Source organism: Tenrec ecaudatus, chromosome 15, assembly GCF_050624435.1.
Source record: "Tenrec ecaudatus isolate mTenEca1 chromosome 15, mTenEca1.hap1, whole genome shotgun sequence".
In the NCBI taxonomy this organism is placed as follows: Eukaryota; Metazoa; Chordata; class Mammalia; order Afrosoricida; family Tenrecidae; genus Tenrec; species Tenrec ecaudatus.
In genome coordinates this window covers 103,688,890-103,760,978 of record NC_134544.1, presented here as the reverse complement: position 1 = coordinate 103,760,978, position 72,089 = coordinate 103,688,890, and the positions used below count along the sequence as shown (strand labels likewise).

The 72,089-nt window shown below is 42.4% G+C and overlaps 1 protein-coding gene across 1 annotated transcript; it reads left to right on the top strand.

Moving 5' to 3' along the window:
* Nucleotides 1-23,647: 23,647 nt before the first annotated feature.
* On the top strand, nt 23,648-25,419 carry LOC142427658 (lysine-specific demethylase 4D-like). Its single transcript, XM_075532826.1, is given in 2 exon segments — nt 23,648-23,837; nt 23,840-25,419. Coding segments are annotated over 2 exon segments (1,770 nt in total).
* Nucleotides 25,420-72,089: the final 46,670 nt, after the last annotated feature.

The following is a 72,089-nucleotide window of genomic DNA, read 5'->3' as shown; positions in this document are numbered from 1 at the left end:
AATTGCGGCATAGTCACCCTCGCCTATCAACATGTCAAGATCCCAATCCTTTCCCACTTGAGCGTTCCTTTTTGCCGTTTCTCGGCAGGATTCATAAAACACAGATTTCCAGAGCAAATGGTCTCCTCCAGCGAGAACAGCCCTTGCCAGCACATTCCAATCTCCCGGGGTGAGCCATTGTTCAGCCAAGGAATCCAAAAGGGCTATGCTATATGGGGAAGTGGCCCCATATTGAGAAACAGCCTTCTTTAATTCCTTGATAAGGGTAAAAGTGAGACCAGTATACCTTCTGATAGGTTCCCCCTGCTCATCTGTGCTTTCAGTGACTGGGAAAGCATGCAGAGGGGAGAGACCCTCTCCCCCTCCTTCCGCATACCTCTCCTCTTTAAAGGAGTGCTGCCTGTGCTGCTGGGGTGGGCGGACAAATTTCCCTTGCCTGTCTGGGTCCGATGTGCCTGTATTCCCTGTTCTCAACGTTTTCAGTCTGTTAATCAAGGACTGATACAGCTCTTCTAGTCTTATCTGTTCCTTGAGCTGACTGATTTTTTCTTTGAGTTCCTCGTTTGGGTCCACTACTGCCATCACTGTAGGTGCTGAGGGCAAATTACAAGGAGGAGGGTGCCAGTCAGGATTATGATACTTAGCTGCCTCCTCTTCAAAATCATCCCAATCTTTCTCTAAAGGGTCAGGATTGTACTCATCCTGATTATCTTGGAATTCTTTTAAGATTGGATATATTTTCGGCCTATTGTGTCCTTCTTGGTCTTTAATTTTAATAGAAGAGTTTTTTGTCCCTTCTTTATCGTTTTCATCTGTTATTATAGGAGGGTCCTTGGCCTCCTCTTCATCTCTATCTAGGGGAGTAAGGTCAATCTTCTTCCCTGGTTGAGACTCTCTAAGATCTGTTTTAGAACTGATTTTTAATATTGTTTCTGTCTGGGCAATGGCCGGTGTTATTTGCGGACATTTTTCCTTCTTATCTATTAAATCTTTAATTAAAGCCCAATAAGAAAAGGCTGTGACAGGAATTTTTTCCGGTCCAAAGACCTCATAATAATCCTCTAAAGCATTACCAACTCTTTTCCATCTTTTTATATCAATTGTCCCTTGCTGTGGAAACCAAGGACAAGTATCTTTTATAAAGTCAAAAAACCTAAATAAATCGCAACTCCTGACCTTTACTCCCCGTGCCTTTAAAGCCTCTTTCAATTGTTTCACATAAATCTGATGGCTGCTCAATTCTTGACCCATCTTTAGGCGCTCTTACCTTCAGTCACACCGCAGCAGGTTCCCGTGGCGGCCGAAGGAATTTTCTTCCACTTTAACTCGCCGGCTTATTCCTGCGCCTTCATCCCTCACTTTATCCCTCGTACCCAGTTCACACGATGGGTGCCAGTATGTCCCGGCCAGCGGGACGTTCACCGTAGGTCCTGGGGGAGAGAGTGGGAATTGGGGGGTACAAGAGGCACGGAGAATGAGGACAAGACAATATCCTGATCAAGTCCTGTTTTAATGAACAAAGAGTCACAGCTTATAAGGGCCAGCCAAGGGGGCAGCCTCAGCCGCACATGCAGATTAGGCTACCTTGGCAACAGGCCAATCAGGGAGTTCAGGGGAGCGCGCCCTGCCCATGAGTCAGTAAGGGCTTACAGTCTTCAATTAGGTACGCAGAGGAGTGGCATGTACATGCAAATCAAGCATAGGGGAAGCCGATCTTTTGCCCAAACAAAGGGATGCAGGAAATGGGTGCTTATCTAAAGAGCATTAACCCTTGTTTGCTCAAGATCTACAGCTGCAGTTCTCTGTCACAAAGGCTGGGGTAGAAGAATGCCCAGAGCTCAGGCTAGTAAATTCCAAGCAAATGGCCGGGCCTCATGGCTCCGGACATCTTCTGACTGGAAATTTTTGTCCATGGCATCAAAAACGTTTCATTTTAAGCCAACAGAGGTTTTAGACCAGAGAAATAACAGCAACAGTGACTCAGCATTATGCACAGAATAGCGCGACAGTGGTTCCTCAGGAAATTCATAAGCCAACAATGCCAGTCCTCAGAGAAAGGATGACAGTGAGGCGGATTCTACACCTGAGCTCTGTGATGGGCAGACGTGGTGCTCTATTGTCTTCAGGTATGGAAGAGCCAGCTCCACCAAGATTCCCATTTACTGGAGCACCAGGTATGCAAGTAGAGGATGACCACTACAACCCTTTGGCGTAACAATTATTTTGATTGATGAGGTCATTGAAAAAATTATTATGGAGACAAACCGGTTGAAGAGCAACAATCCGCTACTATGCTTCACAAGTTTACTAGAAGCAGAAAGAACTATCCTGTGAACAAATACATCATTTGAAAATTTCTGGGCCTGATCCAACTCCAGGGACTGGTGGCGCAACGCATGCAGAAATGTTATTGGACCACGAATAAATTACTTTCAACTCCATTTTTGGCAACCTTCATGTTAGAATACTGATATTCATTGATTATGAAATGTTTTCACTTCAAAAATAAAGAAAAATTTGGTTACAAAATTATGGACATAATTAGACAGCCAGGGAGGTTAACTGCTCCCCTTTCCACTGTTGTTCTCTCAGTGGAGCATAGCCACAGGGAGGCAGAAATGGGAAAGAAATTGAAAAGGGAAAATTTTAAAGAAATACACACACACATAGAGTGGTAGTGTGTAACCCTTGATGATCACGTTGTATCCAAGCAAACACCTCAGATTTGTCCCTACAGCAGTCTCCAGTGCCTGCCTGACAAGGTAATGTCATTGGGAAAATTTTCTCACTTACCAAATGGTGTTTTACACCGGGGAAATAACAGCGAGACTGACTCAGCATTATGCACAGAATTGAGCCTTATTGCTTCCTCAGGAAATTCATAATCCAACACTGACACTGCTCAGATAAAGGATAACAGTGAGGAAGTTTCTAAACCTGAGCTCTGATGGGCAAACGTGGTGGTCTAATATCTTCGGGTATGGATGAGCCAGCATGTTTAGGGAACCTGTATTCTAGCTTACACCACTTCTCCCTCAGTGTTGTCCTGCGGTGGCTTGCATGTTACTGTGATGCCATAAGCAGTGCCACCCAGTATTTCAAATAGAAGCAGGATCACCCATGGTAGAGAGGTCTTAGTGGAATCTCCAGAAATAAGGGTGGGGAGGAAGACCTGGTGATCTACTTCTGGAACATGAACCCTTTAGGTTTAATGACAAGGAAATAATAATGACGAAGTACTAAATCCTCAAAGTAAAGTCAACATTAATGACGTGGATGGAGGAAAACACTGAAAATGAGAAAAAAAATAGCTGCACACATATTATCAAAATGTGAAGATGGTATATATGAAGTGCTATCAAGAAAAATCTGCAAGTTGTCAAAATAAAATGGAATGTTTAAAAATCAATTGTTTATGAATTATTAAACTTAGTGTGGTATTGTCTATTTATACTTAGATAATCAAGTAGTTTATAAGGCTGAGATTGACAAATGAAAGGAGCTTGGCATCGTATTCATCATCACACAGTACATGGCAAGATCTTCCCTGAAGAATAATTCTGTCAGTGGAAGGTTAATATGCATATGCCTGTAAGTAAGACCACTTACAAGTGATATTTAGATTTGTACACCAACTGTTTAAGCAAACGTAAACCATGGGATCCAGCCCCACCATCAATTGGGCCCTTAGGAATAGTGGGTATAATTAAGGAAGATAAAGCAGACAGCAAAACCGAGTAGAGTGGCCTCATCTCCAATACCGGAATAAGATAGCAAGGTTATTTAACAGTGAATTTATATAGAAGCGAGTCATGCAAGACTCCAGAAGGCACAAACACAAAGAGAATGGACAAATGTGAATGTTGAAATATCCTGAATTCTTTTTAAACACTCCATGATAAGTTTTAGGCTGTGGGAAAATGAGGACCATGAAGAGAGGATACAGACTAATTATTTTTTCTCAAAATTAAAGAAGATTGCAAGGCCAAGTATTTGGATGGAGAGAGGAATTCACATTTTTAAGTTGAAGAAGAGTCCCAGTCACATTCCCCTAATTAAAAATTATCCTCATGATATCCTCTCATTATAGTGTTACCTTAATGATACCTCATACAAGCACATGGCTTATTCCTATCTGCAAGCAGTTTTAACTACAAGAGCAGACATGTCATTGTTCTCTCCACTCAGGAGACAGTTACTCCAATTCACCTGCCCTCGGCACTAGTCTTAAGTTGCTCACCCAATTATTTCAAGAACCCCCAGGGTAAAAGTTGTGCCTACGTTGTTAGCTTGGTAGGTGTGTGTGTGTGTGTGTGTGTGTGTGTGTGTGTGTGTGTGTGTTGGGGGTGGGGGTTATTGCTATCCATAAATAGGTGAAAGAATATAACGCCTTTTTTATTTCTGCCCTTCAATTATACAACCATCCCATAGGACTGATCCAGAGGGCATTTGGGAGAAGAAGTGATAAAGGGAAGCTGATTGCTTTTAAAGCTAGGCATCTCTTAGCTGAGTAGCAAGAAGTCAGGCGCCTGTAGGAGCTGTATACTAACATCTTAGTATAGGGTAGCTGTGGAGAAAACTCCATCTGGAGATTGTGCATTTCGGCTCTAGCTTTATCCTTGGAGCTTGAGGAGGTTTTCTTCTAACACTAGTACTGTCTTCCAAGCCCTGAGATCAGGAGCATAGAGATAAGGCTGCTTTCATCCAGGTTCTGTTTTCCAAAATAAAGAAATTGAGGACGGGGAAGGGAGGGGAAAAAGGGGAGCTTATATCAAGGAAGTCAAGAAGAAAATGTTTTGAAACTGTGGTAGCAATTGTACAGTACTGCTCCATGTGACTGAATTATGAAATGTTATGATATTTGTAAGAGCTCAAAAAAATGATTAAACAGGAATAAAAAAGATGGCCGACCGGAGCATCCACATATTCCGAGAGCTCCTCCGAGTTTGGTATCCAGGTAGCTTAATGGTAGGAATCTGGTGAGTGAAATATCCCCCCAGGGACAGCACCCCAGCCCCACCCCATGCATTTCTCCGAAGCAGGGGTCTCGGTGAAACAGGACTCTTGGGACATCTCCGGTCACTAGGCTGCCGCCATCACACTGGCCACTAGCCTAAGCTCCATCCCCAGACCGGACCCCAGCCCAGAGTCACTTGCCTGCCCTGCCTGGACAAGCGCAGCAGGTCGCGTGATCCCCTACACCAGCTGCCCACTCGCAGGACCCCACTAGGAGAGAAGCTTTCCTCTCCTTCATGGCAGCCATCTTCCTTCGGGCCCGCGTCCCTCCCTCCATTCAACCAAGCTCCGTGTAACAAACCTGCGGGTTGTCTGGCGACCCCCACGGGGGATCATCCACCCACACTGCTGCCGCGGACCTCTCCACTGACCCTCCGTGTGCCCGGCCTCCCACCCCCGGGAGCCTAGCCCCCGCTACACTCCCAGCCGGGATCCTGCGCTGAGCACTTCCCGCTGGCACGAGCCATAGCCCAACCCACACCTACCCACGACCCTGCATTTCCACAGAGTACCGCGGCCCGGGCCACTGAGTCTGCCCGCCGAGGGCCCCTCCCAGTGCCTGGTGCTGGAGTGGGTGCCACTGCCGAGAGAGCATGAGTGACAGAGCTCTGCACTCCAGTGGACTGGCATAGCACACACTCTCACCCCCTCCCCCTGTGAGCTGCAGGGATCCCAGCGGCCACGGCTCTGAGCTCTGAGCCTGGGCGGAGGAAGGGCGCCATTTCTCTCTGCAGTTTCGAGCCAAGCCGCCGCTGTCCATGTGGCTCAGCTGAGAAGTTGGCCCACACAGCTCACAGCCCGGGCAGATTAAACAATAAACATTCTGCCTGCTGGGGAACCTGGGGCTCGGCTTTGCATTAACTGCAGAGCTGTCTGTGTGCTCCAGCTGGCTCACACCACATAGGGGCCCAGTGGGGTCCCCAGTGCCAGCTTCTAAGCCTGCTGGAGCCCTCCCCAGCCACCACAGGAGGCAAACACTGTGCCCTGTGCCTCCTCTCAGTACCCTTAGCTGCCCAAGCACTTTCCAGCTAGTGCAGGACCGCCAGTGGGGAGCGGTTCCCACCTGTGTAGCCTCTGACCACAGGCTCAACTCTATAGGCCTGCAGGGACCTGGGAGGGCTTGCTGAGCTGACGAGCACTCCCACCACCTCCCCACCACCACCACATAGCCCTGCTCCGCAGCCCAGATCAGCACCACGTCTTGGGACAATGCAAACTCAAGCACCTGCACATTCTATTAGGCATCACCAGCGCTTAGAGGGAAAAAGAGGAAATTTTTACATATACACATCTACATATCTTCCATCTAGCATTGTTTTTTATCTTTCCTTTCTTTTACTTTCTGTGCTGTATTCTCTCTCTCCTTCCTTCCTACTTTTTTCATTATTGCTAGTACTTCTCTTCTGTCCCTTTTCTATAGATTCTCCTTTTCTCTCTTTTTCCTTCTCCTTTCACCTCTATTATTATCAGAGCTTGTCCCTCCTCTTTCATAGATTATTCTTCTTCCTCTCACTCCAATTTTTTCTTCCTCTGCCCAATATTTTGTTAAAAACTATTTTTAAATCGTTAACCTTTTAAATCCTTTTTTATTACTATCCCCCCTCCCCCAAAAAAGAGGGAGCTGCTAAGGGTACCCTGTCAAACGAGGTCAAAGCAGCGTGAGGGCACTCATTGAGATTCCAGACCCCACTCCAGCTGCTGAAACATCTCACTACTGCGGGTCACCAAGCCGTCGGAGAACTCGGCCTACACAACAGCCTGACCCACCCTTAGAGTAGGTCATAGGCAATTGCCTGAAAGAATCCTTAACAATAACATAGATAAGGTTACCCCGGTCTCCCAGAAGCATGGGGCCTATGAAAGGATCAAGGAAAAATCACAGACCACATCACTCCCAACAAAAAAACCAAAAAACAGAGAAACGAGAACAGTAACAGACCTAACATTGCTAATAGACGAAACAGATATAGATCAGCCACAAAAGGAAATCTTCAGAACTCTGCTTGCAGTAATAAAGGAGCTAAGAGAAGCTACCCAGAATAAGGATGCAATGATAGAGGGGGTGAAATGCACAATAGAGGGGATGAATTCTACCCATGAAAGGGAACTGCAGAAACTAACAGAGGAGGTATCAGAAGCCACACAAAAGGTCACAGAAGCTACGTTTAGGCTTGAGGAGGCAGAGGATCATATCAGTGAACTCGAGGACACTCAAACAGAATGAAGCAAGTGAGAAAAACAATCAGATAGGAAAATTAAAGAAACAGAAGACAGCCTGAGATCAATGACAGATGCTATGAAGAGGAATAATATTGGAATAATCAGTTTACTGGAACACAACACACAAGTCGACAGCCAAGATAGCAAAGGAATTTCTGGAAGAAAATTTTCCCAACCTAACAAGGGAGATACAGTCACTCATACAGGAAGCAGAAAGGACGCCGGCTAAGCTAAATCCCAAGAAGAACATGCCAAGACATATAATAGTAAAATATCCACCGTAGAGGAAAAAGAGAAAATTTTATGAGCAGCAAGAGAAAGGAAGACAGTCACGTACAAAGGAGAACAGATAAGAATATGCTCAGACTTATCAGCAGATACCATGAAGAGGAGGAGAGAATGGAGCAACAACTTCCAAAAGCTGAAAGATAAAAATGCCTCCCCCAGAATCCTGTACACTGCCAAGTTATCCATTAATTTAGAGGGTAAGATAAGGGTCTTCCAGGACAAGGAAGAACTCAAAATATATGCTGCAAGTCACCCGACCCTGCGGAACATACTGGTTGAAGCCCTATGGCCAGAGGATCAAGTTCCACCTAGAACAATCAGGAGACCACCATATAGCCCATCTCCATCTAGAAGCCAACAACATGCCAGCAACAAGTACCAGGACAACAGGGTCTCAGATGGAAAAGAGGACATGATAAAAACGCTCCACTCAAACACAGCACAATGATATGAAGGGAGATACGGTAAGACCCAAAACATAAAACAGAGTATGGCAACTATGAATCCAGAGATAGTAATAATTACTCTGAATACCAATGGACTCAATTCGTATATTAAAAGAAAGAGGCTGGAGGACTGGCTTAGAAAACATAACCCATCAATCTGCTGCCTGCAAGAGACACATCTTAAGCGAGCAGACAAGAATATGCTAAGAATAAAGGGCTGGCAGAAAGTTTACCAATCGAATGGTAACTCCAAGAAGGCAGGAGTGGCTATCTTAATCTCTGACAAAATGGACGTCAAGATCCAAACCATAAAAAAAGACAAAGAGGGACACTACATAATGCTCAAAGGCTCGGTAAACCAGGTAGCACGTTGCATATTGAATATTGACACACCTAATAATGGTGCGGCAAATTTCGTCAAACAATTAAAAAGATGACAGAAGAAATCACGGAATCAACAATAATAGTGGGGGACTTTAACACTCCACTAACACAGAAAGACAGGTCACTGGGAAAGAAGCTCAGCAAAGAGACCAGAGCGCTAAACAATGTACTTAGGCAACAGGGCCTGATAGACATCTATAGAGCTTTTCATCCAAAAGCAAAAGGTTTCACATTCTTCTCCAATCCACATGGATCTTTTTCAAGAATAGACCACATGCTGGGACACAAGTCCAGCCTGAGTAAATTCAAACACATAGATATTATCCAGACATCTTTCTCAGACCACCATGCCATAAAGCTGGTGATTAATAAGAGGGCATCCAGAAAAGCAAGGGCAACCAATTAGAGAATAAACAAGGATCTCCTGCGACATGAGTGGGTACAGGCCCAGATCAGAGAGGATATTAGGAAGTTTCTAGAAACTAACAAGAATGAGCATACAACGTATCAAAACTTATGGGACACTGCAAAGGCAGTTATTAGATGTAACTTGATATCATTAAATGCATATATGAAAAAAGAAGAAAGGCGTATGACAAATACATTAACACAAAACCTCCAACAACTAGAACAGAGTCAACAGAACAACCCCTCCAATAGCAAGAGAAAATAAATAATAAAAATCAGGGCGGAGTTAAACCAGTGGGAAGACAAAAGAACAATGCAAAAGATTAACGCAACTAGAAGACTGGTTCTATGAAAGAATCAACAAAATTGACAGCCCTCTGGCAAAGCTTACCAAGGATAGTAAGGAGCAAACATCAATAGGCAGGATGAGGGATGAAATGGGGGCAATAACAACAGACCCCAATGAGATAAAAAGTATAATCACAAAGTACTATGAAGGTTTGTATTCTAATGAATTCAGAAACCTGGAAGACATGGATAAATATTTAGAAAAAACCATCTCTCCCTTGATTATCTCAGACAGAGATCAAGAACCTCAACAAACTCATAGCGAAGGAAGAAATAGAGACGGTCATAAAAAACCTACCAAGGAAAACGGACCCAGGGTCAGATGGCTACACAGCAGAATTTTACCAAGCGTTCAGGGAAGAGCTCATACCGATCCTCCACAAAGTATTCCATAACATAGAAGAGAATGGCAAGCTCCCAAACTCATTTTATGAAGCCAGCATTACTTTGATACCCAAACAGGGCAAAGACCCCACAGGTATAGAGAATATAGACCAATATCTCTAATGAACATAGATGCAAAAATCCTTAACAAAATACTGGCCAATAGAATACAGCAGTAGGGATGCAGGGATGGTTTAACATCCGAAAATCCATCAATATCATACACCACATCAAGAAGAAAAAGGATAAAAACCATATGATAATATCCATAGATGCAGAAACGGCATTTGACAACATCCAACACCCATTCCTAATCAAGACACTCAGGAAGATAGGATTGGAAGGTAAGTTCCTCAAGCTCATACAAGCTATTTATGAAAGACCAACGGCCAAGATCATAGTCAATGGAGAAAAGACAAGAACATTCCCAATGAAAAAGGGTACAAGACAAGGATGCTCCTGTCCCCACTTCTATTCATTGTCATTTTGGAGGTTCTGGCTAACAACACAAGACAGCGGAAGGACATCAAAGGGATCCAATTGGGAGAGGAGGAGGTGAAACTATTGCTATGTGCAGAGGACATGATCCTATACATTGACGACCCCAAAAGATCCACAGCTGGAGTACTTACAGCGATAGAGGAATACGGAAGAATAGCAGGATACAAGATCAATAAACAGAAATCGGTAGGTTTTCTATACACATCGGACAGGGCCATGGAAGAGGCAATTAAGAGGGAAGTGCCCTTCACAGTAGCTAAGAACAAACTGAAATACCTAGGAATATATTTAACAAAAAACACTAAGGAACTATATAAGCATAATTATATAACCCTATTACAGGAAACCAAAAGCAACCTCCACAAATGGATGACCCTCCCCTGCTCATGGATAGGTAGGCTTAACATAATAAAGATGACAGTTCTTCCTAAAGCACTTTACAAGTTCAATGCTATACCAATTCAAATACCATCAACCTTCTTCAAAGAATCACAAAAACTGACCACCAACTTCATATGGAGAGGGAAGAAACCCAGAATTAGCAGAGAACTCCTCAAGAAGAAGGACACAATTGGAGGACTCACCCTACCTGATTTTAATGCCTATTACACAGCTACAGTGGTCAAAACAGCGTTGTACTGGCACAACGATAGACACTCAGACCAGTGGAAAAGAATAGAAAGCCCAGGAGTAAAATCAGCAGCATATAGACAACTGATCTTCGACAAGGGTCCCAAAAACATCAAGTGGGAAGCAGATACCCTCTTTAATAAGTGGTGTGGAAACAATGGATATCCACATGTAGAAAGATGAAACAAGATGTTTACCTCACCCCATGCACAAGAATACACTCAAGGTGGATCACAGACCTAGAAGTTAAATCCCAAACCATCAGGACCATTAAGGAGGGAATCAGGACTAATCTCAGAGAACTGGCCCAGGGAGCTCTTGGCTTACTGCAACAGGGAAGGGTACACACACAGGTGAACTGGAAATCGACAAATGGGATCTAATTCGAATAAAGCACCTGTGCACCTCAAAAGACTTCACCAAGAGGGTGACAAGACAACCCACAGACTGGGAGAAGATTTTTAGTAATGACACATCAGACAAAGGACTCATTACCAAAATCTACAACACCATCATGACCTGCAAAAAAGAGGAAAACAGTTAACCCTCTAAGGAAGTGGGCAAAAGAACTGAAAATAACTTTCACTAGAGGAGACTCATGTGGCCAATAAGCATATGAGAAAGTGCTCGAAGTTCCTAGCCATAAGAGAAATGCAAATCAAAACAACCGTGAGATACCACCTAACACCCCTGAGGCTAGTCCAGATCAGCAAATCAGAGAGCAACAACTGTTAGAGGGGCTGTGGTGAAATAGGAACCCTCCTCCACTGCTGGTGGTCGTGTAGATTTGTACAGCCACTGTGGAAAGCAATCTGGCAATACTTAAAGAAAATGGAAATTGATCTACCTTATGACCCAGCAATCCCTCTACTGGGCGTATACACGGTGGAAGCAGCAAATAAAATATGACCAGTCATATGCGCTGCAATGCTAATTGTGGCACAATTCACAATCGCAAAGACTTGGAAACAGCCTAAGTTTCCATCAATAGACAAGTGGATTAGTAAACTTTGGCACATACACACAATGGAGTACTATGCAGCACTGAAAAGCATGGATGAGCACATGAAACACGTTATTTCATGGGAAGAGCTGGAAGGAATTATGTTAAGCGAGGTAAGGCCAGACTCAAAGGAACAGGTACAACATGAGTCCCCTGAGGTAAGTGCAATCAGCATGACAGAAATAGAAGAATAAACATCCATCTCACAATAAATGGGGGGAAGCATAGATAGTTGGAGGGAGGGCAGGCCACACTTAGGGAGGTACATGAGAGTCTAGCATAAAGAAGGAAGAGTGGGGCAGGGGGAGGGAAAACCAGGATGGGGAGAATCTGAGTGGATGGTATGGGGAGGAACAGGGCACTAACCCACCCGGGGAGAGTATTGGTTGTGTCCCCACAGAACTGGAACATGCATGCGGACCCCACCATGACACACCAAACAAGGAGGGCAATGTAAAATATGGAGGACTACACAAAGAGGCTGGACCATACGCTGGCCCAATCCAGAATTGGCCCGACCCCCACATTCGAAGGGAGTACCACAGAAAATGAAAATAGATGATCTGGTGTGGGAAAGGAACTGACACACCACAACACATCCAGAATGAAGCTGAAACAAAGGAAGGAGAAAGGATATAGTGGAGTACACCTGGGCCCACCAAGCCCACAGATTGATAGCCCAGCTCGAAGGGCCCATCGTACAGAGAGGACCATAGAGCTGGCCACACTGCAAGATGCGAAATCCTGCACCAACACATGGCCCTACATGAGACAGCACTTGAGACACAGTGGGGGATGTGCGACTGAGCTGAACCCACCACACTGAGGAAAACACTGGGGGCGTGCAATGGAGCAGCGGGGGAAGCAGAACAAAGAGATCCCGAGGGTGTATAAAGGATGGACTTTGGGGCCAGAACGTGGCACCACACAAGTTTTATCTGGAAAACACTCCTAAAGGCCAACAAACAGACCTTGAACTACTAGCATTTTTTTTCTTTTTTCGCTATCTTTTTGTTTTGCCTTTTTTTTTACCTTGTAAATTTTGTATGTTAGTGGCTTTTCTGCTTATCAGCGTGTTGGTGTTGCTGCTGTTGAAGCCATGTTCATATGTGCAACTTGGGCGCTGTAAAAGTCATCTGCATTTGTATGCACATATTACTATATCAGCAGGTGCACCTAGAGAAGAAAGGCTGGACAAACAATGAGAGTAGAATATAACAGGACCAACGGTCCTGGAAGGACATGAGAGCGTGGGAGGTAGGGGAAGGGAGGAGGTGTTAGCCAACACAGGGACAAGGGAATGGTTCAAAACCAGAGGAGGGAGGGGATGGGAGGACTGGTAAGGAGTGACCAAGGGCAAGGTAACTGAGAGGAATTACTGAAACCAGAATGAAGGCTGAACATGGTAGTGGGACGGGCAGAAAGCTAAGGAAATAGAGGAAAGGAATAGGAGGCAAAGTGCATCCAGAGAAGCCTAAATACAGAAATGTACATATGTAAATATATTTATGATTACGGGGGAAATAGACATGTGCATATATTTATAGGTTCAGTAGTAGGGTAGCAGATGGACATTGGGTCTCCTCACGCACACTCCCTCAATACAATAGCACCTCGCCCAGCTAAATGGTCATTGCATGATACCCACCTTCCCGACATGATCACTGAAAACAGACGTGTGTGTTAGCAAACGTGGTGAAGAAAGCTGATGGTGCCCGGCTATCAAAAAGATATAGAGTCTGGGGGTTTAAAGGCTTGAAGGCAAACAAGCAGCCATCTAGCTCAGAAACAACAAAGCCCACAGAGAAAAAGCACATGGCCTAAGCGAATACAAGGTATTGATTGGACCAGGTAGCAGACACCAAGGAACAAAAACAATCATTGTGTGATCACCTTCCTCACATAAACACTGAATACGAAGATGTGCATAAGTAAGTGTGGTGAAGAAGGCTGATGGTGCCCGGCTACTGAGAGATATAGCGTCTGGGGACTTAAAGGCTTGAAAGCAAACAAGCGGCTATCTAGCCCAGAAGCAACAAAGCCCACATGGAAGCAGCACACTAACATGGGTGATCGTGAAGGGCAGAAGAGACCAGGTCTCAAACAACAAAGGCGGGGGATGGGGGGAATCACGTCACCGTGAATGAGGGGGAGTGCGTGATGGGGACCCAATGCCCATCTGTAGACAGCTGAACATCCCTTGCAGATGGGTAGTGGGGAGGAGATTAGTTACTCAGGGTTCAGTGTAGCAACAATGAAACTCAAAACCTTCCTCTAGTTCTTGAATGCTTCCTCCCCTCCCAATTACCATGACCCCAATTCTACCTTGCAGACCTAGTTATACCAGATGATGTACAGCGGTGCAGTAGAGATCTGGAAATAGAGGGAATCTAGGACGGATGAACCCCTCAACACCAGCGGTGGTAGTGGCAACACTGGGAGGGAAGCGGTTGTACAAAGGGAGAACCGATCTTGGAGATCTATGTGTAACTTCCCTCTCTGGGACATGGGCAATGGGAAGGTGGGTGAGGGGAGATGCCGGGCAGTGTAAGATAAGATAAAATAATTATTTATAAAATATAAAGGGAGCTGGGGGAAGGGGGGAGTGGGGAGGGAGAGGGAGAAGGAGAGAGAGGGGGAATAAAAGGAAACGGAGCTGATTCCAGGAACCCAAGTGGAAGGCGAATTTTGAGAATGACGAGGGCAATGAATGTATAAGGGTGCTTTGCTCAATTGATGTATGTATGGATTGTGATAAGAGTTATATGAGCCCCAATAAAAAGATTTATTAATTTTAAAAAATACTAAACTTGATTATAACATCCTAGTTACCATAATAAAACAAACTACACCATTCAGATTATAACATCCAAGGGAACAATATTGAATTAGAACTAAGGATATAATGAAGATTAATCAAAACTAATTGATTTGTCCAGAACCTGTGAACATGGGAGTGCATTCTAAAGTGAACCACCAGCAGACGCTTTCCCATAAAGAGAGGGAAAATGGGTGGGTCAACTCGGTCAATTTTCTGAGAAGGGAGGGAGGAACAGGCAAATTTCTTAGCAGCTTACAAAAATGGAGTTTCTTTTGCTAGTCTGCCTCACAAGCCTCAGCAGAAGGTAAATGTTTAGAAAATAATGGTGCAACATATGTACAAATATTCTTGCTAAAATTGATGTATGGATTGTTATAAGGACTGTAAGAGCCCCCAATAACATTTTTAATAAAAAAATATTGTTGAGGGCAAAAAACCCCATCTAGCTTCTCTGATTATTTTTTCAGAATATAGATAAATAACTATAGGGAGAGGTCACATAACATTCCTGATTTTAAAACATGCAGTATTCCCTTGTTCTGTTTCCAAAAGAGCTTCTTGATATATGTACAGGGTCTACAGAAGCACCATGAAGTGTTCTGGAATTCCCATTCTTCTCAAGGCTACCCAAAGTAAATTAAAATCAACACAGTCAAATGTCTTTACAGTCTGTGGTCCTCTGCTTTCAGCCAAGATCCATCTCACCTCAGTAGTGGTGAGCCCTTGTTCTACATCCTCTTCTAAATGCAGCATAAAGCTCCAGCAGCTCTCTGTCAATGTCCTGCTGCATTCATTGCATGATTTACAGCAAAATTTTACTTCAATGTGACATCAATGTTATCGTTTTACAAGGTGAGCATTCTGTCTGGCCACGTTTCTTTGGAGCGGGTACAAGAATGGATCTCTTCCAGTCAGTTGGCCAATGAACTGTCCTGCACATTTCCTGGCATAGACGAGTGAGTGTTCCATGTTGGAGCCACTGTGTCAATATCTCATGTCAAGGGCCTTGCTCTTTCCAGGGTCCTTCTCCAAGGACAGGTCTTTTCTTAAAATAGATTGAAAGTATGTAAGAGGAAGTGTCACCATCCACACCTTTAAGAAGAACGATGGTCACACTCCTTTCAAAACGGATATCTTTGTCCTTTTGGCACACTTTTCTTGATTTAAAACCATGCAATATTGAGTTGTTCTGTTCCCACATCTGCTTCTTAATCCATGTAAAGGTTGTAGATAAGCACAATGTAGTGTTCTGGAATGCCCATTCTTCTCAAGGATACCCACAGTTTGTAGTGATGCACACAATTGCTGCGTTGTAGGAAGCTGGAATTTATTGTGCTGTGACTTCCCATTGATGTGGATATCCTCAAAATGGTGCAGCCAGATTATATCCAAAAATAGGTGGTGGATTACAGCTGGAATCTCCTCAATCTGGACTGCTTTGCTCCCTATTTGGGTCAGATGGTTCATCTGAGAAGTCTCAGACTCTCTGCAAACACCCTGGACTTGACACATTCCTAGGGACCAGGAGGTGGAATGCCAGGACCCTAAATCTTAATAGAGACAAGGACCTTGCCTCAGGGTCAACTGTAGTTAAAGCCATCCCTTATAACCAGTCACCTACATTTATCTTTCTATCGACACAAACTGGGAGAGAATAAATTTCTGTTTGTGAAAGCCTTACATAAGTTGAATTACTTTCTTATGTAATGAGCTTATGTAACATATTCTGGTGTCTTTGGGGGGGGAGAATTGAGTGTATTCTATTGGATTCTGAAATATATGTGTTTACTTGCTCTACTTAGTATAAGCAGAGCAAACAGATTTGCGTGTACTCTTCACTATCTCTTTCACACCTCATTATCTGTTCAGGGCCTTCAGGACATGTCTTAATATTTTCGTTGTGTGCAGTGGTTCATTGCCTGTATTGACTTGACTTCTTGGGATCATAATTCTCAGTAGTGTGGCAGTTATTTAGTAGTGTCAGCTTTGGATCTCTGGTCAAGTAGTAGGCGGTCTTGGTCTATTAATCAAGAGTTGGAGGCTTCATATGCACCAGGTCTCCAATTGAGAAAGATGAGAATTCTGCTCCCATAAAGACTTTTTACAGTGTTTACCAAAGTACCTGATACTGCTCCTTGAGGGAAATGGAATGGTTCTGTGGTAGAAAGCAGATAACTGTACTTTATTCTATGGGAGAAAGATGTGGCTTTCTACTCCTATAGCTACAGTCTGAGAAACCACAGGGTAAATTCTGCCCTTTACTACATAGTCACTATTAATCTGCTCATACTCAATGGAAGTGAGAGTTATTTTCATTTTATTCTGAATTATGTGCTATAATACAAACGTTTTCAATTGGCAGCTAGGTGGTGGGTGATTTTCTTTTTTCCTGAGAAGAGGGTATGCAATTGGACCAATTATTTTGGGAGCCTGTGATTGGTAGCATTTGGAAACTAGGGAGCAGTTCTAATTTGTCCATAGGTCGGCTATGAGGGGCAATGGACACAATGGCACTGGATTTGGTTTATTTGGTTTTTATGATAAAATGTGGCACTGCAGAATGGATCAGGTATAATGGAATCATGTAAGAAAGCATTCCATGGTACAAGGATTCAGAGTGTGGCAGTAAATCCTTTATTTCTTCATAATCTTTCTGAGATAAAGAAAGGTAAGGGGATTTTCCTGAGGCGTGACTCCACAAACTTTCCTCTCTGAAAGCATTATAGAGAATTGAGAAGGCAGGACATGACTACAGCAAGAAAGGAGAGCTGTATCAGAGTTCTTCTGTGCACCAGAAGACCCTACCCAGTGAACCTCTTAAACCCAAAGTAACGCTGAAGCCAAAATACAGATTGCTGTCTAAGGCAGGTCAGGCCCACAGATGTTGTCAGCAGACAAGGACCTTGCCTCAGAGTTAACGGAGATGACGGCTTTATCCTATGGCTGATGCCCTTAATTTGAATTATATGCACCTAATCTGTAAAAAAATGAGTGTTGGATGGAAAAACCCACAATTAAGGATGCTTCCTTAAACACATTTAAGAATTACAAAAAGGTGCTGGACTTTTCTCTAGATGGCAATCCTCGAAACACATTCAGTGGGACGAATGACTGTTCCTGTACTGTAGAGAAATGAAGCTCTGGAAACATAGTTGATTAGGTCTTGACTACTAACCATAACATCAGTGGTTTGAATTTACCAACCCATCACTGGGGAGAGATACGAGGCCATCTATTCCTGAAATGAGTTACAGTATCATAAACCCAATGTTATCTCAGGTGGTGTAGTGGTTAAGAGTTGGCCTGTGATCCCCAAGGTCTGCACTTTCAAACAGCCAATTGTTCCGGGGGCAAAAGACAGGGCTTTCTACACTTGCAAAAATTACAGACTCAGAAATGGACAGGGCCGTTTTACTCTCTCCTGTAGGGCTGTTTTACTCTCTCCTGGGTGGCAGTGAGTCTCAGTGTTTGCGAAACCGAAAGGGGCTAGCTAAGAAGCAACAAAGCCCACATGGAAGAAGCATGCCAGCCTGTGCGATCATGAGGTGTCGAAGGGATCAGGTATATGGCATCAGAAGAAGAAAGAAAATCTTACCATTGTGAATGAAGGGGGAAGTACAGAGTAGAGACCCAAATCCCATTTGTCGGCCACTGGATATGCCCTTGCAGAGGGGTCTAGGGGAGGAGATGAGTCAGTCAGGGTGCCATGTAGCACTGATGAAGAATACAGCATTCCTCCAGTTCCTGAATGCTTCCTTCCCCCCTCAACTATCATGATCCGAACCCTGCCTTGCAAGACTGGATAGAGCAGAGGATGTACACAAGTGTAGATAGGACCTGGAGGCACAGGGAATGCAGGGAGGATGATCCCTTCAGGACCAGGGGTGTGAAGGGCAATACTGGGAGGGTAGAGGGTGAGTGGTTTGGAAAGAGGGAACTGATTACCAGGATCTACGTGTGGCCTCCTCCCTGGGGGACGGACAACAGAAAAGGGGGTGAAGGGAGATGCCGGACAGGGCAAGATATGACAAAATAATAATTTATAAATTATCCAGGGCTCATGAAGGAGGGAGGAGTGGGGAGGGAGGGGGAAAAAAGAAGATCTGATATAAAAAGGCTTAAGTGGAGAGCAGATGCTTTGAAGATGATGAGGGCAAAGAATGTGCAGATGCGCTTTGCACAATTGATGTATGTGTGGATTGTGATAAGTGTTGTATGAGTCCCTCCTAAAATGTTAAAAATAAAGAAAGAAACCCAAAGGGGCACTTCTCCTAATTTCTAGAAAGCGGCTCTGAGTAGCACTTGACATAATGACAGTGAATTGGAACTAAGTGCAGGAGCCAGCTTGATAAATGGTCAAAATGTCAAAGCCATAGGGTGTACATGAGATTCAGTTTCATAAAGCTATTTCTGGAAGGGTATTGCTCCTCCCTCCTTCCCTTTCACAGTTTTTATGTTATTGAAATCACTTGGGTTAAAGGCACAGTGGGTCATGTGTAAGGACTGAGTTTCTGTGTCGACTTGGCTCGGCCATGATGTCAGCCTACATAACAATGTTTGACATAATGCCATCACTTCCATGAAGAGATTTTCTGTCAGCAGTCAGGAGTGGGAGGTAGTATCCTGGTGGGTGTGGTTCCCCCAGTATAAATATAAGTGGATTCTCTCTGAAAGCTGTGCAGCTTTTGGCCAGGTCCAGAAACTCACCAGATGTGGATCTCCAGACGTGAGACAGCATCTTGCCATATTTCCTACATAGCTTGGATTCATTGTTTGCACAGCCTGTGAGGAATCAGCCTACCATCTAACCTGCCCATCTGGGATTCATCAGGCCCTCAACCTACTTGAATCAAGAGAAGGCTCCAGAGTGATATCTGAGACTTGCCAGCCTCTACCACTCTGCACTGAAAAGGTAAGTAGTGTGACTAAAACTTTTTCCTAACTATTTCTGACAGGTTGGAGGGGTGGGAGAAAAACTTGGTTTTATACTCTGGTAAAAGGTACAGACTCAGAAACTCACAAGATAAGTTCTGCCCTGTCCTATAGAGTCTCTATGAGTCAGCATTGACTCAATGTCTTTCAGTGACTAAGGGTGCTGGAGCCTAGATTGCAGAGGGCTGGGCTCACCCACTTGGCTCTCCCTGAGGTCTGAGCAGATGCAGTTTAACCTTCACAGGTCAGGATTCCTTTAGGAGCAGATTGGTCAGAATGAGCACAGGGACCCACTCAGCATCTTGGAGCTTGCCATCCAGAGTTATGTTGCAACATTTCACTCATTCCCTCTCTGGAGTGGCTGTCCATAGAATTTTCCCACCCTTGTTCATGGCAGCTGTTGTCTGGAGAGAGGGAGACAGTGAAAGTCATGGTGGCGGGCTGGTCCTTCATCTCACTGCCCCTGGTTGTTCCAGTGACAATTTCAGAAGACATCTTTTAAAGCTTGTGATAGTTGTCTTCATATTCGCAGTGTCAAGAGTTTTTAGATAATTTGATATCCGGTTGTTTTTAACTTACGGTGTCACATGTTTGTCAAAGGAGAACCGTGCCTCATAGTGTCTTCAAAGTTTTGTTTTTGTTTTTGTTTTTCAAAATATGTCACCAGGCCTCTCTGAAAGTACTTTTGAGGAGAAACCAAACCAAATCATCTTCTAAGTTAGCTTCTAAACATTCTAACTATTTGCATTATTAGGGGTTTCAAATTTAAAGAAGTGAACTATGATTTTCACATTTATTCAACAAAAAATGACATACATATTTTGGAGAGTTTAAAGAATTTTTTTCTAATTAAATTCTTCCTTTTAAGATTTTTGGGTTTGCAATTAAATCTGTTTTGTTCCATTTTCTAGTGAAATTCTCTAAGGCTTTAGGAAAAAGACATTGCATTTAGTTTGTTTTTGCTGATGTTTCTCAGATGATTACTAGGTGTGGCATAAGAGTGGATCAATGACAAGGTGGGTGGAGATAACACAGGCCTAATAAAAGACTGATAGGATTTTCACATTGGAATCTGGGTGGGTCTAATCCAATGAAAATTGTCCTGGGAGATTTTCATTCCTGTGGTGAGAATATTTCTTTTAGATGCATAATTCATAAATTACATTTTATTTATGGATCCTAAAATACATGTCTTTGACTGGATGTTTTAGGCTGTTATTGGTGTTCTGGGCTATGGAATTGTTCCTGATTCATACTTACCCTCAAGTCTTACTCATAGTTAGCCTATGTCAAGATGGAATCAATTCTGCCCAAAACATGGCCATCCTTACAATTGTTATGCTGGAGCTGATTGCTGCAGTTACCATGTCATTTCATCTCAACGAACATCTTCCTATATTTTCTCTGAACCTTTTATTCAACAAGCCTGCAATTTTCCAAGGACTGAAATGTTAATCTAGTAGAGGTCAATGCCAGTTCCTTGATATTTTTTCCTTCAAATCATAAAATATTGAAACAATATAAATTCGTATCAGAATTCAGATTTTTTGTTTGTTTTCTTTAAGAAAAGCTTTCTGTTTGAGTTCCATGAAATACACTTTGTCTCTGATTGCGAGTCATAATTTGATTTTAATTTGACTCTCTCTAATGTTCACCTACTGAGGATAAATGCATCTAATGATGCAGATTATTTGTGACATAGACATGTTTGGTTTTCTGTTTCAATTTGATGCTTCTCATGCACATGGAATCAGGAGAGGCAATGATTTTAAGCTCTTAGATGCAAAATACTAGTCATTGGTTCAAGCTCATCAACTGTTTCTTGGAGAAACAGGAGAAAGGGGTGCCTATTTGAAAATGATTAGGGCAAAGAATGTACAGATGTGTTCTTTTTACAATTGATGTATGTATATGTATGGATTGTGATAAGAGTTGTATGAGCCCCTAATAAAATGTTTTTTTTAAAAAAGAGAGAAAGAAAGGGATGCCTAGAGAGAAATGGCACAGTCAGACTCCATAAAGGTTACAGCCTTAAAGCTAATGCTCTGGTGCAGTGCTACTATATTCTACGGGGTGTTTATTCTGTGATAGGGTTACCTTGCTTGTCTTAGTAAAATGAGGTGGGTGTATTTTTCAATGATCTGACGTAAGTTGAGTTTGAACTGCCAGGCTCTGTGTTAGAGACAAAGCTGTGGATCATTGACCTCCATCTCACACAGGGCTCCTTAAGCTATGCTTTCACTTTTTTAAAGATAATTGTATATCTAGTTTTACTCCTAAAATGTCTCTAAAGATAATATAACTTAGGAATTAGACTAAAATTACTATATAACACATATTTAACAACTTCTAAATTGCTTTGTTTTGCCCAATTTTTTTTGTTACTTTTGAGTGTATAGCCAGGGCATGGGTGGGGTGGTGGGGGCGGGAGTAGGATGAGAAAGCCAGAACTAGATTGGACTGCCCATTATGGTCAATACTGAGTTTCAAATTTGCTGGTCATTATTTCTAAATACTATGTACTTAAGAGGCAATCATCCCAATGGTAACACAATATTTGAGAACTTTCACTACATTCAGGTTTCTGTATAACACATAGGGTTACACAAATATCTTTCATAGCTAAAGTTTTCTGTACCTCTACTTGTTTTTCCAAGGTTCACTTTTAGTGTTAATCAGGATAGCTATTGCATGTTTCTCTGAAAGTGCTTGATGAATTATATTTCTGTTGCTTAATTTTTAAAGATAATTCATCCAGTTTTAAGATGACTGTTGAAGTCATTTTACATAAATTTTATTTTTCCTATGAAGTTCACTGAAATGTTCACTTTTTCTGCCCTGTATTGGAGCCCTCTTGGAGCCCCATTGGGCTGCCAACCCAGCAGTTCCAAGGACCAGTCGCTCCATGGAGAAAGACAAGGCTTTTAACGCTTGTCAAGAGTTACAGCCAGAGGAAAACACAACCACATCTCCTCCATGTGTTACAGGGTGAAACTGATGTCAGTGAGTTTGTTTGGTTAGTTATCTTGGTTCATATTTTACATGAAGTATGATTTTTGATATTAGCATCTTCAGGCTATATTTATTCACCTGATTTTTTACTAGCACTTCTCATGACATTCACTTATGTCAGGGGTGTCAAACTGGTGGCCTTCCGGCTGCCTGCGACTGCTCAGGTAATTTTTTGTGGCCCCAAATTCTCTGAAATAAAATGAAAATAGAAAAAATTGTTATAAAGAAAATAGCGCTTAGGGGAGATGGAGGCAATACTGTACACACAATTCCCTCTTTAACCCTTTAACTACAGAAGACCACTATACAGGTGGCCCAAAGTCTTTTCTGGAGGCCTGTGGACGTTTCTAGACACGATCATTTCCGGTAACGTTTTAAAGCGATGTCTGCCACTCTCATTGCATAATAAAAACAGATCCTAACAGTGAAAAGGTTAAAAACAGGACTCTAGGATATGCTGTTATGAGCCATACCTAGCGGCAATGCTAGTTAACATTTTTAGAGGGAAGCCATTACGATTGTGCATCACATTTGTCAGCTGTCCAACATTTTGTGTTTTTTATTACTTTGTTATATTTTCCGGTCACACCATAAGAGGCAAGGGAAAGCTAGTAGAAGGAAAGCACTGGCAAATTTCCGGTTAAAAGCATAATTATAGTTTTATAAATAAAACAAATGTTTAAATAAAAACAATTATATAGGGTTTTAATTATCCTATCCATATTTCTGAATCCTCACTTCAAAATAAAAATTCAACAAAATTTGTAAATGTGATGTGGCCCAATTTAATCTTGCCTGTTGCACCACATGGCAAGCATTTTAATTGAGTTTGACACCCCTGACTTCTGTTGAATGTTACTGAATTACTGTCTTTAGATTTACTTTTTAAAAATCCCTTGAGACACTCCTTGTTAGTGGAATTAGAAATTTCCCAGGATTGCAACAGAAGCTAAGTATCAACAGATAGAGACACCCTTCCAACTGAATAAACTTCCAAAGCAGCATAATGAGCCAGGAGCAATCTGGGAAAACCCACTCCGTGTGCACAAATCCTGTCTCTTTGGGGGAAACAATAGTTGTCCATCATAGTAGAATTCCCTTGGTCAATCAGCATGCCCGGGGAGAGTGCATTTGCTCTCACAGAGCCATCAATACACTGCAAGAGATTTTCAGACAGAAAAAGAAACAAAAGCACAGCATCCAAATACACAGAACATCCATAAGAATCGGGTTTTCTGACTTTATTTTGCAGCCATGAATTCCCAGGATTATCGAAGCCAGAACTCAAGCCTTAAAATCATGACTTTCCGGCCTACCATGGAAGAATTTAAGGATTTCAACAAATACATTGCTTACATGGAATCCCAAGGTGCCCACCGTGCAGGCCTGGCTAAGATAATCCCATCCAAACAGTGGACAGCCAGAGAGAACTATGACGATGTGGATACATACTCATAGCCAGTCCTGTGCAGCAGGTAACTACTGGGCAAACAGGTGTCTTTTTGCAATACCATAAAAAGAAGAAATCCATGACCGTGGAGGAGTATCGCCACTTGGCCAACACTGACAGATACCGCACTCCCACACACCGGGATGTTGACGATTTGGAGCGGACCTATTGGAAGAGCCGCATGTACAATTCTCCCATTTATGGGGCTGGAGTATGTGGCTCCTTATTTGGTGAAAATACTGAGCATTGGAACCTCAGACACCTGGGGACGATCCAGGATCTGCTGGAGCAGGAGTGTGGAGTTGTCATCAAAGGCGTCAACACCCCCTACCTGTACTTTGGCCTGTGGCAGACCACCTTCACTTGGCACACGGAGGACATGGACCTGTACAGCATCAACTACCTGCACTTCGGGGAGCCCAAAACGTGGTATGCGGTGCCCCCTGAGCATGGAGCCCGGCTGGAGAGACTGGCCAGGGAGCTTTTCCCTGGCAGTTCCAGTGGCTGCGCGAACTTCCTGCGGCACAAGGTGGCCCTCATCTCACCCAGAGTCCTCAGGGAGAACGGCATTCCTGTTGGTCGGATCACCCAGGGAGCAGGCGAGTTCATGGTCACATTCCCCTATGGATACCACGCTGGCTTCAATCACGGTTTCAACTGTGCGGAATCCATCAACTTTGCCACCCTGCGCTGGGTTAATTACGGTAAAGCTGCTTCTCAGTGCTGCTGTGGGGAAGCCAGGGTCACATTTCCCATGGACGCCTTCGTGCGCATTCTGCAACCCGAGCGCTATGAGCTGTGGAAACACGGCAGGGACCGCACCTCCTTGGACCACGTGGAACCCACAGCACTGACCAGCCTGGAGTGGACGGCCTGGAAAGGAGCCAGGACTCGTGCAATGGTCAAGGGGCGTCTGCGGTCCTTTAAGCCATGCAGGGCCAGGCGTCGCTCTCTGACTCTGGCAGCAGACAGTGGGCTTGGGGGCTGTGCACTGGTATGTCCTCGTCCCACAACCCACTCCTGGGCAGACAGCTCTACTGTACAGCCTGAGGACCCTACCTGCATGGGTTGCAGTCCTACAGGATCCAGTGTCTCCCTACTTCCCACCTCAGTTCCATCTGCCCAGTATCTCCAGGCTTCACCAAAGGGTACTCGCACTAGGCGTCCTCGGGACTCCGATGCCCACCAGCAGTCTGTGAAGTCCAGGGCCAAGAGCCACACAACAAGCACATTTGTACACCTGCCCACACAGGCATTGCATGAGAATCAACAATCAACAGATGACTCTGGCCCTCGGAGATTTGAGATCCAGCATGCTGTTAAAGCTTCTGGGTGCTGCTGTGACCCCGATCTTCAGCCCTTGGGACCCCCACTGAATCCTGATTCTCTGATGCACCCTGGCCCCTGCCTGAAGTCACTGGACAACATCTCAGTGAATCTCCCGGACATGCTTGTGCTGAGTCCTCCTAATGAGTCTTTGACTTCTAAAACATTCTCCAGCTATGCCTCTGTGCACAGTATGGCACCTCTGGACCCCCTTGGTGCTATTGCTATGGACCCCCTTAAACTTCTATAATCCTGCCCTCAGATGAGGTTCTGCAAATCTACTTACATAGATCCTTGGAGACAGACTCGATGGAACTTCACTTCCTAAATCCTGAAAGGTTGTCACCAGCAAAGATCTTCTTGTTGTGAGTTTAGCTAAACTGAAGTTTTTGACAAATGTGATTGTCCCTTGGACTATCTCTCACCTTCATGAAACAGAGACACACCCAGCCAATCTTCAACATGGGAATTGTAATCTGTGGTGATTTAATTGTAATCTGTGGTGATCCTTGACCTCTCAGTGCCATGTTGATAGGTTGCCTAATACTTGCTCAGACTATGGACTCCACTAAAATGTGTTCTAAGGACTCACAGACCAACTGGATATATGTGTGTCCCTTGATTCTTCCTAGGTTTGGGAGTTGTCCTTGAAAAGAACTCCCTGTGCAGAAATCATTAAACCCATTGCTTTCCAGCGTGTCTCTCCACATGGCAATCTCAGTGATCAAGACCCACTGTTTCAAAGTTGGACTTGGGGCTAATATTTAAGGAGGCCCATTCCCAAGTCTTTCTTTGATAATGCAGGAGGTGGGTTCAAACTGCTAACCTAGTCCTCACAAAAATTGGAGCCAACATTGGACGATGCTCAGAATCTGAGGCTCAATCCATCTGCACTTCCGAAGCGCTGACCCGGTCTTCTACCGGTGGTCACAACTAGACCTTCTAATGAAATTCAAGCCTTTAACACACTCCAATAATTCTGACGTGGCCACCCTTCAACCCACCAACCAAGCAATTGCTCACGTAGAAACTGCACCTTTGAATGAATGATGTCTGTTGCCGTTTGGGGATCAAGGATACCTATTTGTGATTATTAATTTCATTGTTCTTAGTGTGTATCTGAAAGGAAATAAAATACCTTAAAACACATTTGGAAAGTTTGACTATGAGAGGTATGTGAAAAACAAAGTGACTCATCACATAGCCAGAGAGAAAGAAGTAGCTAGGTCCCAATGAATTCACCAAACAGTCTGTCCTTGTACCTAGAGTAGTCCATGAGGGAATGGAAGAAAATTGTACAACAAAACACCACCACAGCAAAACAACAAGTCAAATGATGGGGAGAGCTACTGCCCAGAGTTCCCATCTAATCATTGAGCTGAAATTACTCCTGGAGTCACTTTTTCATAAAATCACACATTGGCATTGACTTGGGACTCCATTTCCCAGAAACTCTTGATACCCCTGTTGGCATTGTCTCTTCAACTCATGTATTTAAAAGCCTGTTTTCAGGTCTGCAGCCAGAAAAATAAGCATCAGAGAGCCTGTCATGGAGGGTAGTGTGGCAAATTTTCTCTCTTTCTTGAAAGACTCTTAAAAATTTTTTTTCTCTACAGGAACCCATCCCCTGCCCCCACCCAATTGCTTAATCAAAAGAGGTAACAGAAAACTCACTTTAGAAACTCCCCAAATTTCTTATTCATCAGATCTAACCATTAATCTGAGTGATTATAAGAGGTGAAAAAGTAAAACTGAAACAGATATGGATTCGTTTTTATTTAATTTTTTTTGAACAAACATCAGTTTTAGGCCCAAGTATTTATAATTTACCATAGTCAACGCTGCATGGAACTATGAGACATAGAAGAAATTCAGATATGTTCGTGTTGCATTTAGAACAAACACTTATCCTTTGAAAGATCTAGATTTTAGATTGACCAATAAGCCCCAAAACTGTTTATTGTGCCCTCCACCTGCGTTGCTGACACCGCTCTCGGGAAACTATTCTAGCCAGGCTTCCTTCAAGATGTTTGTGGTTTTCTGCTACAGTATCCCTGGGGAATAAACATCAACCTCTGAAATTAGTAAGGTTAGTACAGAAAGGAAAGAGACACAGGATAAATAAAATACTATTTAAACATGAAACAAAACTTTAAAAATATATAATTAGCCATGATACTTAAAACAGCCTGGTACGATGGTATATCTGAATACCAAAGGAGTAGAATTGAGAACCTAGAAATACAACCAACTACCTATAGGCACTTAATCTTTTTTTTTTGACACCTAATCTTTCACAAAGGACTAAAACCCATTAAGTGGAGAGGGGATACCCATTTCAACAAATGGTGTTGGAAAAACTGGATTTCCATCTGCAAAAGAATGGAACAAGGTCCATACCTCACATCATATACAAAAATGAACTCAATATAGATCCAACACCTACATACTAATCCTCGACCACACAACCAAACAATTGAATTTAGGGACAAGCTTGAGGGTATTTAAGCAAGGTATAAACACACCTATAGAAGCAGACATTCCTATTGGCTCTATTTCTTCCTGCTGCAGCATCCAATCCCTCTCATACCTTCCTCCAGTACCAGATGGGCCTACGGGGATTTTATCCCCCATGCCTGAATTAAAAATATTTTCCATAAACCTGAATTTTTGGCTATCTTAATTGGATCATGAAGTTTCACATCGACAGCTTTCAATGTATAGAGAATAACCATGTCGCCCATGTGGCTCTTTTGAATTGTATTATAAAACAAAAGGGGGAATTGTGGGAAACAGAAAGATGTCTCTCAAGCCTCCCTCAAATATATGTTAGACTTAGGACACTGCTTGCAGCTAATGGTAAATGATTGGCCAGGTACCTCCCTGAAGGCAGTCAGTTGCCAGACTACTGTCTGGTCCCACCACAAGTAGAACCCACTCCCTGCTGTTAAGGAGAGTGGGCTTCTTCTCCCTAAAGGCTTGTGGCTATCAGTTTAGTCCCTTCAGGGCGGGTTTACAACCTACTCATAATGGTTTCTATAGTGATCCAGGAAGAGGTCAAACCAGATCAGTGACATCCAAAGTTAGTCTGCCACGCTGAAGCTAGGATCTGCCCACATTGTCACATGTATATTCCTAGTCCCTCCTCTTCCTATTGCGTGGATACCCCTAAAACACCCCCATACCATTACTGTATTACCTATAGCACAACCCTTCCTGTGATATATGTCTTCACCTGTAATTAGGGGTCTCACGTGTCCCAAGAGAATATAAATGCCTCGGTAGCAATAAATATTGCTCTCTCTCCACATGGATCACCAACTGAGGCTGAGGTGAGCGTGTGAGCATGCCACCATGAAATGTGTCTGACTCCATTATTTCAATCTCTGTTCTATCTCTCATGCTCTCTATAACTTTACTATAATCTTTACTTATTATCACTGTACAGTTGCACCTACTGGACATTTGGTGATAGGGGCTGGTTTCCCTCACAAAGCAGGAAACTGGCTAAGGCAATTGCACTCTGATCCAACCATCACAAAGAAACAGACCAGAGAACTATAAAGGCAAGGTTCACAGAGCCATTTATCTCTCAGCCTTTCATTAATGCCACATGTGTTTATTGGCCAGGTTTTCACAATGAAATTTAACTATATCAAGGGTTACACAGAAATCAGTTACATTCCAATCACTTTAGCATTAATTGATATGTACAAAATCTTGACCCTTTAGACTGTTTCAATAGTCCTTCACTAGTGTATAAAATGTTCAGTGATAATAGCATCCCAGATTGTTCCTTAGGCAACATCAGCAATGGTAGAAGTGTCTCAGTAGGCAGCAATTGCTATTCTCACGAGTCTGTGAGGCGTTGATGCTTTGGGTAACCAGTAACAGGACAGAGGTCTTTGGGCTGTTTTCTTAACTCTCAGGTCACATCATCAACTGCCTTTCTTCTGGGACTTGCTGGCTGAAGAGAAATCTATCTATCTCCTTTGCTTCTGAAAAGGTAAACAAATAGCCCCTCCTTTTGGGCAATTAACAGCATGGAAACAGAATCGTGGTTAAGATTGGGTGTTTTCCTCCTTCAATGCAGGAATACTTCCTTCTATCAAATTGGCGTTCTATAATGCTCACCCTCCCAACACAACCGCTGAAGACAAAGTGGGTGAACAAGCAAATGTGGTGAAGAAAGCTGATGGTGCACGGCTATCAAAAGATATAGCATCTGGGGTCTTAAAGGCTTGAAGATAAACAAGGGGCCATCTAGCTCAGAAGCAACAAAGCCCACAACAAATGCTGGTGGAAGAACACACCAGCCTGTGTGATCATGAGGTTCTGAAGGGATCAGTTATCAGGCATCAAAGAACAAAAAATCATATCATTGGGTGCACACCTCCATGATACGATCACCAAAAACAAACGGGTGCATAAGCAAATGTGGCGAAGAAAGCTGATGGTGCCCGGCTATCAAAAGAGATAGTGTCTGGGGGTGTTAAAGGCTTGAAGGTAAACAAGCGGCCATCTAGCTCAGAAGCAACAAAACCCACATGGAAGAAGCACACCAGCCTGTGCAATCACGAGGTGTCGACGAGATCAGGTATAAGGCATCATCAAAAAAATACCATAGTGAATGAAGGGGGAAGTGCACAGTGGAGACCCAAAACCCATTTGTCAGCCACTGGATATCCCCTCACAGAGGGGTCTAGGGGAGGAGATGAGTCGGTCAGTGTGTGATGTAGTACCGATGAAGAATACAGCTTTCCCCCAGATCCTGGATGCTTCCTACCCCCCCAACGACCATGATCCGAATTCTACCTTGCAAGACTGGGTAGAGCAGAGGTTGTACACTGGTGCATATAGGAGCTGGAGGCACAGGGAATCCAGGGTGGATGATACCTTCAGGACCAGGGGTATGAGGGGCGATACTGGGAGAGTAGAGGGTGAGTGGGTTGGTAAGGGGGAACGGAATACAAGGATCTACATGTGACGTTCTCCCTGGGGGATGGACAACAGAGAAGGGGGTGAAGGGAGATGCCAGATAGGACAAGATATGACAACATAATAATCTATAAATTATCAAGGGCTCATGAGGGAGGGGGGAGCGGGGAGGGAGGGCAAAGAAAAAGAGGACCTGATGCAAAGGGCTTAAGTGGAGAGCAAATGCTTTGAAAATGATTAGGGCAAAGAATGTACAGATGTGCTTAATACAATTAATGTATGTATATGTATGGATTGTGATAAGAGTTGTATGAGCCCCTAATTAAATATTTAAAAAGAAACAAGGGCAAATGGAAAGGCAAACACAGGGAAGATGCAGTTACATTGTGTGGAATGCAATCAATGTCACAAATCAAAGTATGTATGAAATTATCCAGCATAAAACCAGTCTGCTTTGGTAACTTTTATCCAAATTACAAAAAAAGTTAAAGAAAAAAATTAATTATGTTTCTATATACCATCAATAAATTATTTGAAAACCAAAAAAAAAAACCTTGGGTGCTTTCTTCATATTTTCCTTGTCCTTCATCTTTCTCCAAATGTTTTTGCGTCCTTTTTACTACTGTTATGAACAGTGCGAATGACCCTGTGAAAGGGTCATTCAACGCGCCCCCCTCCAAGGGGTTCGCAACCCACAGGTTGAGAACTGCTTTTCTAAGGGGAGTCCATCAGCTTTCTTCTGCAAAAATATAAACGAATCGTCCTTCCTACACGTGATTAGTGGACTGGGATCCCAAAGGGGATTTCCATCTTCCTGGGACTTCTTATGATCAGCTAATTTCTATAGAGGTGAAAATGTGTCTATCTGCCCTAATTTTGTTACAAGCTTTTAGTAAGGAGAAAATTGTTTTAATTCAAATGACTAAATGAAATTTATTAGACATAGAATTTCCTTTCATCTCTTCCGTCTGTTTTAACAATGGAGACTCTAAGACATTGTAACCAATCTCAGGGAACTTGCCAGGTTCCAAACCAGTGAAACTTTAAAAAGTCATTTTATTGGGAGCACATACAACTCTTATCACAATCCACACATACGTCAAATGTGTAAAGAATACTTGTACATTTGTTGCCCTCATCATATTATGTAAATTTCAGCTGTTAGCTCTCAGAAAATCAAGAGCGCTCACTAGTTGTACTTAGAACTTCTTAAACACAGGATAATTTTAAAGACTGATAAAATCTTAATAAATTTGCACAACTGTTTTTGAACTAAGTTACCAAACAGACATGTTTCCTTTAAGTTTCTCAGTAAGGTTACAGGCTCAATTAAGACGTATGGACCTTCAGGAGTTTTATATCGTAGGATTTTACAATCTTGCAATATTCTGTCTTGATTAAGTTCGCTCATTCCATGTTGGATTTAGGTGGGGTTAGTAGGTGGGTCTTAGACTCTCAGGAATGCCCTAAGGAAGAGACCCCATATACCGAATTGGAAAAAAAAAAAAAAAACATTTTCCTCCAATTTCTAATTCCATGTGAGGGTGCTGTTGTTTCCCCACAACAGCATTCCAAAAGACCCCTTGATCCACAGGGTGGTCAGACTTCTCAGATGCTCTTTCCTGATAGGTATACACTTTAACTCTAGAAATTCAAAGAAGCAGGAATTGGCTTAAACTGGCTTATTTATTAACCATGGTATATCAGATTTTATTACTGCCCTAATTTCTTCTTCATAATCCTGATCAATACTTTCAGTAACAATCTGAACTGCATGAGAATTTAGGTTGGACCTTCCTAACACACATCCTATAGTTCTCTTATGTAGTGGACCCCAATTACTGCTCTTAATAATTTCTGGTTTAATTACATTTTTGGCTTCTCCCTACACCTGTGAATAACTTCAGTATCAATGTGAACTACATCTTAATGTAGAGAAAGCCCAAATCCTTACCATGGGATCAATAGAAAATACCACGAAAAGTGGAGATAAGATTGAAGCTGTCAAGGATTTCACCTGCCCACGATCTACAATCAGTGGTCATAGAAGACATAGACATATGATGCATTTCATTGGACAAATCTTATGAACATGATCTCTCCAAAGGTTAAAAACAATGTTTCTTTGATGACTAATATGTACTAGGCCCAAGTTATTTTACTTTCAACTATCTCATATGCCCCTGAATGTTGGACAATGAATGAGAAAGTTTAAAGGAGAAATGATGTATTTGAATTATAGTGCTGGTGAATAATTTGATAGTGTGGTAGAGTGTCAATTATATCTTGGAAATGTACAGTTATAATGCTTCTTATAATGGAAATATGAGTATTTCATCTTAAGCATGTTGTACATCAGAAAGATCAATCCTTGGAAAAAGACATCATGATGGTTAAAGTATAAGGTCACTAAGAACAAACAAACAAACAAAAGGATGAACTTCGACAAGATAGAACATCATAGTAACTGCAAAAAAGAGCTCAATTGGGCAACTGTGAGGATGAAGCAAGACTCATATGTGTTTCATTCTGTTTTATCTAATGTGGCTGCGTGTCTCAATAATTTGAAAGGACTGACCTAGCAAAATGTGATGCCTATTACAAGCATTTTGCTCAATTGTGAGCTAATGAAATCATTACTTTTACAGATGGGAACCTGAAAAGGTTTATTTAATAGTGTGCTGAAAGTGTTAACTGCAGCTATCAATCAACAGATAAAATTAAGGCATCCAAAATGGCAGCAAAGAAGTAAAGCTCTATAATTGCTGTTGATGTCACTTGAAATATTAAAAGCCCCAAAGAACCTATGAGAAACATATTGCATCTAATTGAAAGGTTCAGCAATCTCATGTGTAGAAGTCAATGTAGAAAAAGAGTTTGAATCCTGTGTAGTAGTATAGAAAGCTCTGAAAAGGGAATCAAGAAAATAATACCATTTACAACAGCCAATAGGAAAATGAAGCTCCACAGTCACCCCATGTTGAGTGCTCTTTGGTCTCAGTGGTTTAGGTGCAACCTATATGGCAATGTCCTTGTTTGATGTTGTGCCAGGGGAGATGGCTTCAGCTTTCAACTCTAAAGGGCACTTGTATGTGCACACAATTCACATTCATGAATGTACTTCTGGTCTGCAACAGGTACAACTAATAGGAAACCTATTTAACACTAAAGAACCACACATGGGGAAAGCAGAGCTGCACATCTGAAATGTGGTCTGGAGCCTGATGCTTAATGGTGGGTATATCTCACCAAGCGGGCTAGCAGCTAGTCATGACTGATGCAGATGTATCCACTTACAAACGACTTCATAGATGAGATCTGACAAAACAAAGTCTGAAGAACTAATACTGAACATTCAAGGGGGCCAATTCTCTGTGTCTGTCATGAGATGTAATGATTTCTCACTATGTGCGTGTGTATATATGTGTGTGTGTGTGTGTGTGTGTGTAGGGGGGGGGTCTTACTCACTTTACTATATCTTCCTCACTATTATGCTTTACGGAATGAATGGTTTTTCATTAATAGTCAGCTATATCCTCAACAAGCTTACATTTTCTTATTCATTTAAAATAATTTAAACAAAAACGTCATTTTAATGGGTTTACGTTTTGCTCATTTCCTCTCCTCACATAAAAACCAGTCCACAAAACAAAAAGTAAGAAATATTTTAAAAATATGTAAACTCTTCAAAAACCATACAAAGCCAAGCAATACAATCTTTAAAATATAGGAAATATTTTATTTATCACCACATTATTTGATATTATTTCCCAAATAAATAAAATTCGTTTGGAAGATATATTAAAGATGCATTAATAAGATTAACAGAAGTTGTTAGTTTTAATTTCAAAATATAATAACAGTGCTGTAAAAAAAAAGATAGAGAGCCCATAAATCAGGATATATCACTACAAACTCAGAAAAACTTCAATTGTATAGTACACATTTTCAAAGAAAATACGTCCTATTGTAAATGGTCCTAAAACAACTCAAGTGATTAAAGCTCATGATTAAGGCTTGTGAGAACCAACTAACCATTGGATGTTCTTCATTTAAAGGCCAGGACAATGGTTTAACAGTTTTAAGCTACAAGAACAAAGTATAAGTGTTGATATACTGTAGATCACAGTTTCTTGATGCTGGGCTAAGAGGCACTTCTATAATATCCATTCACATGGAGATTACCTCGACTCTCTCTAACATACCCACCCTGGGCCCACTCAGGACTCCTACCACTCCAGTTCCACTTAGGACCCCTGCTCTGACTCTCTTAACCTGTCTCCTCCTCCTCTGACGCGCTCCTTATTCTGCAATGTGAGCCATGGGCGCACTGATCCTGGGATTCACTGCACGCACCCAAACAGAGAGCTGAGGTGAATTAGCATATCGAAATGCCATTCAAAATCTAAAAAGGGGTACATTAAGAGAGGCACAGCAGCGATCTTATCTGGATCAGAAGCCTCTGAAGCCCTGTAGTTGACCAAATACATCAATTAAAATGTGGTAGATTTCTAGAGACTGAGTATTGATTCCTGTGACAGGGGGAAACTACTGGGATCACTCATTACTGGAGCCCCGCATTCTATGGGCTTTGACTTTAAACCCCTCTGGGTTCTCAAGGGAACATTCAAAACAAACCCTCGGGTTTCTGCCACTGGAGAGGAGGGCCATTCTCAATTCAAAAGATTTCTCACCAGAGGAAGGTCCATTTCATTGACATTTCATAGTTGGTGGTGAAATGTTTCCACTATCAGTCACACACCTCATTTCCTACCCATGACACCTAAGGGTGGGGGGCCATACTCAGCAGGTATAAACATTTCAAAGGTAAAGAAAGGGGAGACTGCACTAAAGAAACCGAACACGAACGGGGGAAATATAAACCACAGCACAGGCCTGAAGGTCAGAGCCCCACCACCAGGTCCTAAGCAACTTTCAGGCTCAATCAGAAGATCACACAGAGCACTCACTTCATCACCATCCAGGTGCCCAGCATAATGACCGCGGGTTACAATTTACAAAGGCAACTGTGTTCTCCTCTGAGGAGGAAAAACAAACGAGATGCAACAAACATTCCTACTGTCTCACTCCTGCCAGATTTGCCAAGATCCTCACAACACTAAGCTCTGAGAATAGGGTGATAAATGTTTCCACCTTGAGGGAATAGATCAAATTTTCATTGATCAGAATATGTCATTCTCACTTGAACATTATTTTCAGTGGTTATTATTTAGTCTATGAAATTGTGACACCTCAATTAACACATAAGCCTTATTAAAAAAAATTTGGGGCGCTCTTACAGTTCTTATCACCATCCATCCATACATATATCCATTGTGTCAGACACATCTGTACATCTGTTGTTATTATCTTTTCCAAAACATTTTCTTTCTACTGGAGCCCCTGGCATCAGCTCCTCATTCCCTCCTACCCCCATGAACCCTTGAGAATTTAGAAATTATTGTTTTATTCATGTCTTACACTGAGCGCTCTCTCATTTCACCAACTTTCCTGCTGTCCGTCACCCTGGGAGAGGGGCCATACATCGACCTTTGCATCCCCCTTAATCCCCACCCCCTACCTTACCCTCCTAGTATCACTGCTCCCTTTTATGGTCCTGAAGGATTTCTCTGCTCTGGATTCCCTGCGTTGTGAGTTCTTATCTGTACCAGTATACAAGTTCTGGTCTAGCCAGATATTTAAGATAAAATTGGGGTCATGAAAGTGGGGGAAGGTGGGATGTGGAGGAAGAATTAAAGAAAACCAGAGGAAGGTTGTTTGTTTTCTCAGTGCTATACTGCACATTAGCCTTATTGAAGGTTTTCAAATTTTATTTTATATTGAAAAATGGACTATTCTTTTCAGTCTCAAAAACAACCAATATTCTTTAGAAAATTGCTGTACATTTTCCGACAGTAGTATGGACACATGGTGCTGGGAATGGAGTGCTGTATGAAACAGAATCGTTCTTCATAGAAGAGGAGACCGTGGGACAAAATGCTCTGCAGAGCACATTGAAATCTGCAAACAGAGTATGAAGACTAAGCCAAATGCAACAGTGAACAAATATAAATAGTAATTCATGAATTTCAAACGCATTATGAAAGTAATGCCTGAAACCAAATGGCCCAGTAAAATCTGTCAAGTTTTAAAGACAAAACGAAAATTATTTATGATACATAAATAGTATCAGAGAGAGCAAACTTATTGTTATCCTAAAAGGTTGACTAGGACTAGAATTCAGAATCCAGAACACCAGGAAGGAGACATGAGGGTGATATATTTTACGGAGAATCCAGACAGCATCGTACTTGAGAGTGACTGAGAATCGTCCTTGCTACAAGGCCCGACTCTTCTGGAAACATCTAGACATAATTGTGAGTGACTTATATTCAGGTAATAATACAGACTGGAACTGCCCCGATAGGGTTCCCTAGACTGTGACCTTTGTGGACCCAGATTGTTAGTTTTTGTGTTTGCCCAGGGACAAGCTGGTGGGTGATAACTGCTCATTCTTCAAATAGCATGCACGGTCTAAAACAAGTGGCACCCGGGATTGCTATGTGGTGGACTACAAATGTAGGGAGAAACCCAAGGTAAAAAAAATAATTGATATATTAGTATTAGTGTGTTAACAAATATACTATTAATTGTATCATAAATCTTGCACAGAAAAAGGTTGCATAATTAAAACACGATGTAGGAAATTATATGGGGACCAGAATAATGAGGGGAAAATAGCACAAATACTGACAATAATATTAAATATGATTAAACAAAATACAGAATAAAACAAAGTAATAAAGATAAGGAAGCAAATTAAGATACACATTGAGAAACTGAGTTACCATAACCCAATGGTACCAAGTGAATTGCATCTCATAGGACAGAGGAGAACGGCTCCTTCGGGTTTCAGACACTGAAAATTTGGGGGGAGCAAACAGCCTCATCTTTCTCCCTTGGAGTGAATGGTGGTTTCAAACTCCTGAGCTTCCATTTAGAAGCCCAATGTAAAATCCATCATGCCACCAGGGATAGTGAATTTGTATATAGTGTTTATTTGTACATAGTCTTTATTATTTATTTATTACACTTTCTTTTCCTGGTTGTTTGATAGCCATATAATTGTACCTCACTTTGGGCTGATATATTTATTGAATTAAAATTGCTAAATAATTTTAACACTTCCTCAACTTAGAAAAAGTTGTACTATATTATTATTTTAGGAAATTGCATTTGGATAAACAAAATTAATTTCCATTTCTGCACCTCATTCCACCAGATATGTTGTTAATAGCCTTTGATTCCAGACATGTTGTTAGTTGCCTTTGATTCAGTTCTTACTCATAATGACACTATAGACAAAAGAAAAGAAAGAAAAACGGTTCAGTCCTGAACCATCCTTGCACTTGCTCCTCTGTTTGAGACCATGTAGGCCACCACTCTATCTGTGCATCTAATTGAGCATATTCCTTTTTCTTGCTAACACTTACCAAACAGGATGTACTTCTCCAGAAACTGGCCCCTGATAACCTGTTCAAAATATGTGAAGAGATTTACTGTTCTCTATTCCAGAGAACATTCAGAGATACAAGCCTGCAGTGTCCTCCCCTTATGGCCCACTTGCTTATTTTAGAATCAGAGTTCTCCTTCCACTGAGTGTGTCCTTCACTGTGACCTAATCAATTATCTCAGAAATGAGTCCTCCAACCAGATCAGTCATTCCAGTTCACGTGCTTCCAGAGTTCGGGCTCTCTCTATGCCTGGAACCCTTGTTTCTGCATCAAGGGAGACGATGGGTAGCAAGCATCACTGAAGACACGTCACAAAGTTAACCCCAGAAGTCTCCACATTATGTTATCGTACCTAGAGAACATCAGTCAATTACTACCCATAATGCACAGGGAGTAATGCAGAGAGACACCTCCTGAGAGACCAGACGGTGAGCTGTAATAGATCAATGACCTCGGGACATTTAAAATCATGCATTTCACTCATGAATCTGCACATACTTGTATTTCATTGTTAACATATTTTGAGTAACAGATGATATGACAATGATAAACTCTTTCCCACGAATGAAAATGGGTCATATAGGATGATACTGAAAGGTCAGAGTCACTTTTGATGTTTATACTGCAGAGAAGGCAAGTTCTTCCTCTCAAGCTTGCAGTGAAGAGGCAATATTGAGAAAGAAAAAAAAGAAAGAAAGAAAAACCTGTCTCTGGAGATGCTGAGAGCTAAGAGAGGGAGCCGTGATTCCAACAGGAAATGCTCCCTGTCATCCTTCTGTGCCTGTCTAGGGCTGGGTGTCTGTGCTCTGGGGGTCCTGCACGCTCCCTGCGGCCCAATGTATCCCCTGGAGGGGAGGTTTGTGTATGGGATCGCACTAACTTTCCCTTACTGGGCTCCTTGCACAGTAATACAGGGCCGTGTCCTCCTCAGCAGTCACAGAACTCAGCTGCAGGAAGAACTGATTCTTCAATGTGTCTCTGGTGATGGAGAGTCAGCTTTGGAAGGATGGGTTATAACATGTATTACCATCATAATCTATGTATCCCCTCCACTGCAGCCCTTTCCCTGAGGTCTGGCGGATCCAGCTCCATTAGTAACCACTGCTGGTGATGGAGAAACCAGAGACAGTGCAGGTGAGGGACAGCTTCTGGGAGGGTTTCACCAGTCCTGGACCTGACTCCTGAAGCTGCACCTGGGACAGGATGTCTACAAATAAAAACGGATGATCGCTGTCAGTCACTTGAAGTCACAGCCGTCCCCGTAGACCTAGGTCAGATATCGCAATCACCCACCTTTCTTTCCAAAGGGACCTATAGTCCTGTGTGAAGAGAACTGGTAGCTTTCCGGCCCAAGGGTGATTTTTACCTTAGTATCTAAAGAATAATCTGCATGTGAGGGAATCCTGTCTTTATTAACAGAGAATGATAGCGACCAGACTCCCCTCTAACTTTTGATCATATTGTAGGGTAACTCTTTGAACTTATATGCATATTAGTGTCAGATGAGGAGGCACTTGGCCAAAGATGTGTGGGGGGAAAGTTCAAAGGAAAGCCAGTGATTTCTGAGCTCAGTGTTCTCTCTCTTCAGCCCCTCAGCCCCTGCCCTGCCTTGGGCGCCTATATGCCCTATGCCCCAGAGGGTGGACGGGATAGAGTTTAGTGAACGCATCAGGTGGACACCAGGGTATCTCCACTACCCCACACTCTCCAAAACGCCTTTTCTTCTTCACACAGCAACCTTATTACCAGTACCTGAGACCCACTGCAGACCCTCCCCTGGAGCTGCTTTCATGGTGAATGGAGAGACTGGACAAGAGAGCCTGAGAAATGTTCTCGACTGACTCAAGTTTCCCCCAAACTCTACTGGCTGCACTTTTCCGTGGACTTTTGCAAACGCATAGATTTCCTGTCCAGGAAACTCTCACACATATCCATTGTTTATCTAGCCATTGTTTATACCTGCTCAGTGAATGGGCAGACCAGGGCATGCCATGGCTGTGTCTTCTATCCTCAAGTGGAAGGCTTGGGCTAGGCTGGTTTTATCAACAGAAGAGTAATGTCCCTCTCGTGTGTCCATCTATTTTAAAGCTATATGAGGGATATATATGAGTGTCTTAGGAGAAGTATGTGGAAATTATGATATCTGAAAAATATACTTGATTTCTTATCATACAAGTTTACTCAACTGTTGGAACTCCATTGAGACCAAGAAGAACAGAGGAAACCATAAAGATTTCTACTAGAATATAACCACTCTCATCCACAACATGTAAATGCCTAAGTGTACAAGTGAATGACACCCAAATGGGAAGTTATGGGCACATGTGGCTAACTACTGCAGTTAAGGGGGAAACAGATGAGGGTTAAAATTGTAACAAGAGAGAGAGAGAAAAGCTATATCCCAGAAGAGGGTGAGGCATTTCACCTGGGTTCATGCTTGCCCCTCAGGGAGACCAAGGGTCCTTTTAAGGTCACACCCCAGAAATAGGTTCAAAATGCCCATTTAAGAAGGAGGCATGGTCAGATTAAATTAATCACTTCTCCCTTTAGCAAAGTCCCATCCCCCAAACAAAAAGTAGTAAAACATAATAATCCCTAGAATTCACCTGAGAGTGCTGAAACATCAGGTGAATTATTTTGGGATTGGGATGAGGTCTGGAAAGTCTAAAGCCAGGAGCAGCAAAGAGAAAACTTCAACACTGATATCCATGGAACTGAACCTCTAATATCATTCCCTCCTCTGATTTTGGCATTACCATTTGAAATCCTTGGACCATGCTCTGAAGCCCAAAGCTTTGGCATAACAGTCCTTTGTGCTTCCCACACCAAGTTGTTTCAGCTTTAATGTCGAGGGAATAGTTCAGTTTCTTTAATGATACTCTTGTAGGATACTATTAAATTGGGGTCACTCTGAGATGTTACTGAATGACAAGAGGCATTTTGTCTTTTGCATTTCCTGCTAAGTGACAAATTGTCCACATCTGGGGTGGAATCTTCACTAAAGGAATGTTATTTCGTTTAAGATGTACAAGTGAGGAAGTGATAAACAGTACCTAGGATATCATATTAAATGATTTCATAATTTCAGAACAGGTGTCAAGCTCTGTCTTTGCATTTTAGCTAATACTGGTGTCATAAAATATATGCCCTCTAGAGACTGAATACTTTCACTCAGCATAAAGTTCTCTAGGTCTATCTATGTCACGACAAGCTCTCTGGTTTCTCCAGTGTTTTTAGACATGTAGAGCATACACATAAATGAATGCCCTAGAAGGATTTGATGAGAATAATATTTGGGAACGATTTGTTATGTGATAGTGAAACACAGAACGTAGTCATGTTCACATTATTCCAAATACCATAGTTATTAATATATAAATCATTTTCTTATTGCTTAGCTTATGTCACTAAATTTATATACTTTACGTGGGAATAGACCCATAACTTTATAGCTATCCAGCATGAATTTATTTTAATGGTAAATATCTTAGAGCATGAACACGTGTATGCCACAATTTATTTATTATATTCATCTGTTTGGGGTCATTTAGGTTGTTTCTCATTTCAAGTTGAAAACAAAAATGGAGAGGAGGGGGAGTGGAAGGCATTCACATTCTTATTCTCACAAATCACCATAACAAGCATGGTCATTCTGTAAACTTTTCTTAACCACAATTGTAAACTTAGTAACATTTAAAACAATAAACATTGTATTTTAAGAGAGAGGGTTGTTATTAGGAAGAAAAAAGAGCAATTCCTTACCTTCGCTGGAGAAGATGTCTTGGATGATTACTTAAGTTGTATAAAGGTTAGCCTGAAACATTTAATAAATAGCCAAAAGTTTCTAGTGTTAAAGTGATTAGGATCCCCCAGGAGCACACAGACTTCAGACAATACGTGTTTTATAGCAGAACATTCCCTTAATGTGTAGATCAGGGGCACTCACACTTTTTCAGCATGCGAGCTACTTATAAAATGATCAAGTCAAAATGCTCTACCAACCACAAAAATGCAAAACGTATATTTATTTATTTAGTACATTTATTCATAAATGCTTTGAGAATTCTTTATATGTACAATGCATGTTTATGTACCTTACATAACTGCATGAGTCCAAATTGCACAACACAACACAATCAACTATGTAAATTTTCTAGAAGTGTTCTTTATTTTTCTATTATAATTGTCTCCCACAAATAAATACCCACTTTATGTTTTTGTTTTCATTATGTCATCTTTGTGACCTTGTTTATGATATGATTTAGAATACATTTATTGACAGTTTCCTTTATATTTTTTTATCATATCACACTATTTAGTTTGAGTTTCATATTTAACTTTATGGCACCCGTCTCCGTGTCAAATAGGTGTAAGGAAAACAAAAAATACACTGAAGAGAAGATAATGGAGCAGAGTGCAGCTCAGAATCCTGTCTTTACCTGGAGTTCTGGAGTCACACTGCCTTCTCCACACGTCCTTTCACAGTGATGCATAGCAATGGCCTGCGCAACAATGGAGCTCAGCGTTCAATGAAAGGGGTCATGGAGGATGTGTACTCAGGACATCAGAGTAGGAGTGTAGGTTGTGCTCTCACCACTCCATAGTATACAGACCCACCACTGGTTTAAGAGAATCTAGAGACAGAACCGGTGAGGCACGATGTCTGTGAGTCCTACAAGTCCTTGACCAACCCCTGCAAGCTGCACGTGGAGACAGTAAGGCAGGTGCTCAGATAAAGCATTACCAAAATTTCACGTTTCATCCCTGAGCTGCTCACCTCTGAGAACTACCCCCAAGAAGAGGAAGAAACTGACATGCTCTAGGAACGAAGCCCATGATTCCCAGGTGTATTATCCAGAGTGAGTAAGACCTAAATTTAAACAAATACATCATGAGACACTATCTGATGGACTATGTGGAGGATGGATGTGAGTCGTACTTTTGTAATAAAGTTAAAAGGGGGATCATTTGGGATGAGAATGTTGACTATTTCCTCTGAGAACACAATCCTGTCCATGACTTCTCCATTCATCAAGCCCAAGGTCCAGTTTTCCTAGGCCACAGAAAGTGACGAGGAAGATGGTTGAGGAGGTAGACATGGATTAGGATGGAGGATGACTTCAGAAATAAAGGCAGTGATCATGTACTCTCATGGATTTACACATTTATAAAATACAACAAATCCAAGGATATTTAAAATGTCAGATATGCATTTACTCTTCTGCATTAGATAATGGTAATATAAAATATTCAAAATTTTGAAGATCAGCTAAATCTAGCAATCTCACTGAATTCAGCCAAAAGTGACTCCAATTCAATGTTTGTTGTAAATAGGAATAGCTTTTGTGAGTCAATATAAAGGAAGAACTTTTCTTCAACCGCTACACTGCTGTGTCTACTCAAGAGTCATTCTAGTGTGGAAAGAGTACATGTCACACTGAAGCAAATTACCCTTGACACAAAGATATTTCTTATCTAGAAAGTAGTCGATAATAATGTCATTCACACCCAAAATTATACCGAAATATCTGAAATTGTTCACCTAAGGTTTTGTGTCCCTAGATACTGGAAATGTTACCAATATCATACAATAAATTAGTAGCAAACCACCAGAAGTAGTGTGAGGTAATCCGAACAAATAATCTGGTAAACAGCACAAATGTGGACCCCTGGGTGAAATCAGTGGGATAACATTCTGTGGGATTGTGCAGGTGAAGCTTCAACATCTGACACGAATAACGGAATTATCCTGTTTGGCCCTAGAGATCTCCCTGAACCCTGAATTCACACAGATAAGTTTGTGTCTGCCTTGACAATCATGGGCAACAGTTTCTGGAACATAGACAGATACAATCATAGGCCACTATGGTTAAGAAAAGCAAAAACAACAGACAACAACAAAAACAAAATCTCTGTCATTTGAAGAAACAATTCAATAAAAAATACGTTGACTGGCTATACTGTGACTGAACCATTGTCAGGAAGTCTAACAACATGTGGTAGAAGAATACACTCTCAAACCTTGAGCCAAGAGTCAAACACTTCATAGTCATATTTACCCCCATTTCCCCTGAGTCTGATTGGAAAGTATTTATGTGAGCATCATGGGAACTCTGATACAGGGACCCCTGGAAGAATTACCAGAATTACCTCTTGTCCTTAAGGCACAGTCTGTTTGTTGCTGTAATATAGACTATATTCTTCTGTTACAATATAACTTTTGAATTCACAGATATCAAGAGTTGGCTCAGAATTGTTTTTTTTAAATTAGGGAGAGATTCCTTAGGGAAACTGATATTTAGAAGCAACCTCAGATCTTCACAGGAAACCAGTCTTGAAGCTTCAGCTGCACCTGCTCCTGGGTCTGAGTCCTATGCTCTGTTGATCCTGAGCGCCCCCTGGAGACCAGTCTCCTCTCTGCAGGGGAGGTTTGTATCTGAGCTCTCACTGACTTTTCCTCACTGTGTCTCTTGCACAGTAATACACGATTTCAAGTCTTATCAGGTTTCTAGTTGTCTCTAGATAGGGTGAATCTGCCCTTTACTGAGCCTGTGTAGTATGCATCACCACCAGGATTAATAGCTGAGACCCACTGAAGTCCCTTCCCCGGAGCCTGGCGAACCCAGTTCATCCAGTAGCTACTGACAGTGAATCCAGAGGCTGCACAGGAGAGTTTCAGAGAACCCCAGGCTTTCTTAGGTTGCCCCCAGACTCCACCAGCTGCACCTCACCCTGGACACCTGCAAACACAGAGGCACTGTGATTAGATGACACAAATACAAACACATGCACTCACAATTACCTAGACACAGAAGGATCTACAATGATTCCCATGTAAAATGGACAAAATGAAAGCCAAGGTTGTTGCAAAGTTCACGATGTGTCCTCTGGACTAGCTCCTGGGCACAAATGGAAACAGCAGAGACCCCAGGGACAGGACTATCCTCTGAAATCTCTCACATCAGGGGCTGTGACTGGTTTATCAGTGGCAGAGAGCTGCATTTGCATGTTCCCTGATATTTAGAAGCAGTTAAGTAGAGAATATGGGCAAGAGTTCTCCCTCAGAATCAGAGAAACACAAGCATTTGCAAAGGAAAACATAGCTCTTAAACAAGTTATTATCAAGTATTGCTTTAATTGTTACATATTATCAATATTTTAAAGTAGTTTTTAATTTATAAACTTTATATTATATACACAACAAACTTTGTGGTATGAGAGTTCACAGTGCATCCTCTCTCGTTTCCCTGAAGATGTAAATACACATGGTGATAGTAGACGGCGCTCTTATCTGTTTCTTATGTGGGTACATTATTAGATTTCATGGTTGTTCTCCAAGGAATTTCCACATTTCAGTGGTATTTTTAAACAGTGTGCATGAAGTTGATCATAAAACTTGCCCAGAAACATGTGGAATGGTGCTTCCTACCTGGTTTCTGTTTTGGGGGATTCTGGTCCTCCTTCTTTTGTCATGATCACGAAATCTGGATATTTACCACCTGACTTAATCTTCCAAAACCGTCCGTTTTCTTTACTCTTTTTAAAGATAAACTTATACTTGTTTAAAATATTTTAAATACTTCTAACCTACTCTTCACCTGTTTCAATTTCAGGTGTGTATCTTTAAGTTCTTTTTAAATATATATATATATATTAATCATTTTATTGGAGCCTCTTACAGCTCCTATAACAATACACACATCAATTGTATCAAGCACATTTGTATATATGTTGCCATCATCCTTTTCAAAAAATTTTCTTTTGCTGAAGCCTTTGGTATCAGCTCCTCTGTTTACCCACCCTCCTCCAACCTCCCATCCTCATGACCCTTGATAAATTATAAATTATTATTTTCATATCTTACAATGTCCGCTGTCTCCCCTCACACAGGTTTCTGCTGTTTGTGTGTGTATGTTATATATACATCAATCATTGTGATAGGTTCTCCCTTTCTCTCCCTTCTCCCCCTACCAACCCTCTACCCTCTACCCTTATGGTATCACTATTCCAATTATTGTTCCCGAGGGGTTTATCTGTCCTGTATTCTGTGTGTCGAGAGCTCTTATCTGTACCAGTGTACATGCTCCTGTCTAAGCCAGTTAGTAAGGTAGAACTAGGGTCATGATAGTGGAGAGGAGAAACATTAAAGAACTAGAGGAATGTTGTGTACTTCATTGGTGCTATACTGCCCCCTGGCTGACTCATCCCTTCCTTGTAACTTTGCTGTGAGGGGATGTCTAATAGTCTGCAGATGGGCTTTGGGTCTTCGCTCCGACCCCCCTTGCTTGCATCTATGTGATTGTTTTGGATCTTTTGGTGTCTGATATTTGATGCTATCACCACTTCATAACCACACATGCTGGTATGCTTCCTCCATGTGGGCTTTGTTGCTTCCCTGCTAAATAGCCGCTTGTTTAATTCAGACCTTTATGACCCCAGGTGTTATATTTATAATAGCCAGATACCATTAGCTTTGTTCATCACATTAGCTTATGGACCCATTTTGTCTTCAGCGATTGATTCAGGAAGGTGAGCATTGCAGAATGCCAGGTTATTAGAACAAAGTGTTCTTGAGGAAGGACTTGAGTAAAGGCCCATTGTCTGTCTGCCACCTTAATACTTAACATATAAATATATGTTGCATAGAAATCGTTATAGGTTAATATGTTTACATATATACATGCCTATATTTAACCTATATAATTGTCTTTGTCCTCCTAGTTCTCTCCTCTATTTCCTTATACTTTACTCTTTTCCCAGTCTCGTATTCAACCTTTATTTGGCTCTCAGTAATTCCTCTCAGTTATATTGCACTTGATTAACCCCCACCAGGCATTTTCGCCCTCCTCATCATCGGTTTTTTAGATCTCTTGCTGTTCCCTTGTTTCGGGTTTGACTCTCCCTCTCCCTTTCCTCTACATTTCCCCTGTCCCCCAGGAACTGTCAGTCCCATTGTTTTCTCCTCCAGATTGTTTATCTTGCTTACCATACAGAGAGAGACATGAAAAGAAAAGAAGTCTGGGTTGGGGGAAGAGGGCAGCCAAAAGTAGCAAACAAGTCTGCCTTCTGATCTGAATGAATGTTTTCCTATGGAGTCTGATGCCCTCCAAATCTTTAGTCTATTTTCTGGATTCCTTGGGGACTTTGTTGCTTTGCTCCCCTTGCTGCTCTATTGTGCTCCTTTGTGTTTGACCAGGTGTTGGCTGGTCAGACCTGGCACAATTGTCGCATTGCATCTCCAGCGTGGTCCCTGCAGCGCTGTGGGTCAATGAAGGGCTATCATGTCTCACGTGGTGGGGCCGGCCCCATGGTTTTCTCTGTGCCTTGACTGCTGTGGGCAGGAGTGTCATCCTCACATCTTGCTGGATCAGGATGCATTTCTCTCTTGCTCCCTCGCTCATTCTCCCTCTTAGTTTGTTTCTGGGTGGTCTGGGCAGCCCTGCCACTCTCCCAGAGCTGTATCTTCAGTGCTGTCCTCTGTCGTGCACTCTTCTGAGGAGGGTGTCATGGAAGATGGGTTTGGGGCGGACCCCACAGACCTCCCTGTTAGTTTGCTGCTTCATACCGCTATGCTGTCCTCAAGGCGTGGTGTACCAGGTTGAGGTCTGGTCCCTCTCTCCCGTTCCTGTGGAGACAAACAGTACCTTCCCCCCCAGGTAGGTTAGTGCCCTGTTCCCCCAATATCCATGTCTTCTGCTTCTTCTTCTTTCCCCCTCCTTTTTAGTCAGCTGGTACCTTCATCCATGGGTGGGTTTGACCCATCCCAGAGTGCCCGGGCCTCATCCCGGGAGTTTATGCCTTTAGTGACTTGCCCCCTATGCCCCTTGTGCTTGTTAAGCTTACCTCAGTGGGCTCATGTTGTACTTGTCCATTTCTGCTTGGTTCACTTTGCTTAGCTTAATTTCCTCCAACTATTCCCATGCGATGATATGCTTCATGCACATTCATCAATGGTTTTAAAAGGATGTGTAGTACTCCATTGTATGTATGTACCACGGTTTTATAATACCTTCATGTGTTGATGGAAATTTAGGTTGCTCCAAGGTCTTCTTGAACTGTGCCGCAATGAAGACTGGAGCGCAGATGTCTGACAATGGTCTATCTCTTACCTCTTCTGGGTATATGCCAAGTAGGGAGATTGCTAGGTCACATGATAGCATGATTTCCGTTTGTTTTAGGTATTGCCAAATCGATTACCATAATGACTCCACATACCTACAAGTCCACCAGCAGTGGATGAGATTTCTTATCTCAGCACACCCACTCCAACACTTGTTGACGTCTGATTTTTTTAATTGGACCATCTTTGAATTTGTTATGTAATATCTCACACTTGTTTTCATTTGTTTTCCCTTATAGCTAATGATCTGGGACATTTTCCTCATATGTTTATTGGCCACTTGGATTTCCACCCCTGTGAAACTTCTCTTCAGGTCCTTTGCCCTCCTCAGCATAGAGCTATTTGTTGTTTTTTTTCTTTTTGTAGACTGAGTATTGTATTTTAGGTATAAGGCCTTTGCCTGATATGTCCTAGTTAAAGATGTTTTCCAAGTCTGTGGGCTCTCTTACTACTCTCTTGGTGAAGCATTTTGTTGTACACAGGTGTTTTATCTTCAGTATATTCCACTTATCAATTTGTGCTTCCTCTGTGTTTGTGTCCTTCCAACAGTCTGTTTCCATATAATTGGGTTGCTTATATTTCCTGGTATTTAATTTATTTGAGTTCCCTTATTTATTACTTTCCCCTACTAGCCTATGATATGGCATGCTCATCATTTTCTAGTTCTGTTAGATAGAAACTGAGGTAATTAATTTTAGACTTTGAGTTAGTTTATTGTACCAACCTGGCTGATAAATACATGAGAGATTAATTGAAGGGTGGAGGGATAAATGGCTCGGTGAGCCTCGCCTTTCTAGTTCTCGGGTCTCTTGCTGTGTGATAGTCGCACCAGGGTGCAGCTGCCTTAGCAGTTCCCTGCTTCAGCTTTCAAGGCTAACTTCCTGCAAGACATCCCAAGGAGAAGCCACAAGAACCTACCCCGATGCAGCCCTCGGTGCTGGAGCACCCGTGTGGAGACCCCTGCACTGCTGAGATGTTTACACATTCACTGATTCAGCTTTCCTTCTGCAATCGGCATCATTGCGTCTGTTTTCTGAGATGGAGGAGGATTTTGTGGATTGGTGTTGGACATGTGGGTTAATGTTGGACTTATGGGCTTGGGCAGCATTGGGTTGGGATGTTTCCTTGGTGCACACTTAACCTTTATATAAAACTCTCTCTTATACATCAGTTTCTGTGAATTTGTTTCTGTAAAGTACCCAGATTAACACAGAGTTGTATTTCTGCATTATCCTGGTATATGTTGCTACAAAAAGCCCACTTCTGTTGAAGCCCATATAGTGTGTTATTTTGTGCTTTCATTGTCATTCAGTCCAATACATTTACATGTAGAAACTCTATAAAGCAATGAATATTGCAATATTTTTTTCAAGGTAAAAGCTAAATCCAGGTATTTTTCATTTGTTTTCTTTTTTAAGCATCATTTTATTACAGGCTCATAGAAGCCTTATCACAATCCATTCATACACCAATTGTGTAAAGCACATTTGGACATTCATTGCCCTCATCATTCTCAAAACATTTGCTCTCCACTTAAGCCTCTGGCATCAGCTCCTCATTTTCCCCTCTCCCTCCCCGCTCCCCCCTCCCTCAAGAATGCTTAATAATTGATAAGTTATTGTTTTGTCATATCTTGCCCTGTCCGATGTCTCCCTTTGCCCACTTTTCTGTTGTCTGTCCCCCATGGAGGAGGTCATATGTAGATCCTTGAAACTGGTTCCCCCTTTCCAACCCACCATCCCTCTACCCTCCCAGTACTGCCACTCTCACCACTGGTCCTGAAGGGATTATCCACCCTAATTCCTTGTTTTTCCAGCTTCTAACTGTACCAGTAAACATCCTCTGGTCTAGACAGATTTTTACGGCACAATTGGGATCATGATAGTGGGTGGGGAGGAAGCATTTAGGAACTAGAGGAAAGTGGTATGTTTCATCCTTGCTACATTGCACCCTGACTGGCTCGTCTCCTCCCCGAGACCCTTCTGTAAGCGGATATCCAGTGACGTACAAATGGGCTTTTGGTCTCCAGCCCACACTCTTCCCCTCATTCACAATGATCTGATTTTTTTGTTCTGATGATACCTGATCCCTTTGACACCTGGTGATCAAACAGGCTCGAGTGCTTCTTCCATGTGGGCTTTGTTGATTCTGTGCTAGATGGTTGCCTGTTTACCTTCAAGCCTTTAATACCCCAGACACTATATCTTTTGATAGCTGGGCACCATCAGCTTTCTTCACCACATTTGTGTATGCACCTGCTTTGTCTTCAGCTATCGCATTGGGAAGGTGAACAACATAGAATGCCAGTTTAATAGAACAAAGTATTCTTGCATTGACAGAGTTCTTGAGTGGAGGCCCAATGTCCATCTGCTACCTTAATACTAAAGCTATAAATATATGCACATAGGTCTATTTCACCATCCTCATATATAAATATGTTTACATATGTACAAGCCTTTATTTAGACCTCTATAAATGTCCTTTGCCTCATAGCTCTTTTCTCTATTTCCTTTGACTTTCCTCTTGGCCTACTATCATGATCAGTCTTCTTTTGGGTTTCAGTAATTCCTCTTGGATCCATTACCCTTGATCATGCCCTACCAGGCCTCCTACACCCTCCTCACCACCGATTTGGATCACTTGTTGTTCCCTTGTCCCTGAGCTTGTTAACATCACTATCTCCACCCCCCCACCTCCTCCTCTCTCATGTCCCCCTGGAATTGTAGGTCCCATTGTTTTCTCCTCCATATTGTTCATTCAGCCTATCTTATTTAGACAGACCTGTGGTGATAATAACATGCACAAAAACAAGACAGAGCAAAACCAAGCAACCAAAGAAAACAAAGCAACAACAGCAACAACCCAATGACCCCAAAAAAAAATGCAACAAGAAAGAAAATCTTGTAGTTAGGTCAAGGACTGTTTGTTGGCCTTTAGGAGGGTTTTTCAGTGGACTCTGTTGGGGTGCCAAACTCTAGCCCCAAAGTCTATTTTTGGTATTCCCTGGGGACTTCTTTGCTCTGTTTCCTTGCTGTTCTGTTGCACACCCTTAGTGTTTTGCCTCAGTGTGGTAGGATCAGATCGGGTAGAATTCCCACACTGTGTCTCCAGTGTTGTCTCCTGTAGCGCTATGGGTCAGTGAGGGATGTCACGTCTCATAGTGGGGCTGGCCATGTGGTCTTCTCTTGATTGGTTGCTCTGGGCGTGAATATTGTCCCCAAGGCTTGGTGGGCCAGGATGTGCTCCACTCTCTCTTCCTCTTACCCATTTGCTCCCTTGTGCTCTGATCACACATTTCCCTCTCCTGGAGCTTCAGATTCAGTGCTGTCCTCTGAAATAAACTATTATGAGGGGAGGGGAAGGTGTCCATGTAGTTGGGATTGGGGCTCGCCCCTCAGACCTCTCCACTGGTTCCCAACTCCATGCCAGCAAGTTGCATACACATCTTGGAACACTGGGTTGAAGTCTGGTCCCTCTTTCCCTGTGGAGATATACACAATACCCTCCCCTTGGGTGGGTTAGTGCCCTGTGTTCCCGCTACCCTTTTTTTTTCTATTTCCCCACATCCTTTTAATTGGCTACCATATGTATCCCAAGATTTGCTCTGGCCCCTGCCATACTACCTGGTCCTTACTCAAGGAATGTTTGTATACAGTAGCTTTTTCCCTATGTCTCTTTTGCATTTTTTTTAAACTTACTTCAGCGGACTCATGTTGTACTTGTCCTTTTGTGCTTGGCTTACTTCGCTTAGCATGATTTCCTCCAGTTCTTCCCATGTAGCAATATGCTTCATACATTCATCACTGCTTTTCAGTGATGCATACTACTCCATTGTATGTATGTACCACAGCTTTTTTTTTTTCAGGAAATAAATGATAATTCAATTATGGGCAGTGCATGCTGTATATGTAAATTAAAATATCATTTTATTGGGGCTCATAAAACTCTTATCACAATCCTACATACATCAATTGTGTAAAACACACATATATTCATTGCCCTCATCATTCTCAAAATTCGCCTTCCGCTTGGGTTCCTGGAATCAGCTCCTCATTTTCCTTTTTTCCATGCCCTGCCCTCCCTGCACCCCCCTCCCTCATAAACCCTTAATAATTTATAAATTATTATTTTATCTTATCTTACACTGCATGGCATCTCCCTTCACTCACTTTTCTTTTGCCCATCCCACAGAGAGGAGGTTATATGTAGATCCCGTGATTGATTCCCCCTTTCTACCCCCTGTCCCCTTCCCTCCCGATATCACCACTCTCACTGTTGCTCTTGAGGGGTCCATCTGTCCTAGAGTCCCTGTGTTTCCTGATCCCATCTGTACTGCTGTGCATCCTCTGGTCTAACAAGGTTTGCAAGGTAGAATTGTGTACCACAGATTTTTAATCCACTCGTCATTTGGTGGAAATTTGGGTTGTTTCCAACTCCTTGCAATTGTGAACTGTGCTGTAATGAGCATTGGAGCACAGATATCTGGCCTTGGTTTGTTTCTTGCCTCTTCTGGGTATATGCCCAGTATGGGGATTGCTGGGTTGTATGGTAACTCGATTTCCATCTGTTTTAGATATCACCAGATCTATTTCCATAAGAATATTGAAATATCTATGGGGTTTTGAAACAAATATTAAGGAAGAAAGAATTCTTGGAGGAAACAGAAATCCTAGATGCTAACAGGGTGGTCCTTGTTCCCATGCCTCCCACATTGCACTGGTCTCAAAAGTCGTGCCTCTGTGCTTTCCACTACACCATTATCCCTATAGAACTATGTCATTATGGCAGGGACATTGTGTTTGCGACAAAAATGAGTCCTCTCATGGTTCCTCTCACACAGTAATGGACAGCTGTCCCCTCAGGGTCATTGAGCTCAGCTGCAGGGAGAACTGTTTGGTAGACATTGTTCTGGAGTTTGAGCATCAGCTCCTTAGATATGAGTGGTTGTTTTTTCTATTAAAAATATTGGTAACACCTACTCCAAACTCTTCTGCAGGCCTTGGAAGATCCAGCTCTGGCAAAATGGGCTCATCATACCTAACTAAGCTTAGGGAGAGGACCTGTGAGGGATTCATCACTCCTGGGCCCAATCATGGACAACTAGGAACAGGGAAAATAATCACTAGTGACAAGTAAGGGACACCTCATTATGACAAGCCACTTTTTTGGAATCTCAACCCTACCAGAGAGAAGAAACTGCTAGTCAGAAGAATATTCACAGGAAACACATGACTTATGGACAAGGCCTGTGGATCCTAGAGAACCCTGTTCACGACATAATGTTTTTCACCCGGTTTGAGATTTTACATGGATATGTATAAAATGCTCTGCATATTAGAAGCCCCAGAAATAAAGTCGAGACATTTCCAGACTTCTCAGAAGCTGACATGGGATAGTCTGACCCCATCTTCTTTGTGATAACACCCACACCACACTCACTGCCACTGAGTTGCTTGCAACTCATAGTGACTCTGTATGACCAGGTAGAGTTTTAGGTTGAAAAACACACTCGGCAAAAGGAAATGTGTGGCATGTTACCAACACCACTCTGTCTGAGAAACAAAGAGAGGGCTGCATGACAGTGAAAGGGGACCGCTTTACTTACATCAAGCAAGGACTGAGCCAGAAGATTCCCCAAGGTGCGCTCCAGAGGAAACGATGGTGGGTGTGGTTTAAAGTTGTAGGCAAGCACACCCATAAGTAAATGTATCGGATTATGGACGTGGAACAGATTTCAGTTTTACGTTTTCTGACAGATTTTGCATTTTATTAGAGATTCACCATTTTATTATAAATTAATGCAACATAAGTTACATGTTGCTTAATTTGCTGTCCACGGTGTGTACTCCTGATGCTGCAACACACCACAGGACCCACTGGAGCTTCATGAACTTTCCTTTTTGTTGCTTCAAATTCACAATGCTGTTAGAGTACATAGTGTGTTGACAAATTATTGTGTTTCTTCTTTGATATAAAAATGTATTAAAATATAAAGTGCACTTCTAGTTGAGTACAGAGTACTAACAATTTTATCTGTGATGTGGATATGCCCCTACAAAGAGAAAACCCTGGAAACAAAAGACCCTCCAACACCTTCCAACACTGTGTATAAAGCACCCGTTGACATATTGCCCAGGGAGACAGATTTTGATGGACAAGATGAATTATGTCCCCCTTGGCTACTAATATTCAGTAAATATTTGTGTTCTCCCTCCCATCTTTGTTTTGTTAATGGTTTATCTGGGGTCAGGGTTCCCAAAACACCTGGATTGTATAAATAAATTTAAATAAATAAGAGTTTTGTGTGCTTTTATTTTTCATAGTCCTGTGGGTTACCAAGACAGTAAATTCTTAAAAGAGCAGAAAGCCTCATCTTTCTCCAAAGAAGTAATCAGTTGATGTGGACTGCCAACCTGGTGGTTAGAAACATACATGGAAATCACTCAACAGCCAGGACTTAGGAAGTAAACTACAGTTTAATAATGAGCAGTGCGTGCTATATGTGTAAATTTACACATCCCTTATGTCCTCTGCCTTTGTTCCTTGGACATGCTGTGGAATTTACAGGTGTACACAGGGCTAATGTGTTTGGGAAGTTATCTACATTTATATGAAGTGAGTCTGGAAGTGATCCTTTAAATAATTTTCTCTGTGATTGGCTCATTGGCCACTCACCCCACACATTGAGATTCTCGCCCTGCTTTTCCAGTGGCTGCCTCCACGCTGATGGTGAACAAGCCAGGAAACCACATTCCTGACTGCATCCTCGCTTGCCTGCCCTCAGGAGGTCCACATCCACATAACGTCCTTGGGGGAGAGGTGTATTCAGTGAAATCAGGAAAGGTGTTTCCTTGGGCAGATAACTTATTAAGAATACTTTTACCTCAAAAACTCTGAAAACTTGTGCTATAGGAACAGAGAAGTTGTAGCTCTGGTCCAGACAGACATAAGTACAAAAAAACAGAGGATGGATGGATAGATGGAGATGTTGAAAATAAATTCTGGAGTCTGTGTGTCTTTAGCTGTGCTGGGGTTCAGTGAGGCACATCATTTAATAGATAGCACTTCCTTTTCAAGGATTCTACAAATGGGATATTAGTTATTCAAATCATGACAGGAGACCCCTCACAGTATCTAGCATTGGCCATAGAATTTCCCACTGAAGAAATCAGGGTTTCATAGCTGTGCTCCAGGTTACGGATATTGATTGAGAACACAGTGGGGAAAAGACCCTTTACTTAGGCACAGGATACAGACGACTGGTCCCAGGCTTCATGGCACTGCCTGGAACATAGAAGGAATTCAGATTCATTAAAAAAAGCAGCCTGTGAGGGTTTGGGGATAACAAAAAATCGGAGATTAAATTCTTATCCAGATATCCAGTTTATGGAGATTTGATTATTTCATAAGAATCATCCACAAGGGATGGTTCTTCAAAGATAGACATCCTTCTCAGAATCCAGGGTTTGGGTCTTGAAGTATGGTTGTTCGATTTTTATTGCTTTTTCATTTTATTTATTTAAAATTCTTTTTTTCTTTTATTTTTAAAATCATTTTATTTTGGGCTCTTACAATTCTTATCTCAATCCATACATCCATCTATTGTGTCAAGAACATATGTACATTTGTTGCCATCATCATTCTCAAAACATGTGCCTTCTGCTTGAACCCTTAATATCTGCTGTTCATTTCCCCACTCCCTCCCTACTCCCCCCTACCTCATGAACCCTTCATCATTCATATATTATTATTTTGTCATATATTACACTGTCTGATGCCTCCCCCCGCCCTCTTCTCTGCTGTCCCTCTCCCAGGGAGGAGGCTATACGCAGATTCTTGTAATCAGTTCCCCCTTTCTACCCTACATCAAAACCTGTTTCACAAAGAAACAAGAATGAAGTGTCACAAGCTACACTGCTTACAGTCTTGAATGTACAGCTTAATAATTCTCCGGCTCAAGTGGGAGGAAAACCACAGCCTCTGGCAGGAAACACCTCACCACACACGTGTCTGCTCCTGGGGATGGTTTAGTAGGGCATGAGCACCCCCTGTTGCTCCATCCTTCACTGTAAGTGAGATTTGTGTCTTGGTTTACACTAAATAGACTTCAGTGTGTGTGTTGCACAGTAATACACGTCTGTGTCCTCAGATTTCAGTACATTTACTTGCAAATAGGTGATGCTTTTGGCATTATCTCTTGAAATGGTGAATCTGCCTTTCATGGATGAAGCATACGCTGTTGATTGACCTTTTGCTGCATTTCTAATAAAACCAAACCACTCCAGTCTCTATCCTGGAAAGCGCCGGATCAAATTAATATAATAGTCACTGAAGGTGAATCCAGAAGTTGCACAGGAGAGTCTCAGAGAACCCCCCCCTTCCCGGCTTTTTCAGGCCGTCTCCAGATTCCACCCGCGGCACCTCACACTTGATACCTGTAAACACAGAGACACTCTGATAAGACCACTTCCCTCTCCCCACCCCACAATTCTACATACAACCACACAGCATTGTCGTCAATTATTACCATGTAGAATGGCCTAAATGTAAACCCAACCAAGTCCAAAATTCATGATGTGTCCTCTGAGTTAGCTGAAAATGGAAAGAGCAGAGGCCCTTTGTAGTGAGGCTTCCTGCCCAGAGCTCCCAGGTAAGAAGCTATACAGGTTTCACTGGCACACGGAGAGAGCTGCATTTGCATGTGACCCTCCACTCAGAAGCAGAGGAGTGGACTACCTGTGTTGGAGTTCTCCTTGTGACCCAAGAAACCGAAGCACCCTCACAGGAGAATGGAGGCTTTTATAAAAGCTGCTTATACACATGGTACTGAAGCACTGCTGCTGCTGTAGTTAAAAGCTAGCAATACTTAATGGCATTTTAAATTGATAAACACTATCATACATAAAAGAGAACCTCTGTGGCATGAGAGTTCAGAATGTATCCTTCCTCCTCAGGGTGGATGCACAGATGGTTACTCCTCATGTGAACACGATGACAGATAGCTCTGGTATCTGTTTCTTGTTGGTGAACATTATTATCCTTATCACTGTCTTCCAAGATATTTCCTCCTTGCTTTGACATTGAAGGTTTTTTTTACATAAAATTGTTCATAAAGCATGCCCATTTTATCTTTTAGAACCCAGCCACTACAAACTGATGCCTCCCCTCTTAATTCTGCCATGCGGGAGTCACTTGTCCTGTGCCCTGTGCACCCACCTTTCTGGTATAGCCCTGCCTTATTCCTGTATAGTAGTTTGTGTCTGGGCCCACTGACTTCCACTGTTCCATACAGTAAAAGTGTCTTGTCTTCAGTGGTCACAAAAAGGAACTATAGATAGAAGGAGTTTGTGGGCTCACTTCTGGAGATTGAAGGTCATTTCTTCAGAACTCCAGTGCAGTTTTTTTCCCGACAACCCAAGCCTATTTTTAACAGTCACTCTGACTCCTTCCAAAGGTATCGGCTGGTCCAGCTCCAGTAATACTAAGTGATCATGGTGTGTGTGGAGAAGTCGGCACAGGTTAGGGAGAGGATCTGGGAGGTTTCACCACTCCTCAGAGGGCTTCCTGCAGCTGGAATGGAGCAGAACAACTAGGGACAGGGGAATAGTAAACAGGCAGTGAGGACAAATAGTAGACACCCATTCATAACAGGCTATTTTGAGAAACCCACAGGGAGGCTCTAACACCAATAGACGAATGCACACAGAAAAACACAGCATGCTGTGTAGCGTACAGATTCTAACTGTTAGATGGCTTGTCACCGTCATTGCAGCAATGAGATCGAGTATAGCAAGGACTGTGAGGATGACACAGGACAGGACAGGATTTCATTCTATCGTACATGGAGACACTAAGATTGCAACCAAATCAATGAAAGTGACAATAATAATAGTATTTGCATTGAGGAAGCATGATTTCCTATTCAATAAAACTGTAGTGCAAGGTTATTGGTAGATAGGTTGAGAAAAGTCAAGATTCAGTTATAGAGTCCTGGGGGAGCGATTGAATTGGATCACTGCTCTAGGTCAACCCTTGCTATCTGACAGGTTAATCATGAGTTTCAAAGAGCAATCAGTAATTATCCTATCCACTGCACCTGAGGCTAGGTGGGTTCCTTTGCTTCAAGTATCCTAAGAACTCCCTATAAACCTATCACTTCTTTGTGGAAGGTATGTCTTTGGTTCACCATGAATAACACTCACTGGGGATATATGAAGAATGATCAAGTGTACTTGAATTTCAATATAATGCTGAGTTAGTTATGTTTTCTATTTCTGAGGGAGTGCGGGTAATCAAGTACACCTAAGTCCTTAAAGTGAGATCCTTGCACTTCAATACTCTGAAGAGATCTTGTACAGAAGATTTGTCTAATGTAATATATCTTTTGGTCTTTCAACTGCTGATTCCATGAGCATTGATTGTGGGTCCAAGCAAGAAGAAAATTTCTGACGAACATTTCTCAGGGTGGTGTGGATGGGTCAAGAGATTTTGTGGTAGTGGAATCTGGGGAGGTGTCAGGATTTGCTTTGGCCTTGGCAGGGTTTCGACAGCATTCCTGCCTCACTACAGGGTCTTCTGCAGATGAAGAGGAGGCAGAGTTGACCTCTGAGTCCACTCCCTGGTGTGATCAAGAGAATTAGGACCAGGGAGACAGTTCTTAGCCCAAAGGGGTGTTCTGAGCAGGTGAGGTCGTGTGGTGCCACATCGAAGAGCAGGTGGCTTTCCTGTTGCATCATTGATATTGATGTAGTTCCCTGGACCCTGCCCCACGATGTAATAACTCAATTCTGAAATGCAGATGGAGGAGGCAGTAGAGGAAAGTCCAGTACCTTCTGGAGTCTGAAGTGCCACCCAACTCACCCGAACAAGAGACCGCCAAGGCAGAAGATGGGTCTGTAGAACTGGAACCTCAAGTTCCAAAACATGTTGTTGCAGATTCTACAGTTCTCTCTGCAATGCCTTGCTCATCGATGGAACTGAGAAGGGATTCTTCTGAGTCTCAGAGTCTGGGGTTTGGGTTATACACAGGTCAGAGGCATGAATGGATGTCATCTGGTCAAGCCTGACTAACAAAAGGAGGAAATTTCATGAATCCTGACAGCATTAATAGAAAAGTGGGTTCGAGATGCATGGGAAGACATTCCAGAAGACATGGTGCAACGTGCCTTCCAGAAATGTAGTATTAGTAATGCTATGGAAGGCAGTGAAGACTGCACTTTGTATGAAAATGACAGCAGTGATGGCGATGATGGCAATCTCAGTGAGTACAGCGTCTATGATGACCTCACACCAGCTGAAGCTCTGCATTGGGATATGGATGATGATGAGGAATCCAGTTTTGAAGGATTTTAACTCTTTACATTTTAGCTTGGTTGCTGATTGAGCTCAGAGAATAGTACTCTTAAGGTATATCATTGTTCATACCTTATTAATTTTGCTGAACCTATTTTCCACTTACTGTGTTGGTTTACTAATGTTAAGTGACTTGTTGCCCTTTTATTTATGGTTTTTACATAAAATAAATATTTAAATACATTACTCCACTAATGTCTCCATTTTTAGTAATTTTATTTTCATTTGTTTTGATTATTGAAACTCGCCGATGGCTTCTGCATTTTCCACCCTAGGTTTATACTCGAGTCAGTCAGTTTTTCTGGTTTTCCAGGTAATAATTAGGTGCCTTGGCTTAAACTCAGGTCGGCTTATATTCGAGTATATACGGTAATTTTATGGTGGGGTGGCCATCACAACATGAGGAACTGTATTAAAGGGTCACAGAATTAGGATGGTTGAGAACCACTGATTTAGAGGGAAGGGTGAAAAATGAAAAAGAAAAAATGGCCCTGGGGATGTTGAGAGCTGGTGGAGGACACATGGCTCTGACAGGAAATCCTCCCTGTCATCCATCTGTGCCTGCCCAGGGCTGGGAGTGTGTGCTCTGCGGGTCCTGCGCATCCTCTGCTTCCCATTGTCTTCCCTGCAGGGGAGGTTTGTGTCTGGGCTCACACTGATTTACCCTCACTGTGATCCTTGCACAGTAATACATGGCCATGTCCTCAGCAGTCATGGAGCTAAGCAGCAGGGAGCACTGATTCTTCTATGTGTCTCTGGTGATGGTGAGTTGGCTTTGAAGGGTTATAATCTGTACCACCATCAGGCCATATGTGTCCTATCCACTGCAACTCCTTCCTCGAGCTCTGGTGGATTCAGCTCCAGAGATAACTACTGCTTGTGATGGAGAAACCAGAGAGACAGCGCAGGTGAGAGACAGCCTCTGGGAAGGTTTCACCAATCCTGGACCCGACTCCTGAAACTACACCTGGAATAGGACAAGTGTAAATAAAGACACTGATCTCTGTGTCAGTCACTTGTAGTCACAACCATTCCCATAGACCCAGGTCAGATATCTGAATCTCCACATTGGGGAACTGTCACCAGGCACAGGAGCTCACCAAGCAATAGCAAATTGGCAGTTCTAGCTCTGGCAATATGGAGTCCTCAGAGACAGTGAAGCTTAGGGAGAGGATCTATGAAGGGTTCATCAATCCTGGACCCAAACCTTGGGCAACTGGGATCAGGAAAAATAATCACTGATGACAAGTAATGGAACCCTAATTATGTCAAACTATTTTTGGAATCTTGACATGACTAGTGAGAAGTTCCCACTAGCCTGAAGACTCTCCACAGGAATTTCATGACTTATAGACAAGGTCTGTGGATCCTACAGAACCCTGGCCATGATGTAACATTTTCACTAATTTGAAATTTCACCTGGAAATGGGTGAGGTGCTCTGCATACTAGAAGCCTGCAGAATAAAATACAGATGTTCATAGTTTTCTCAGAAGCTGAAAATAAATTATGACCCCGTCATCTTCTTTGGGATAAAACCAAAGTGAAACTCACTGCCATTGAGCTGCTTCTGACTCATAGTGACTCTAGAAAACAGAGTATAATTTTATGTTGAAAAACACTCAGCAAAAAGAAATGTGTGACATGTTACCAACACGACTCTTGCTGAGAAACAAAGACAGGAGCTGCATGACGGTGAATGGGGACCGATCTCCTTGGAGCAAACAAGGACTGAGCTGGAAGATTGCCCAAGGGAAGCTCCTGAAGAAGACAGTGGACCATGTTAACACTTGTAGACAACTAGTCCAATAAATTGGTATACCAAAGTATAGGATGATGAATGTTTAACACATTTCATAGGGATGGTCATGATTATAAATTAGGGTGGGGTTGTAATTCTTTTTTTTAAACAATTTAGTAGGGGCTCATACAACTCTTATCACAGTCCATACATATACATACATCAATTGTATAAAGCACATGTGTACATTCTTTGCCTTAATCATTTTCAAAGCATTTGCTCTCCACTTAAGCTCTTTGCATCAGGTCCTCCTTTTTTTCCCCTCCCTCCCCGTTCCCCCCTCCTCATGAGCCCTTGATAATTTACAGATTGTTATTTTGTCATATCTTACCCTATCCGGAGTCCCCCTTCCACACCTTTTCTGCCGTCCATCTCCCAGAGAGGAGGTCACATGTGGATCCTTGTAATCAGTTCCCCCTTTCCAACCCACTCACCCTTTACTCTCCCAGTATCGCCCCTCACACCCCTGGTCCTGAAGGTATCTTTCACCCTGGAATCCCTGTGGTTCCAGCTCCTATATGCACCAGTATACAACCTGTGCCCTATCCAGTCCTAAAAGGTAGAATTCGGATCATGGTAGTTGGGGGGGGAGGAATCATACAGGATCTGGGGGAAAGCTGTGTTCTTCATCGGTACTACATCGCACCCTGACAGACCCATCTCCTCTCCTAGACCCCTCTATGAGGGGATCTCCAGTGGCCAACAAATGGGACTTGTGTCTCTACTCTGCACTTCCCCCTTCACTCACTATGATATATATATAAAAATTTTATATATATATAAATTTTTTTTCTGCATGATGCCTTATACCTGGTCCCTTTGGCACCTTGTGATCGCACAGGCTGGTGTGCGTCTTCTATGTGGGCTTTATTGCTTCTGAGCTAGATGGCTGCTTGTTCACCTTCAAGCATTTAAGACCCCAGACACTATTTCGATAGCCAGCCACCATCAGCTTTCTTCGCCACATTTGCTTATGCACCCATTTGTCTTCGACTATCGTATCATGGAAGTGTGCAGCCAATGATATGAATTTTTTGTTCTTTGATTCCTGATAACTGATCCCTTCGGGACCAAGAGGTCACACAGGCTGGGGTGTTCTTCAATGTGGGCTTTGTTGCTTCTGAACTAGATGGCCGCTTGTTTATCTTCAAGCCTTTAAGACCCCAGACACTATCTTTTTTGATAGCCGGGCACCATCAGCTTTCTTCACATTTACTTGTTCACCCGTTTTGGCTTCAGCAGTTGTGTCGGGAGGGTGAGCATCATAGAGTGTCAATTTAATAAAAGAAAGTATTCATGCATTGAGGGAGTGCTTGAGTAGAAGCCCACGGTCCTTCTGCTACTTTAATACTAAACCTATAAATATAGACACATAGATCTATTTCCCTATCCTCATACATATATTTGCATGTACATGTCTTTGTTTAGACCTCCATAAGTGCTCCTTGACTCCTAGCTCTTTCCTCCATCTCCCTTGACTTTCCTCCTGTTCTACCATGCTCCGTCCCCACCTGACCTACAGCTATAACTCTTCTCTACATAACCCTACCCTTGATCATTCCCCACCAGGCCTGTCACTCCCCCACCCCCTCACTACCATTTTGGGTCCCATGTTGTTCCCTTGTCCCTGTGTTTGTAAACACCACTTGGTTGTTCTTATTCTGTTGTCAGATTCTATATATTTATTATACTTACAACAAATAGAATCTTGCCACAAAAGATTAGTTATTGAAGGCATAAAGATAACGTTTCCCAGAGATAGTGAGTCTATTGTTAAGAATTGTTTGTTTTTTCTATCTCTCTTTTTTTTAAGGAATTTGGAAGTGATTGGTAGACATCATTTCTCAAGAAATGTACATAGTATTTCCTTTTTCTCCTCCTCCTTCCAAAGACCAAAATGAAATCTGAGTTAATAATCAAAGGGTTTATTGATGAACCAAGCAGTTCTGGAATGGACAATGATAATTGTAAGGATGCAGAGTACTGCAGTGAAGGACATTTTCAGATATGACTTCAAGAAGATCCAGGAACATACAAGAAAATTCCACTTATTTGATCTTTATTACTTTTGTCTCAAATAGACAAGGAAATATTGAAGTCACTTTGTAAAGACTGAGTAATTTAAAAGTGTCTTATTTGTTTGTTTTTAAATATTGGGGGTGAGAATGAATGCTCTCCCTCACAGCTGTTGTGAGAGTCACTGGGAAGAAGGAAGAAGGATGCCTGAAGATTTCCTGAGCTTTGCTGATTTTAAAAGTCAGTTCAAAATAAACAGTAATCATATACAACTAAAAAATTTTGGAATCTGGCCTGCATCTCTTGTAGACCCCCATCCTTGTTTGAAGAGAGCTCTTTTGTCCTCTTCACCGGGGAAAAATAAGGTGGGGGGGGGGGGCGAGATTCACAAAATCATGGCTGGTGAAAGATTGAGTAAACACAGCCTCAGTTCTGACTTCAGGAGGAAGAGAAGGACCATGATTAGGATAGGGACAGCAATGACATTTTAAAACCTTACAAGATTGGATAACAGCCCTCTGTTTTCCAGGTGTGATTCACAAAATATTAGCCTAATACTCCCATACTTGTCAAAGGAAATCCAGGATACGTAAGCTCCTGAGAAAGTGCTAAAGTGAGTAAGTCCTCTCCTATCCAGAAGAGGCTTACCAGCACTCTTCAGAGTTCCTTTACATTACCTTTTTTGACATTGCAGGTAAGTGGTCAGAAATAAGCAATTGCGGCTGACAGTATGTGAGATTCAAACTGAATTTGGTGGTCTCATTATGCTCATTTGCATGAAGGTACTAGGAAAGGGTGCTGCCAGTACTATGGATTGCCAGAAGAACAAACCAATCTGCCTTGACTAAAGTACAGCCAGATGCTCTTTGGGTTCAAGGATGGCACAGACTTTGTCTCATGTATCTTGGACATGTTATCAGGAGAGAGAGTCCCTCCGAAAGGACAACATGGATGGAAATGTACAGCAACTCAAACAGTAAAATTCTCAAGATGAATGGACACATTGGCTACAACAATAGGCTCAGACTGAGCCACAATGTTCAGGATGATGCAGGACTTGGCAGTGTTTCAATCTGTGAGCATAAGGTCAGGGATTCAGACCTGACAGGAGAGCACTGTGTTGGTCTGGGTAGATTAGAGAAACAAATCCACAGAAATTCATATGTATATAAGAGAGAGTTTTATGTAAGAGTTACGTGTACATTAAGAAACCATCCCAACCCAGGCCAGTCCAAACCCATAAATCTGACATTAGCCCATATATCCAACACAGATCTACAAAGTCCTCCTCAAACTCACAAAACATATGCAATAATGCCAAATGCAGGAGGAAAGTCAAATCAGTGAGTGTTTAAGCATCTCAGCCCTGGCAGGAGTCTCCACGCTGTTCTCTAGACCCAGGTCTGCATCTTGGCAGGTCCATGTGGCTTCTCCTCAGGGATGTCTCCCAGGAAGTGAGCTTTGCTAGCTGAGGCAAAGAACTAGCTAAGGCAGCCGAACACTGGTCAGACCATCAGAGAACAAGAGACCAGAGAATAAGAAAGGCGAGGCTCACCAAGCCATTTATCTCTCTGCCCTTAAATTAATCCCATGTATTTATCAGCCAGGTTAGCACAATAAACCTGAACTATCACAAGCAACTAACAACAACAACTTGTGCAAACCTCAGACTTCCACAAACGTAGGCCTCAGAATTCAATCCCTAAGTTAAACTCAATTTAATAGCAGCTTATTATAAGTTAATGCAAGAATACAAAGTACCCGTTTCTTAATTTGCCGTCCGCAGCATGTACTCCTGATGCTGCAACACATCACAGGACCTCACTGGGGCTTCATGCACTTCCCTTTTCTCATTTCAAATTTGAAAATTTGTTAAAGAGTACACGATGTGTTGACGCACCGGTGCTACTCCTCCTTTGAAATAAAAACTTAAGCCCGCTTTTATTTGAAGGACAAAGTTGCTAACTTTTTTAGCTGGGATGTGGATAGACCCTTACGAACAAGGAGAAAAACCTGAATACAAAAACTCCATTTCAAGTTGGCTTGCTAGAGCATCATCATCCTTAAGCACTGTCTATAAACACCCCAGCCGTGTTGCTCAGGGAGAGAGATTTTGATGAACAATGTCATCCTGAGTTCTACTATTAAATAAATATTTGTTCTCTGTTTTTTTTTTACTGTTTTAGTTGGGGACAGACTGTCCAAATCAAGTTGACTGCATAACCTAATTTAAATAGATAAGGCAGATTGTGGAGCACTTTTGTGTGTTTGTTTCAGACATACTCCCCCAGGCTCCCAACCAGTAAATCCTTAAAAGAGTAGGAAGCCTCATCTTTATCCAAAGAAATGACTGGTTGATGTGGACTGTCAACCCTGTAGTTAGAAACATATACGTAAACCACTAAACAAACAGAATGCAGGAAATGAACTACGGTTTAATTTTAGGCAATGCATGCTGTATATGTAAATTTAAACATGTCTCATATCCTTTGGCTTGGTTCATTAGGCAACATGTGGAATTTACAGGGTTACACAGGAGTAACATGTTTGGGGCGCTGAGTGTGGAAATATCCCTCTTCATGATTTCTCTGTGACTGACCTATTGGCCATTCACATCACACACTGTGAGCCTCGCTCTGCTTTTCCAGTGGCTGCCTCCATGCTGATGGTAAACAAGCCAGGAAACCACCTTCCTGGCTGCGTCCTAGCTTGCCTGCCCTCAGGAAGGCCAGTGAGGCTTGGGGAATAACATCCCAGGGGGACAGGTGTACTCAACGGGATCAGGTTTTTCCTTAGTCATATAACCTATTAAAAACACTTTTACCACAGAACTCTGATAACTAGGACTCTGAGAACAGTGCAGTAGTTGGTCTGCACCAGACAAGACATAAGTAGAAGAAACAGAGAAAACATAAATAAATGGAGACATAGAATTATGGAGACTCTATGTCTTTAGCTGTTCTAGGGTACAATGAGACACATCCTTGTGTTCAAAACTTCATCATACATTTGGAATGCTGGTTATTCACACCATGACAGGGAGGTTTGGGGGAAATAGGGAGCTAAAAATATGAGTACAATAAAGGAGTGTGTGTGTATGATATGTGAATTATATATCAATAAAACAGTTAAAACACAAAGTAAAAGCTCAAGCTATTACCTCTCCTCCATGCACAGTCTTGTTGTAGTGCATCAGTCAGATTCCAACTCACGGTAGAGCCAATGTGCCAAGGCAAAGCTGCCCCACAGGGTTTCTCAGGCTATTGTCTCTGCAGGAACGAATGGCCAGGTCTTTCTTCCACAGCACTGCTTTCAGTTAGCGGCTGAGAACTACTTAATGTAGTGCCATCAGAGAGTCCTCCACACATACTCTGGCTTCCCATGACCTACTTCCCATGTTATAACTAGAACATTCATTTGAAAGAGAAAACCATTTTATGTCAAAGTCTTCCCTCTCCATCTCAGAATCAAAGCTCCAGTCACAATGATCTCTTAAATTCCCTGAAAATTGCCAGGCCCTCGCTTACCTCATAATCATCCTAATTATCCTTGGTGGCAGAGTGGCTCTGTGTTGTGCTGCTAACTACAGGTCAGCAGTTCAAAATCATCAGCTGCTCCTCAGGAGAAAGACGAGGCTTTCCAATCCAGTGAATAATCACAGTCCCAGAAACCCACAGGGGAAGTTCTAGCCTGTCCTAAAGGGTTGCTGTGAGTCAGCCTTGAGTCCAGGGCAGTGAGTTGTTTGAGTTTTGTTCTTATTTTTCTCCTAACTCAAGTCCTTGGATGGAACAGTCCATGCCCGTGACTGATCAAGAGACTGACAGTTTAAATTCACAAGCAACACCACCGTGAAGAAAGTCCTGGCATCGTACTTCAAAAATATATTGACCATTGAAAACCCCAAGAAGGGTATCTTTCCTCTCTCACACGTGGGTCTCTGAGATTTGGAATCCCCTGGACGGCAATTGGTTGTTTGACTTTGGGCTAACTAGCTGCTACTTAAGGAACCCAGATGGTGTAGTATATTGGGCTGATAAGCACAAGGTCACAAGTTCAATGCCACCAGCTGCTCTGTGGGAGAACAATGAGACTATCTTTTGACAAAAAGAATTTCATAGGTTCACAAACTTGTTTGGCTAATTAGCCCTTTACAGAAAAAGAATAATCACTCAGCACTTCTCTGGTAATAGAAAACTTCTGTAGTATCGCCCATAACCTGGGATAAAGTGTAGGTATCTGCTGTTGCAACCTCCCTACATCATTCCAGTGACCCCAACCTCCACCTCAGAGGAATGCTTTTACTCACTTTGGGGAACACTGACTTGCAAGCTCCGGAAACACCAGGGGTCACTTCTAAGTCTGTCTTACAGGGTCCCGATAGTTAGAACTGACTTGCTGATGGTGGTGTGGTTTTAACTCCCACTCCTGCAGGTATCAGCGGCAAGGTTGGTTTATCTGGAGTCACAATGAGGATGAAATCTCAGCCTTGGTACTTATTGACTGTGTAAGTCCGGGCAAGTTCACCTAAGTGTCCTTACTGTTATGATTAAAGCATTCTGTCCCTTTCAAGCTCTCCTAACACGTGGCCAGTTCCCACATATGCTTCATTCTTCTTTTGAAATCCTGTCTTAGGAAAAGCATATAGGTTTTGACTTATTTTATTGATAGTTAAGTTATAAAAAAAAGAATCCCTTGCTGGTGTCCACAAGGTTTTACCTCACATAAAAATTGCTTCTGAAAAATTTCTAGTTGGCATGAGATAACCTGGCTGACACATGTGGGGTTAATTGAAGCACGGAGGGATAAATGGCTCGGTGAGCCTCACCATTCTAATTCTCGGGTTTCTTGCTTTCTGATGGTTGGACCAGGATGCAGTTGCCTTAGCCAGTTCCCTTCTTCAACTGGCAAGTCTCATTTCTGAAAGACATCCCCGAGAAGAAACCACATATATCTACCCTGATGCAGCCCTGTGTGCTGAAGAAGCCATGTGGAGACCCCTGCCAGCGCCGAGATGCTTACTAGCTCACTGATTCTGCTTTCCTCCTGCAGTCAGCGTTATTGCGTGTGTTTTGTGAGATGGAGGAGGATTTTAGGGATTGGTGTCGACGTAGGGCTAATATTGGACTTGTTGGCTTGGGCAGCACTGGGTTGGGATGTTTTCTTGATGTGCATTTACCTTTTAAATAAAACTCTCTTATACATGTTTCTGTGAACTTGTTTCTCCAATGTACCCAGACTGACACAATATGATTGTGGTTTTTTATTTTTAATGGAATAATGTACTGTAGTCTGAAATTGCAGTGCTAAGTGTGTCATCGTGTCCTGATACACAGTCTTTAAAACATGGGAACACATGCACAATGTTTCATTCTTGCCTCTGTGAGAGCTATCTCCAGGAATTGTAACAGAAGTCTTGTGTTTCCTGGACGTCTAACAAATAAGAAGGTGAATGATCTTGGTCTCTATTCAAATATAGAGAAATGATCCAACAAAGGTCATTTTGGCAAAGAAGGGGCTTATGAAATACTTTTTTGTATGTGGGTGGGTCGGGGGGAGTCTGGAAATGAGACCATTTAGCCACCAGAGTGGGCTTCTAAGGGAGGTAATGCCGTCTCCTGTTTGAATATTTGGGTGCATGTGATATGTTCTCTTTGATTTTGGTGAATATTGGGGTTGGGAGAACTGACTCATATTGGAGTGGTTCTCAAGCCTGGTTAACCAGTATAATCACTTATAACGGAGCTTTAAAAAAAAACCCAGTGGACCATACCACAGTCCAAATCAATTAAACTTCTGACGTGAGAGCTAGGTGATTCCTGAAAGCAGTCCATATGAAGAAGAAGTAAGCTGTCCACTTGTGGAGAATTAGTCACTGCAACCTCACGAATAGCAAGAGAACTCTGTCATATATAGTGCCAAAAATAAGACCTCAGTTCAGAACTCAACTCATTGCCAGTCACTTGATGTCAACTCTTAGTGACCCTACAGGACAGGATAGAAATGTCCCTCTGTGTTTCCCAGACTGTAACTCTTTTTTTTTTTTCTTCTTTTACATTTTATTAGGGACTCATACAACTCTTACCACAATCCATACATATACATACATCAATTGTATAAAGCACATCCATACATTCCCTGCCCCAATCATTCTCAAAGCATTTGCTCTCCACTTAAGCCCCTTGCATCAGGTCCTCTTTTTTTTCCCCCTCCCTCCCCATTCCCCCCTCCCTCATATGCCCTTGGGAATTTATACATCGTTATTTTGTCATATCTTGCCCTATCCGGAGTCTCCCTTCCCCCCTTCTCTGCTGGCCCTCTACCAGGGAAGAGGTCACATGTGGATCCTTGTAATCAGTTCCCCCTTTCCAACCCACTCACCCTCCACTCTCCCAGCATCGTCCCTCACACCCTTGGTCCTGAAGGTATCATCCACCCTGGATTCCCTGTACCTCCAACCCTCATATGCACCAGTGTACAGCCTCTGTCCTATCCAGGCCTGCAAGGTAGAATTCGGATCATGGTAGTTGGGGGGAGGAAGCATCCAGGATCCGGGGGAAAGCTGTGTTCTTCATCGATACTACCTCACACACTAATTAACCCATCTCCTCTCCTAAACCCCTCTATGAGGGGATCTCCATTGGTCGACACTTGGGCCTTGGGTCTCCACTCTGCACTTCCCCCTTCATTTAATATGATATATATACATATATACACATACATATATACATATACACATATATACACATACATACACACACTTATATCTTTTTTTTTTGCATGATGCCTTATACCTGGTCCCTTGGGCACCTCGTGATCGCACTGGCCGGTGTGCTTCTTCCATGTGGGCTTATTTGCTTCTGAGCTAGATGGCCGCTTGTTTATCTTCAAGCCTTTAAGACCCCAGTCAATATCTCTTTTGATAGCCGGGCACCATCAGCTTTCTTCACCACATTTACTTGTTCACCCACTTTGGCTCCAGCCGTTGTGTCGGGAGAGTGAGCATCATGGAGTTCCAATTTAATAAAAGAAGGTATTCATGCATTGAGGGAGTGTTTGAGTAGAGGCCCAAGGTCCTTCCGCCACCTTAATACTTGACCTATAAATATAGACACATAGATCTATTTCTCCATCCTCCTATATATATTTGCATGTACATGTCTTTGTCTAGACCTCCATGAATGCCCTTTGACTCCTAGCTCTTTCCTCCATCTCACTTGACTTTCCTCCTGCCCTACTACCATGCTTCATCGCCACCTGGGCTAGAGTATACCTCTTCTCTAAGCAACCTTACCCTTGATCATTTCCCACCAGGCCTGTCACTCCCCCTTCTCTACCATTTGGGGTCCCATGTTTTTCCCTTGTCCCTGGGTTTGTTAACACCACTTCCTTACCCCCCCTACCCCCCCACCCCAAGTCCCCCCAGAACTGTCGGTCCCGTTGTTTTTCCTCCAGATAGTTCATCCAGCCTGTCCTATTCAGACAGACCTGTGGAGTCACTAACATGCACGAAAACTAGACAGAGGAAAACAAAGCAACAGTGTACAACCAGACAACAAAACAACAAAAACAAACCACTGACAAAGAACAGAACAAAACAGTTCACAAGAGAAAAGCTTGTAGTTAGTTCAGGGATCGTTTGCTGGCCCTTAGGAGCGTTTCCCAGTCCAGTCTGTTGGGGCATCACGCCCTGGACTGTAACTCTTTAAGGGAGTAGAAAGCCCTGTCTTTCTCCCAAGGAACTGTGGTGGTTTTGAAATGCTAATTAGTAGTTCATAGACCAATGCATAACTACTACGCCACCAGGGCTCTTTCTCAGGACAGAAGGCACTCAAAATATGGTCAGGGAAGAGCTGCCAGCTCAAAGCAGAGTTGATCATAATGACGTGGATGGAGTAAGTCCGTTGAGACCTTCATTTGCTGATAGTGGATGTCTCAAAATAGGAAGGAGTGACAATGATCTAATCATTGAAACTCAGAATTATGAAGTACTAATACAGAAAAAACAGAACTCATAAAATATTACATGGAACTCATGAAGATCAATGTGCTAGGTATTAGTGAGCTGAAACAGACTGATATCTGCCATTTTGAATCAGACAGTCAAACAGTTTGCTATGTTGGGAATGACACATTCAAGAGGAATCACATTCATCTTCCTAAAGAACATTTCAAGATCTACTTGAAGTACAACGCTATTGTGATAAAATACTATCTATCTGCATACAAGATAATCCAGTCAATACGGTTATTTAAATTGATGCACCAACCACTACAGCTGATGAAGAAAGTGATGAATTTTACCATCATCTTCAGTCTGCAATTGATCAAACACAATCTGAATTCATGGATAATTATTGGCGATTGGAATTCAAAAGTTGGAAACAAAGAGGAAGAAACAATAATTGGAAAATATGGTCTTGGTGATAGAAATAAATCTGGAGATCACGATACAATTTTACAAGACTAACAATTTCTTCATAGCAAATACCTGGAGTGGGCATACACAGGAATCCAACTGTCTACAACAGTGGGAAGAGAAGATGGAGAAGCTAAATGTCAGCAGCTAAACTCAGTCCGGGAGTCAACTGTGTAACATGCCATCAACTGCTCATAGCTAAGTTCACATTCAAGCTGAAGAAAATTAAAACAAGCCCACAGGAGCTAAATACAACCTTGAGTTTATCCCACCTGAATATTAAGGTGTCAGGAGCAGATTTGACTCACTAAACAAGGAAAGGACACCTGATGATCTATGGGATATCACCGAGAACATGAAGAAAGCAAAAGATCATTGAAGAGACAGGAAAGAAAGGATCAAACTGGATGTCAGAAGAGACTCTGAAAAGTGCTTTCAATCATGGAGTAGCTAAGGCACTTCATATGAAATGAAGCCAAAGAGCTGAACAGAAACTTTCAGAAAGGATCTGGAGAAGTATTACAATGAAATGTGCAGATACCTAGAGTGAGAAAACCAAAATGAAAGAACATATTCACTACATCTTCAATTAACTGAAGAAAACAAATCCAAGCTTTAAGGAGCTATATTGAAATATTCTATGGGGAAAATATTGAACGATCCAGGAAGCATCAAGTGAAGATGGAAAGAATACACATTATTCTACCAAGAAGAACTAGTTGGCATTCCACCATTTCAAGGGGAAGCATATAAACAAGCACCAAT